The sequence below is a fragment of the Prosopis cineraria genome, unplaced genomic scaffold, assembly GCF_029017545.1.
Source record: "Prosopis cineraria cultivar Desert tree isolate PC_DT_omini unplaced genomic scaffold, ASM2901754v1 PC13, whole genome shotgun sequence".
NCBI classification, from domain to species: Eukaryota; Viridiplantae; Streptophyta; class Magnoliopsida; order Fabales; family Fabaceae; genus Prosopis; species Prosopis cineraria.
Window position 1 is genome coordinate 25,749,723 of NW_026555344.1, and position 56,535 is coordinate 25,806,257.

Below are 56,535 nucleotides of genomic sequence, written 5' to 3' on the forward strand. Positions count from 1 at the left end.
TTTGAAACATATACTCGATCCCTTGGATTTACAGGTAAAATATCAGATTCTTCTATGTCTGTTTACTACCATAGTAATGAAATGGCTGCAATAATTTTATACTTTGATGATACTTGTAACTATACATATAGTTTATTTATTAATGAAAATCATCCTTCTCATAAATTTTATTATTTTATAAAAAAAAATGGGGAATCAACTGAAATCTAATGATATTTCTGAAAGTCCATTGTTAATCACTTGTTTAAGTTAAATCCAACAAGTCAAAGTGCACTAAACAGATATTTTGAAACACAAGATGAGTTCCCACATAAAATGTGACAAGAAAAAGTTCAGCATTGCCATGAAAAAAGATTCGCAGCTAGAAGTCGAATACCTCATTAGAGCAGAAGCAGCGAAAGACATCACCAGACTGCAAAAGTTTATCAGCATAATGTTGGTACAAAGAATTCCTCTCAGACTGCCTATATGGTCCATAATCTCCACCAACACCAGGACCTGAAAGGTTCACATCCTAGAATTATGAATAAATGTCCACTAAGAGAGCTTTGAGAGGGGGGAGTTCTACTAAGAGAGATACCAAACATGGTACGAACTCAAGTAGATCCAGGAACTGGTACATTCCAAATTAAGAGTGAACTATGTATTGCAGCATATACCTTCATCCCAATCAAGACCAAGCCAAGAAAGATCTTTCAACATGGCTTCCTCAGACTCCTTTGTAGACCTCTCCAAGTCAGTATCTTCAATTCTCAAAACAAACTTCCCGCCTTTGGACCTGAAAACACATCAGAACAATGCGGGGAAAGGAAAAAGAGGAAAAAGAAGGGGGGGGGAAAAACCGACACTAAATCCAACCTAGCAAACAAGTAATTAAACAAGGCTGTTCGCGCCCCACCAACATGAAGGTTCCCAGTAGGTGAAGGTGCAAATCGAACGCGAACTGCTCCTTCGGCTCTCTGCTCAGGAACAGAAAAGGCAGAGACTGAAAAGCTCCTTCGGAAGTGGATGACTCTTCGCCTGTAAAAGAGATTAGACTGATGTAGAATCGGAGGCGCAATCTCAAAGGGAAAAGCCCTTATCTTTGTCCATGGTGATCCTCCCAAGATCGCCATGCGCATGCTCCGCTGATGTGCAGAAACAGGACCAAATCAAACATTGATGATAGCCATGAGAGAAAGAACGAGATTCAAAAGAACATAATCAGAATTCATGTAATGGCAAAAGACCAACCAACCTGCTAGACAACGGCGTTCTATACCGCGAGAAGGGGCGCGGGATGTTGAAGCTTGCACTATCTGAACAGACCGAGGGCTAAAACGATAAGAGGAAAATGGAAATCGGTGGAATCACCCGGGGAAGAATGCAACTATAGCTTGCCAGACAAATATTATTATTAATATTATTGCCATTGCTGCTTAATACTCAATTCGCTTAAAAATTTTTATTTTTAATGATATTTTTGCAGATTAGAAATATATAAATGCTAAAATATACTAAATTCTTAGGACAATTGTATATAGAGTCAAAAAATAAAAATAGAGCCCAATAAAATGCCCATTTAAACCTGTTTTTTAAAGGTTTGAATTAAAAAAGTAATTTTTTTTAAAAAAATTGAGCTTTAAAATCTGATCCTAATAAACTATAAAAAAAAGGCTCAAGCAATTTTTTAAACTCGTTTTACTTTTAATCCTAAAAAATAAAATATTTTTTAAATTTTTTAAATAGAATTTAAATTTTAGAATATAAGTTTAAACTTTAATATAAAAATTTATATTATTTATTTTTAATTTTTGAATATTATAACTTATATTTAAAAAATTATAAATTATTATAATTGAAAATTATAATTTTTAAAAATTTAAAAAACAAACAAACTTATAAGTCTAGCCTTGACCCCTGTTAAAATAGTTGGGTTCAGAAAATGATAATTTTTCTTAAGCTATTAAAAGCTAAGTCCATAAAAATTAGGATCACTCGTTTCTCATTTCATTACATATGACCTCATTTTTTTAAAGTCCACAATTAACTTTGATAACATTTTATTTAAAGATTCTACCGAACAAGATTAATTGCAGGCTTTAACAATAAGAGAAAAATGGAGTGCGACGTGAAGAATGCAACCTAAAAAGGATTAAAGATTTAAAATTTACTCCTTTTTTTTTGGAATGAAAAGCTGCAATGTTCTCCTTAAATATATTTTTTTAAAGAGCAATATTTTTCCTATATTAATTGTCCATTAATTTGACTGTTAAATAATCTAAAAAATTATAAAAAATAACGCAAAAAATTATAGAAAAATGATCCAAAAGATTAGATAAAAGGACCTTAATAAAAAAAATTAATATTAATTAAGTCTCTTAAATTACGAATAAATTATAATGGATTGATATTATTTCTTACCCATATAAAAAAAAACAAAATATCATTTCAATCAATCATTTTGACTGGCTACTAAGGTATTGTTTGGGAGGTTTTTGGGATAGAATGAAATAGAGTAAAATGGTTAAAAATTTTATATCATTATCTGAAATAATGTTTTAAAAAATGAGTGGAATGGCTTGGAATGACTTTTCAAGTCATCTTTAGCCATCCTAAATCCAATTTTTCCTACCCTAATTTGGGGGTTGAGAATATAATGGTTTTATATAAATAACATTTTTACATAATTATTCCCATCTTTCTCATCTCTCCTCACTCTTTCACTCCATTTCATCTTAAAATTGAAAAACATAATTATAGCTAACTCAAACATATTATTCCCTCTATTTAAAAATATAAAATATTTTTTGAGGAGTTGGATATTTAAAAATGCAAGGCTTTTTTAGTTTTTCAAGATGTAATTATTGCCTTTTTTTTAAAATGCTCCTATTGATAATAACTTTATATTTATTTTAGAGTGTTTAATAAGAATAAATATAAAAGAGATGGTTAGTTAAAAAGTAGGTAACTACTTTAATAAAAAATGAGTTTCAGTTAGAAATGCCTTATATTTTTGAACGAAGAAAGTAATTTTATAATAATTCTTAAACAATGATTAAATAAATAATTCATTCCTCTAATATAACTCTCAAATAATGAAATATTCCATTCCACTCCCCTATGTTCCAGTAATACTTTAATATTTGAGAATTTAGATATTATTATTATTTAAAAATCTTCGCACATAATTTACAAGTTAATTTTTCAGATATACAAATTTATGAAGAAGAACTTATTAATTTTAGAAAAAGACTTATAATTTATTACACCATTTTAATTTACAAATTATGTATAAATTTCAAAAAAAAAACTTGTTGCATTGTTAATATTTAAAAAATTATGTATAAATTTTGGATGAATAATTATAAATAATAATATTTAAATTATTAAATATTAAATTGTTTAAATATTTTTACAGGATTTTATGAAAATAAATAATATTTTTTTTAATTAATTAGTGACAGTGTTGGTGATTTGGCACCCGGTAGTTAATCAAAGTGTTGGTTAAAATGATATTTTCATATTTTATATGGGTATAAAATAACATTAATATATTGAAATTTATTTATAATTTAAAGGACTTACTTGGCATTAATTTTCTTATAAGATTTTTTTATATAATTTTTGGGTCCTTTTCTATAAATTTCTAAGTCCTTCTCTATAATTTCTTAGATCAACTAAAAATCAAATCAACAAATATTTACATAGGGACAATATTGCTTCTTAAAAAAATATATTTAGGAGAGATATTATCCCACGCTTCACTATATGATATCCCCTGCTTTTAAAAAAAAGTTTTGGTATAAATTAGGACTTCAACCAAAAAAAATGTCACTTTACTTGCTTAAAAAATTTAATTATCTTTATTAATTAATATGATATAAATATTAGTATGAAAAATATAACTAATGGAAATATGAGATGGATACTTTGTTATTTATATAAGGCTATCGTGCTCCTTCAAGATTCAAGAATAGGGTTAAATGTTGGATCATATGTTTTGATGATTACAAAACTAAAAAAAGAGGTATTTATTATGTGTGCAGATATAAATAATTATAGATGAAAACAAAATTTCAAGAGCATAAAGAATCAAGAGAAGATGAAGATGTTTATAATAAGTTATTTAAATTCTCTTAGATTCAATGTGAAAACTTTGAGAGCTTAATCATTTTTTATAATCATTAAAATGAATGCATCTATGTCTCATTTATAAGCATTAAGACTCATCTAAGTGTATTAAAGCTTACAAACAATGTCTTTTTTGTTTGTTAAAATTCATAATGGCTAATTGCAGTATGGTACAGAATCATGCGTGATTCTGCAAGTCACTTATGAGAATCTATAGGTTAGGCACACTGACTAAAGAATCACATCAGAGTCAAGAAGTAATTCACATGTAATTTGTCACTTGTGTTATGTGATGCCTTAAGTATTGCTTCTATATGTAAAATCATGGTTGAGAGCCATTGTTGTCTACACAAGTTTTAGCAACTATGTTTCATTACTTTGTATCAAAATGCAGTTTCATGTGTGAGTCTGATTGTAGCCACGCGTGATTTGTCACCCATTGCACAATCATATTTTGCCTTATTAAGTCTTAAGACATCTCAAGACAAGTTCAATTTGTTCACTTGTATGATCATTGATTCACAAATCCATATTTCTTGGTCATGCAAAATCTCGCTTGAGTTATATGCAGTTTCACACGTGAGAATAAACCCAGACTAGCTTGTGCATTATTACCTGCAATTTCAGGCATGAATGAATATGTGATCCACGCGTGATTTGTCATCCCGTATAGAGTAAGTCTGAATTTGGTTATTTCATGTGTGATAACCTTTTGATTCTACACAAGTTTTGTTCACAAGAATTGGCTTTAGCATTCTTTCAACCATTTCACACATGAGATGAAAGAGGTTTCAATATAATTTATCATACATAATTGATGTTGGCTTCTTATGTGCAAAACCACAGGTGAAAACTAAAGGTTTGCTCACAAGTTTTAGCACACAGAAATGAATGCATATTCAAAGATGTAAAACAATGCGTGAGAGCAAAGAGGTTCCACATGAGTTTTAGCACACAAAACTGAATGCTTATTCATAAGTGCAAAACCACGCGTAAGTGTTTATAGAGTTCACACGTGATTGATCACATATACATATCTAGAACAAGCCAAGTGCAATTTCACGAGTGATTCTGCTTGTCACTCACAAGAAATTGCACCAATGGATAGAATCATTGTTTTAGCGGTTTATCAAATACCAAAACCATATATATGATTCATTTTGAGCCAAAACTTAAAAAAAAAAGATCCTTAAGCAAACTAATATTTATTTGAGCATTTGAAAAGCTTTCAAATTATGCTTTTACATCTTGCATTCATTCATTATTTTTTAAAAGAATTGTGAAAAGTTCTCACAAGTTTATAAGTTTTCAATTGTAATTCCATCTACTCTTTAAGAGAGTTTTCTGCAAAAACTTATTTTAATCTTCAGAAATCTTGAAAAGGTATTTTTTCAAGTATTTGTAATAACTTGCTAGATTGTAGCAAAGTTTGTTGAGTTATTCAAGATAAGTTAAGTCTTGAGAGTTGTACTGTGGTGGCAAGCACCCATTAAAGCTTGTGAACTTAGTTGAAAATCTCAAGTGTGATCTTAAGGACTAAATATAGGCCAAGTTTGAGGTTGAACTAATATAAATTTTGAGTGTCTCATCTTCTTCCTTCACACTAAAATTCTTCACTCTTTTAAGTTTTCAAAAGTTTTTAAGTGTCACCCAATTCACCCCCTCTTAGGTGCTGGCCTATCATAACATTAAAGACCATTTTCCCCACTAACCCTTTTTATGAGGAACATTAGACACCCTGTATTGAGAAGTGGAATAATATCCCCCTAAGTAATTTTTTTAAGAGCAAAATTATTCTTCTATCAGAGACCTATCATCTTCTCCATTATATGTTAATATAAAATAGTTGTGAAACTCACATACAGTGTTATCAAGGTATTTTGACTCATTTTGATCATCTGACGAGGGCCAAAAGGGTTGGAAGTGCAGTGGCTAGAACCAGGCTTGATTTTAGAGGTGAAACAGTAGTAAAATGGATCAAAATGCCTTGTCACTATAAGAGCCCTATGATTATTTTATATTAGCAGATAATAGAGAATATGATAAGTCTTTGACGGAAGGGCGATTTTGTTTATTAAAAATTATTTAAGGAGGACATTGATTTACCCTTCAATATAGGGTGCCCAGTGCTCCGCTTATGAAAAAATGATCTTTAACCCTTTAAGAATATCATTTAAACTATATAAAAATGAAATATTGTTTTAGCTTGGCTGGGTTTAAAATACCTTGACATATAAAAAAGCAGATATAACTAAGTCTAACTCTAATGCCTTGGGCTTTATAGCTTATTTAGACTGACCCTAATTATTAAATATTATTTTATGTTTTCTCTTTTTTAGCTAATTTCAAATTTTAGCTTAAAAAATTAAGATTTTTCTAGAAAAATAATATCACAATGTACTTTTTTCTACCCTTATTAATGTGAGGACAAGCCTTGAAAGAGTAAAAATGAAAGTATATAAAGTAGTCATTTGTGTTTATTTTTTCTTTAATGTTTTCAAAAACAAATATCCAAAACAAACTATCATTAGAACATTGAAACTTCATTTAGGAGTGTAAAATGTAAATAATGGTCTAACATAGGTAGGTTTGGACTAATTTGGAGGGGTGATGATAATACTCCCAAATTTTCCAAAATATCAAGCAATGAAATAAAAATAAAAGGGGTGAGAATGAGAGTATGTAAGATAGCTTTTTAGTGCTAAGTGAAGGTTAGGGTGAAGATTAATTTTATTTTATTAATAATAAAAAATTTGGATATCTGAACTAAGCTTATTTAGGATTAGGTTTAGCTCGAATTCTTCAAGTAACCAATATTTGCCTAAAATGCAAAAAATGCTAAACTCTCAACTTGGCCCAAACTTTTTCTTTTTGTTGGAGAACTTCAATTGATGACCATATTAGCTTCTTATTTTTCAATAAAGCCCAATACATTTTGAAAATCCAATGTAGGACTTTGACACTAAAATGAAATTTTTTTCTATATTAGGATAAAGTTATAAACATAATGTATAGAAAAATGTCTCTAGGCTAAACTATTACAAAACAATCAAGGAGAAAAACTTAATATAGAATAAAATAAATCCTCCTAGACTACTTGGAATTGATGATGTTGAAATTAATGAAGCAAATGATCAATGTCTAAGATGATAGTGCTAGAACCACATCTTGAGAATGCTACAAGTGGAAAATATTGCTTATTAACGCTATTAATTTGAACAACAATATTAAGGAGAGCATGTTGAGTGCAGATGGAGTTAATCCACCAAAGAGCTACCCTTAGACAAATGAAAATAAACTGAGATGCATCTTGAGACTATTTCTTCACCAACTTACTGTTAATGAGTTGAGAGTTGAAGTAGATTCCAATAAAGTAGAAAGACTTTCCATGCATTTTGAGTTTCATGAGCCAAATTGTCCATTGCTTAAAAGTAGGTACAATAATCAAATGAGATCAGACCATATGAGAATTTAATGAAGAAAATAATCATGATATTAGGGGAGAAGGCCAACAAAAATATGATAAAAAAAGTATCATTGACTCTTGAAATCTCTTGGCAAAAGATCAAGTTAGGAACTAAACCTTGATTGGTGATAGAGTTCCTCAACAACTATAGCTGATTGATTAAAATGATGAAATGATGGATCAAATCAAAATGTGAGCCCTTGTAAAGTTCCTTGAAAGTAGATACTAACTAAGAGATCAAACTGACATCTTAGAAATTTGATGTTTGAATATTCAAAGGGAATAGGCTGGTGCACAATCAGCAAAAACATGATCAATAGACTCCTCACATTGACAACCAAAAGGACACAAATTGGTATTAACAAGATGATGCTCTCTAAAAATATCACTAGTTGGGAGAGCTCTATTAAGTAACTTCCATTTTTAAAGTCAAGTGTAGTTGCTAAAATGATTTCCAATAAGGAAAATTCATCAATGGATTAGAATTTCTTTGTTGAAAAGCAATTCGAAACCCTTTTTTAACAATATACTCACTTGAACTTAATTCAATAAAACATTGCCGATCTACTTGTTAAGTAAAAGAAAGAGGAGTATTGAGGATCAAATCTAAAAACCTAGGGTCATAAAGAAAGTGAATAAGTTGAATTCCATTCTTTACCAGACTACCCATCAAAATGATGTAGAATGAGCTCTTGAACAAGAGGTGAAGAAGCTTAGAAGAAGAGGTGGAAGAGGGCAGAAAAGTAGAGGAAAAAGTTGGTTGAAACCATAAGGGGTCCCATAAAGAGATATTTGTGCCAGAGCCTACTCTCCATTATAAGTTAGATATTATCAAGTCAGCAAAAGAATAGATTCCTTTCCACAACCAAGAATATTATAGGGTTTTTTCGATGATGGAAGATGAATTGAGATTAATATATTTGACCTTCAGAGTAGTAGACATCAAGGAGTTGCCATCAACATTTATAATTCTCAAAATTTTCTTAGCTAACAAAGATTTGTTTACCAAAGATGTTTATTAAAGCCCCATGCCACCTTGATTGATTGACAAAAAATGAATATTCTTGTTTTTTAAATGCAAATACTGAGAATTTTCACTACCCCTCAAAAGAAATCAACACAACATCAATAGCCTTACAAATGGATTTAGGGAGCTTGACATAGGACACGTGATAGATATTAAAAGTTGAGAGAATTAATTTAAGTAAAGTCAACCTTGAAGCTTGTGGGAGCATTTTGACCCACCAAGAATTTTTTTTGCTTTTAACTGAGTTGAGAACTTAGGAGTATATAGTTGACTTATTTCTCCCAACATCAATCTATGTACCAAGGTACTTCCCTAATTCTTTCGATAGACTAACTCTTGAAGAGGCAACCATCTCAGACTTGAACTTAGATGGGATATTCGAGCTTCAAATGAGAGAAGATTTGCTATGGTTGATAACCTAACTCAAATATCTACAATTAGTGTCTAAGATATCTACCCCCTAAAAAGGTGTTGACCTTAAAAAAGAATATAGAATCATCAGCATATAACAAGTGAGAGATAGGGGGAAGCTTCATTACAAATCTAGATGCCCTTCATCATTTCAAAGGCCTCAACTTAAGCAATAAGAAAGGATGTGACATTAGAATCTAAAATATTTTAATAAGGTGAAAGGGGATCACCTTATCTAAGTCCCCTACAAGAAAAGATAGAAGAAGAGAGATTTCCATTAAACCACAACTGATATTTTTACTATTGAAAGACATTGCATGATGAGATTGATCCATTTTCTAGGAAACCGCATTTTAATCATGATAGCTTTAATGAAATTCCAAGACAATTGATCAAATGCTTTTGAAAAATCAATTTTCAAAACTATTAATTTTTCCTTTTTAGAGTTGAATGATTGAATTTCATGCAAAAGATCAATAGCAAGAAGAACATTGTCAAAATGAGCTAATTTGGGAGAAAAGTACTTTGATAAGGAGATATCATATTTTAAAGGACCTCTTTGAATCTATTATAAAGGATCTCAAAAAAAATTTTATAAGAGACATTACAAAGACTTATAGGTCTTAAGTCTTTGATCATTTGCACATTAAGATCCTCTAGAATGAAGCACTAAGTCATAAGTATCCTTACCCACAAGTGACCATAATTTTTTTAAAACATGAGTTTAAAAAACTTCCAGACCTAAGGCACTATCCTTTGGCAAGCTAAAAACTAACTTATTTGATTTCATCAAAAGAGGAGACTACTATAAGTTGAGCAGCCTAAGCTTAAGAAATCATAAGTAATTGCAACATGTTCATTTCAACTAAAATTTCACTGATATTATGATGGTTAGGATCACAATAAAGACTAGAATAATGTGACCAAATTAATTATTGCAACTTTTGTTGATTATCAGTCTAGTTGTCATCATCTTTCTTTAGACATCAAACAAAATTTCTGACAAATTGCTTAGACACAATATGAAAATATTTAGTATTTCTTTCTCCCTCAACCTTCCATTTGAGTTTAGCCTTTTGTTTCCAAAAACTGTTTTGACAATCATTAAAAAAAATTCAAGTTGATGTTTACAAGAGAAAAATGAGTTGTTAGAAATGAAACCATCAGAGTTAAGACAACGAGATTGTAAGGAACCAAGTTGCTTTTCCAAATCACCGACACGAGCCTATAGATTTCCAATTGAAGATTTGTTCTAAGAGTCTAAGGCTGATAAAATTTGTAAGTAGGAGAGCTAGAAGTAGAAGAAGACCAACAAGAGTGTATGATGTTATTTCACTCTTCAAACTAAAACCAAAAATTTTCAAATCGTTTTAATCTTTTCTTGAACATTGGAGGAGATTGAGTAAAGAGGACAATTGAACTATGGTTTGAGGTAGCAATCCCATAAGTTAAAAGGAATAAAGGGGGACAATATAGAGCCACTCAGAATTGCAGTAACCTTTATCCAATTTTTCCAATACCAACCCATTGCCAATCTTGTTATTTGACCATGTGAAGTTTGGACCATGTTGTATCAATTCAATGAGGTTGGCATGTTTAATATAGTTTAAGAAGTCAGCACAACCAATGGAACCTTGTTTACAACTATATTTATCTTTTGGAGGACCAATTTTTGATTGAAATCTCCCAAAAGAACCTAGGGACTCAGAATATAATCAGAGTGTCTTTAATCCAAGACCATAGAACATGACTATCAAACATTTTGAGAGGCCCATAGATAAAGAGACAAAATAAAAATAGTTAATTGCATTATTCCACATCTTTAGGCAAATCACATGAGCATTACATTCAAATATTTTCACCTCCCAAAAAGGCTTCCAAGCAACTACAGTGCCACCAACTTTTCTAATAGCATTAACACCAATAAAAGAGTCATAACCAAATGAAACAAGAGGCTTACAGGAAGCAAATACATGAAGTTTAGTTTCAGATAGAGATAAAAAGTTAGGGTCATTAGATTGTATTAGTTGTTTAAGTCTTTGAACTGTCATTGCCTTCCTAAAACCATGACAGTTCCAACCTATAGCTCTCATGGTGAAAGGGGAAGTTTTCTTAGTACAGCTTCGTGAGCCTACTTGACAAAATATGAGATTGCTTTAATTTTTTATCACACGATCAAAAGCACAAGGTAGTTTAATATGTCTTTTCTTACCCATAAAAAGAGTAGGATAACTTTGAGTAGAAGAATCAAATGAGAAAAAAGTGGAATTCAGCAATAGAAGCCCCTCAGCCACAAGAAAGCTTAGGCTTTTTCCTTGGAAGACCTATCATGAAAGTTTGATTTTTATGAGTCAATTCAACCCTTTGTCTTTTTAAGTGCAGATAATGCCTTTCCTTTTCTTGAGTTGTCAAGTTTTTATAAATGCATTGAAATCTCTTATGTTCTTTCATCTAACCCCAAGAATAGAACTAAAGGTTTGAAGATTAGAGTACTCAACTTCTTTAGAGTGTTTGCCTTGTAGATTCTCAGAGTCATCCTTTTCATGAGTACATTCCTCTTTCACTTTTCTGACCCAAATAATTTTTGAATGACATATTGAAGTTAGATATTTAACATGTAAAATTATAGCCTTACCAAGCATCTTAAGGAAATTTATTAAAAGTTTTACAAGTTTTACATGTGCAATACATAACATGTGTAAATTTAAATATGGCTTGTTAAATTACTAATTTTACAAGTAAAATATCTAATATGACTTGTAAATTTCTTTATGTTTCTTTTTAAGTACATAATCTTAACTTGTGTAGTATGTAACCCATGTAATCCAAATACGGCATGTTAAATTAATAACTTTATAAGTAAAATGTCTAATATAACTTTTAAATTTCCTTACGTTACTTGTTGAGACCGGTATGTTGCTTATACAATATCCATTATGTATAATTTCATCCATGACTTGTTAAATTATAAACATCACTTGTAAAATGTCTAATATCATGGTTGTTAACTCGCCTAAACTTGTCAAATAAACATTTTAAGCATAGAAAAATAGTTAAATTAGTTATAAACTCGACACTAACACTAACTTGGTTAAACTTTTTCTTTACTCATAAAAAAGGATCAACTTGGTGAGTTAAAATCGAGCCAGGAGAGTTAAAGTTTGCATTAAAATCAAGCCTAAAAAAATAGCCCACAACCTAAATAGTAAATAAAGAGAGAAATACAAAAAATAACTTGACCTAAAAAGGTCACTGGTGTCCTTTATTGTGTGCCTTCTTGATTCATCTTCCACCATTTAAGTCTTTCAAGAATCTATTCTTCTAGTTTGACTTGCTTGAAGGAAGAAATACCAGAAGAGAGAGAGAGAGAGAGCACAAGTGAAAGAAATAAGAGGGGGTGGGAGAAAGAAGGAAAAACTTTTTTTTTATTGAAGAGTACATTGATGCTTTAGTGTGAAGAGCATGGTAATTCTTTTCTTGTTGGTAACTTTTCTCTTTCTTCGAGACTTCAACTTTTTGGACATTGAATTTTTATTAATTTTTTAATCATTACAAAAAGGACAAAAATTATTGTTTTTGGTCAAGAACTCAAGGTCACAGCCTCATGGGTATTGTTGATATTTTTTTTGTGAACAACCTTTTAGATCAACTACTGAACACTTTACTTTTTTTTAGAGTTCTACTTTGGCATCTTTACAAAAATGGTACATAAATTTTCACCTTGAAATTGGCATGAATATGAATAAAAAAACCCTAAGAATGAGATGCTTGTTAGTATAAAATTTACGTACGTGATATGTTAATATATTTACATAAAATAATATCTTTATCCATTTGATTTTGTTTAACATGTTCCTTTTTTATTTTAGAATCTTGTTAAGTGCCATCAATGTAATAAATTGAATATGTCATCAAGTGAAGTTGCTGGAAAAAAGTTGTTATTGGAAGAAAACATTATCTTAAAAATAGATTTGATATAGAATGGAAACATGAATTAAATATTGATAGGAATGGTAAAAGAGTAAAGTGTACTATTGTGGCAAAATTGTTAGTAGAGGCATTTACAGATTAAAATACCACTTAGCTGATACTAAGATAGATGCTAAAACTAGTGTCAGTGTTTTTAATGATGTTCGAAAAATGATTTTAACACACATATATAAAGCCAAATGTGTAGCATCTAAAAGCAAAAAAAAAATGTGTTGATGTTGATGAAGAAGATCAACATACACAAGCACAAGTTGAGTTTAGAGAAAAAGAAAAAAGGATCATCAATTTCTTGAAAAGTTCAAAAAATAATAGTAAGAATATGAACAACACTAATCAACCATTAATCAAATGTTCAAGAAAAACTTGGGGGATGAAACTTGTCAACAAATAGCTAGATTTTTTTTTTCCATAAATGCCATTCCTTTTAATTATGTGAAAATTTAGAGTTTATAAAGATGTGTAAGATTATAGGAAAATATGGCATCGGGTTTAAAACCCCTTCTTATCATGAGATAGAGAGAAGTACTTAAATTTAAAAGTAAAAAAACATCAATGCTATGTTGGCCAATTTAGGAGTGAATGGACAAGAATAGGTTGTTGCATCATGTATGACATGTAGACTAATAAAAAAAAGGTATGCAATTTGTAATTTCCTGGTGAACACTAAAAGGACTGTATTTTTATATTTATTAGAAACTTCTTGTATTTCTAAGACAGTTGCTAGAGTTTTTTATATGTTTGATGAAGTTATAGAAAAAGTAGTGCAAATAATAATAGATAATATTGTAAACTACAAAGCAGCTAGACAAAAATTGATGGAGAAGAGAAAACATATGTATTGGACACCATGCGCAGCTTATTGTATCAACTTGATGTTGGAGGACTTTGACCAAAAAAAAACTTATATTACATCAAGAAACCATAAGTAAGAGGAGAAGAATTATGACATATATTTACAATAGAACAATGCTTATTAGTCTTTTAAGAAAATTTACAAATGATTGAGGCTTAATTAGACCAGCTACAACTTGATTTGCTACTACATATTTGACAATATCATGTTAACTAGTCACATATTTTACATATTAAAATGATTCGTTTTGGCATCAAATTATGCATATTAGGGTTTCATTCTTGGTTTTGAGTTGTCTTTTCTATATTGATCATATGGACTCTAATGTTGCTAATTTGTGTTGATTTGTCACTTTCAAACCCTAAATTGATATCTTGGGCATTAATTCTCTTCTCTTCTTTTTTAATTCTCTTTTTAGAATTTATTTAGTCATTGTATTTTTATTTTCAAATTTTGTGAGGGCAATTTTGGAATTAAGGATCAATGTCAATTCACTTAGAAGAATTAAAGAAGATAATAAATAAATAGAAGATAAAGAAAGGAAGCAAATGGCGTCAATTTCAAAAATTATTTGAGGCTGATGTAGCACCATTTTAGATTTAATTAGGGGAAGAAATAAATAAATAAATAAATAATCAAAGGAGCATGGGAAGCATTGAGGGACACATCATCAAGTGAATAAGAGGCATGGGAGGTGTGACATGATCAGATGTAATGGGAGGACATGTCGCAGTTATTGGGAGCCTAAGAGAGTTACATTTTCTACACCTTGGTCACATGTTCAATATCTATTGTCCAGCTCACCTTTCGGCTCTTTAAGCGCCATTTACACATCATTTTTCCAACCAAATTATGCTTATTTTCCAACTCATTTCTAGCCAAATAATATCTAGATTTTGCCTTGTTATTATCACCATTCACATTTTCCACACATACTTAAGCCTTTTATTTTCATTTTGGCTCATAATTCACTTCACTTTCAGCACATTCCTCTAGATTTTCTCTCTTCTTCAACCCTTCATATTCACGTCTAGATTAGCTTTATTTTCCATATTCACTTCTTCTTCATCTCATCATCATTTTTGTAACACTTTCCCCGAGTGTTATCCAAAAATCACACAATTCAAATAAACTAAGTGTGGTTAAGGAATTAATCCTAAAATCAACTTAGGAAACAAACCATTTAAATCACTAAGCAAATACACAATTGCAAAGTAAATATTTAAAACCTTTAAAAAAAATTTATAGGTTCTACCTATAGCACGCGGAAGCAAGCTAGACGAAAATGAAATAAAAAGATGCTGTCATGACAGCCCTCCTGGGCCAACTTCTAGAAAGCACTATTTCGTCATTCGACCTCTGATCGAAGTAATTTTAAAACTCACACATCACATTCAAAGGGTACTATAAGTATACCAAATTTCAAAAAGATCCAACGGTCGGATTTAAAATTAGACATGTTAAAAATTTGATTATTTTTTCTGTCATGACAGCACTTCCAGACCAACTTCCGGAGTGCACCATTTCATCATCTGACCTTCGATCGGAGTGATTCCAAAGCCCACATGTCACTTTTAAAGAATACTATTAGCATACTAAATTTTGAAAAGATCCAATGGACGGATTAAATTTTGTGCAGGTTACAAAATCAACACTGTAGCTATCATGACAGCAATTTAATGCTGTCATGACAGCACCTCCAGACCAAATTCCAGAGTGTGTGTTTCTCCGTCCGATATTCGATCGACATGATTCCAAAGCCCACACGAAGCTTATAAAAGGTTTTACTTGTGACCCAAATTTTAGAGAAATCCAACGGTCGGATTAAGATTTGGACACCCGGATGCAAAAGTACAGCTTTTTGGTAAAAACCATTTTCAAAATTGTCCAAATCTCATCCTAATGGTTACAAACCTGTGGGAACACTTTGGACACGTCAAATAAGACTAAAAACACCTGATAGAACATTCAAATGATGGAAAAACCTCATATATCAAAATTTGACCACCCGGGTGCCATTTCCCAAAATGGACCCTAAACTCCCAAAATGCACAAATCATACAAGAGTGGTCACAAATCAATCCAAATACCATATTTATATAAATACATATGCTAAACATTTTCACTTGGCTCAAAGCTCCTTATGGGGCCCACGCACCCATTCTTTCTATCCAAGGTGTATGTTTGCCCATAACATATCATTTGCAATGCAACCACTTTGCATTTGCTTATAAAATCACATATATATCAAAATAAATATCTGCTTATAATAGAAACTTTGGTCTACTAAGTAAATCCATCAAAACCACACACCATAACCAAGTTTCCTAGCCACAAGTCTGCAAACAGACAAAAATTCATACACAAGCACATAATCCACACATATTCACACACACCACACATAATCATATCCTACTGGCACCCTAATCTTAAATACATTACAATATATTTGCTCAAAAGAAAGGGGTTGCAGTTCTTTACAAATCACAAGAAAACCCCTAGCTTTGCTCTTTTCCCCGTCCACCACTGGATCCTTCACCTGGACCTAGAAATATTGAAAAGAAAGGGGTGAGACAACCACAGTCTCAGTAACAGAAAAAATCTACATTGATTATTACAAAGTAAGCCATAATCAAATAAATGAATAATAAATTTAACATAGTATATAATTTAGCCATTTAAAATGTATGAATGCATGACCTAGGCCGGTATGGCCTTTTATGACCAACAAAATGCCCCCGGCACTCTTTAACTCACAGGTAAACCTTATACCTACTTGTACCTCCACAGGCACAAAACATAGTCTAAGGCATGATCTAATCCACCGAACCGCCTATGCCCCTTCGACGTGAATCCTGAGCAGTCAAAGCTAACTCCCTCCTAGAGTCAACCCGACTTACTCTCCATGTGAGGGCTACCTTGGCCTAAGCATTAAACCTCTCACTTCATATGTCGGATTCCCTCCCCCACTGAGAGGTGTCGAACACTAAATACACTAACTACTTTAGTGCACTGAGCCCACAATACGTAAGACAACACTGAGTACTGACAGTGTGCCATAAAATATCAAAAATCCACACCTTCTCATTGGTGAACTCCCACCAAGATCATGCCTTTTACTCTTGTCTATCTTTCCTGAGTATTTACCATTTAACACTCTAAAGTAGTATAACATTTATAAATCTCGTTTCCATAAAAACATTGTTATTAAACAATTAAAAAAAACATATTTGCACTATAATCAAAGTAGTACCCCATAACCCCTTATAAAGCACATTTAATCTTTTAAAACATATAATGCATGATAGCTAGTAATATTTATTCAAAAATAGCTAAAACAGAGTAATAGAAATATAAATTTCCCCTGTTACCTTAACCCTTTGGTACCAAAAGGGTTCCTTTTGTACAAAATAGCACTTGGCTTATCCTTAACTTCCGAACAAATTCCACCAACAATCCCTACAACATATAAGTGATCCACATCACCTATCATGTCAAATAGCAATAATGAAGACTATAACTCATACCACACAACTTGGGTCTATGAGCCATAATCCATCCCAATAGTCCATATATTAAACCAACCATTCACATAATATCACTTAACCACCAAAACCATTTATTAGCCATCATTAGGCTAATTTCCAATTTATATAATTTTTTATCAATTAAAAACCTTCACTTAGTGTCACCAACTTTCACCATTAGCCCTTATAATGAAAACCAAACCTTAATTTAAATCTTATTGGGCTTAAATAGAAAAATTATAACTAAATCAATAAGCTTAAACCATTGAAGAGCAAAAACCCAATTTCTCAGGGTTTAATTTGTGCCTAAAAACACCTCTTTTCATCTAATTATCCACTCAAAACATTAGATCACTATATAGAAACTCAAAACATACTCCCTAAGATCCAAAGAAACAAAAGCTTACAAGAATAAAGCCTTTGGAATCAAAATCTAAAAATCTCCTCTTCCAAAAATTGAAGAAAATCAAGAGAAAGAGAAGAGGATTGAAGTAGGGAGTTTACCTATCGTGTAGCTGAGCTCACAACGGTTGCAAAGACTCCTAGATCCGAGCCTAACTCCCTCTCTTTCTCCTTTCTTCTTCCTCTCTCTCTCTCTCTCTGTGTGTGTTTTGTTCTTTCTTTTTTTTCTGTGTTTTCTGCATTTCTTTTCCCTTATAAAAGCTGATCCAAAAGTTTGGGGAAAATTACAAAAAATGACCCAACATTTTTTATTATTGCACAAAAGCCCGAGTCAACTTTGGTAATTTTTTTCATAGTTAAAAAATCAAATAAAACTAAACTTTTGCTTAGAAAAATTCAAACTCTGGACCTCTATCAAATTATTCTAAATTTTAATTTAATTATAGATATTTTATTTTATTTTTATTTTTATAAATCCGAGTCTTAAAATTTCGGGATGTTACAATTTTCATCCAGCCACATCCTTCTTCATCCAGTTCAGAATTGCATCTAGCTTTGCTTTTTCTTCTAGCTCCATTTTCGTCCAACTCAAGTTAATTTCTAGGTCTGTTCTTTATCCTCATTCAATATCCATGAAAGCCTCTTAAGCTCAAGAACTCAACCATGTGATGGAAAGGAGTATGAGTGGTCGATTTTTCATTGAGCTCTAAGGAAAATGAATTTGTGATTTGAGATTTTCATATTTATTTTCCTCACTTGTATTTTCAATTCTATAATTTCTTCTTCTTTTCTTTTGGAATTCAAAATTTGTAATCTGGCTGGTTGTGAGATTTGATTCCATTTTCATGTTAAGTTGATGTTATATATGTTGAATTAAGATTTAATGTTGTGTTTCAATTCCAGAATTTATGAATGCATTTGAATGTTCTTGAATGTGTTAATATGTTCTTGGTGTTCTTGTTCAAGATTTTCACTATGTCTCATGCTAGGTCAACATAGGATATGTGAATTTGATTTGAGAGGTTTTTCCACTACTTTCTTTGGTTTGAATTATGTGGCTATGAACAAGGCTGAACATAATATTAATCTTGATTCACTTAGCTTAAATTTTTTAGTAATCATTGAGTTTAATGATTCACAATACTTTGAAGGTTTTAGAGTGTTTTACATTAAGCTAATTGTAATTACTTGTGTAATTTTAAACCTAAAATTCAAGGATTATCACAAGGGATTCTAACTTGAGCTCATCATCTCACTCATTCATCTCATCACATTAAAATTAGAAATTACAAACATCTAATTTTTGCATTTTTAGACCTTGCTGAACCTTTAATCACTCTCATTCTTTTAACTTGTTGGCATTTAGTTTGAAAATTTGTATGCATTTGCTCTTTTAGGAGATGACCTAGATTGCTTCCTACAACATTCTAGTTTTTATTGATGGCCTAAAGTGATTTAGAGCTTCATCATATATCTTAGTGAAAATAAAGCAGTATTGATAAGTTTGTTTAGTTTAAAGGAATGGAATGATAGAAAATTTTCGTCCATTAAAAAAAAGGAAAAGAAGTAGCTAGAAGTGCTTTGAATAAGAGTTTCTGGAAGAAGGCTACTACTCCTCTTGTTAAAGTTCTTTGCTTGGTAGCTATAGGATTCATATATGAAACAATGGAAAGTGCATGATAAAAGATTAAAGAGAATTTTAACAATGTCAAAGAGAGGTAAATAGTAAATATAATTCTTGTTCTTAAATTTATAAATGCAAATTTATATCATAACTTTTTTTATGATTTTTTTTTGTAACTATGAGCAAATTTTAAATATAATTGATGAGAGATGGGAAACTCAGTTGTGTTGGCATTTAAATGTAGCCGCGTACTATCTTAATCCTCATTTTCACTAGAACTATGATTTCAAAGCTGATTATTGTGTTAAAGAAGGGTTGCATAGTTGCTTCTCAAGAATGGTTGAAGATCCAAAAAAGAGAAATAATATTGAGTATCAATTAAATGACTTCTACTATGTGAGAGGCATGTTTGGACATGGTAGTGCACAAGCTATAAGAACAAAAATGCCTCTAACAGAATGGTGGAATTCTTATGGGGATGGTTGATCTGAACTTAAAAAAAAAATTACATTATTATATTATGTTGTAGCTCTTCGGGACATGAACATAATTAGGATGCTTTTGAGATGGTAGGTTATAAATTTTAAAATGTCATTTACATTATTATATTAAATATTAGAATATTGATGAAGTTGTTTTGTTTTAGATTCATAACAAAAAAAAATCGGTTGCATCGAAAAAGATGAATGACTTAGCGTTTGTAATATGCAATTTGAAATAAAAAAGCAAGGAGAATAGAAGATCTTATGCCTATAACTTTGATGATATTCATTCAGATGATGAATGGATAATATAAGGGAGGATAATGAAGATATTTGCAACATGGAGGAGGGTGGGGTTTTGCAATCCATAAGAAGTCATGAGAATATTAATAATTCTACTCATGAGCCGATGATAGAGCGTGGTGATCATTTTGGAGTTGATTTTAATATTATTGGTGGTGATATAGATGGAGATGATGATGTTGATGAAGAATTTGAAGATGACCAAGATGATAACCATAGAAGGTTTGAAGATCTTTGTTTAATATAGATTAACATGCTTTATAATTGTTTAGGTTGAATGACTTTGTTAGAAACTTTATTGCTAATTTTATTTCGAGAATTATGAATTATGTTGTGCGTGTGTGGTGTGTATTATTCTTAAATATTATACTTTGGATTACATTTAGGTAAAATTGATTATTAAAATATTATGTTTGAATATGTTATTATTCATTTTAATAATATTTATTATTAGAGGTAAATTCTTACAAGTTTATAATACGAGTTTATATTACAGATTCATATTGTTATTATAAGTTTACTTAAACTCATGAGTTTGACAACTTTGTCTGATATTACTTGTTAATTTTCTTATATATCTGAAACAAAGCCAACCACTTTCTACTTTTGTAAAATCACACATCCAAACAAATCATATATTTTGAGAGTGTACCATCCTGTAAAATGTTAAATCCAAACCCTTTAAAATTTGATCAAAACTTTTGAGAGGAATGGGAAAAAAAGCTTCAAGGTTTTAATTGGAAGTGTAGCACCATGGCATTTACAGGTGCAATGCAAACTCATTTTGCAATGTGACACCGATTATCCTCCCCATTGGATATTGCCATTTTGGGGTTCCATTTAATGATGGAAATTGGTCTCCAATTGTCCAAAGAAGCTTTGCAAACTGAGTTACTTCTCCTGTGCTTTCACATTGGAGGTTTGGAACCATTTCATCTTTTCAATCTCGCTTTTCATTATACTCTTTCAATCTTATTTATAAGTCATTTTTATTAGCCTCATTAACGCCAATATAACAAAAGTATAAGGAATACAAGTGAGTGAAATTCCAAACATAACCCTCAAGTGAAAAGAAAAAAAAAAGCCGTGTAATATTATTTTGTCTTTCTCTATCTCTTTTACTTTTCAAGGGTAATTTAAAAATTTTACTAAAAAAAACAATCCTATCAATTAATAACTTATAAAATAGACTAGATTTTGCTTTTAGAAGGTGTTTAATAAAGGGAGTATATTCACGAGAATTGGGAGCTATTTAAAATTAGGAAAATAGTATCCAAGGACCATTGTACAATATTTAGATCTCATAAGGATTAAATGATTTGATAATAGCATTACAGCCATCTGGTCCTTCTAACATATTAATTCCATAGGCGAAAAGATTGAAATGTCCGTCATAGTTAAAAAACAAAAAAAAACCCCCACCGTTGCCATCATCGTCGCCGGCACTAGCCGTTGGACCACCGTTGGTGACAAGGCTGCCCGAGCCCTTACTACTGGAGGGTCACCGACGGCCAATCGCTAGAGCTCCAATACTGGTGATATTTTATTTAAGAATTGAGGTTTTTAGGTAGCCAAGGGTGGGTTTGATCTCATGACCCTTGGCTACCTAAAAAGCTTAGTGGCCACTTTCATATAATAACCTAATGTGTGTTGTTAATTTTTGAATGGAACTTGTTATTTTACGAATATTACTTGTTAATCTAACATGGACAATTACAAATTGGGGGCTTTAAAACTTCACTCATTTTACTTATTAAACATCCCAATGTACTATTATTAAAATTAAACAGATACTTGTTAGTGAATAACTAACACGTACAATTAAGCCCTTCCTATCATTTTTTCTAATTTGTTAAAACTATAAAAGATTCTTATTAATTTTAAATGAATTATTGTTATTTTATAAATGTCACTTGTTAATTTGACATAAAAAATTACAAATTGAGAATTTTAAAACTTCACTTATTTTATTTGTTAAACATCATGGAATCAAACTCATCCTTGGCCACCTAAAAATCTCAGTTCTCAAATAAAATGTCATCGGTGCCGGAGCTTTGGTGATTCCTTGGCAGTAAGGGCTTCGACGACCTTGCCTGATTGGCAAATAAGAAGCTAACATGGTCCTTAATTGAAATTCTCTCCCATTTTAAAGGTTTTTTTTTTTGTCAACAAGGTCAAATTACAGATTAAAGCCTTATCGTTTTTTGGTGCTCTTTGAATGCAGAAAGATTAAGGTATGCTTGGATGAGACTCTAATTGAGGTTTGGATAATTCAAACGTTAGTTTGAGTCTAAAAAACTCATTATGTTTTGTTTGGTTTAAAAAAAAAATGTAAAAAGAGCTTTTATCCTATAAGTTTGATTAGATAAGAAGCTATTGAGTTTGGCTTCTAGTGTTGCCTCAATCACAACTTTGACAGCATTTAATGATAGAGAGGTCCCAAAAAAATTAATTAATTCAAGTTAGGTCTCAAGTGTCAAACTTCACTAATTTGCAAGTTCGTCTTTCAATTTTGCAATATCATTGTAATAAATTTGCAATTTATTTTCTAAATTTTAACATGGTTGAAGAATAAAAAAATGTATTTTTCTTATTAAAATTTAAAACACAAGTTACAAATTTATCACAATTAAATTGTAAAATTGAGAGCTGAATTTACAAATTTTTAGACTTTGACACTTGAGATTTAACTTGAATTAATTGATCATTTTGGTTCCTCTTTGTCATTCTCCTTTTTTTTTCCCTTAACCATGCATTGATCATATTCCTTGTCCAATCTAGGTATTTTGGGATTATTATTTTGGAGAACTAATATTTTATAAAACACGTTCTGAAAACAAAAAACATAAAAGTAGATATTTTTGCATTCTTTCTTATTTTTCAGAATAATAATTTCAAAAAACCTAAAAGATATTTTGATTTTCTATTCTCTAAAATAATATTTAATTTTTTTATTTTTTAAAATACTTTTTAAAAATACGTTACTAAATAGATTTTTTTTATTTTTTAATTCTAAAGAATAGAAAAATATTCTAAAAATATATTGCTAAAGAGGTCTTATATTTCTGAATTTAAACTCTCTCTCTCTCTGTTTTTTTTTTTTGGTTTGGACAAAGAACTTAAATTCTTTGCCTGATTTGCATTTCAATTTTTTCTAATAACTTTTTTATTTATTTTTGGTACTTCTAGACTTTCCATTGGATCTAGAATGACTTCTTTAAAATTTTGTAATTTACAAAAAATAAATTATGTATGAAATCCTTATTTAAAATTTTAATATTTTTCATTTAAAAAATCAAATTAATCATAAAAAATATATAAAAAGAATTCAAATTTATTTTTGTTATTATAAATCTCAAGCTTTTAAATCAAATCATTTAAACAATTTTTTTTGGGTATCGAATTGGGAACCTCTAAATTAAATCCTCAAGGATTTACTATGAAAATTAAATTTGTTGGTAAATTATTTAAATAAATTTTAATTTGTGTAATTTGACTTATAAAAAAAATTCAAATATAGATTACGTTATATTATACTTTTCTTCTAATATTATTTTCCTAACATTAGTAAACTCATTTGTGAATTTTTAATCCAAACACATGGTTCTTCATATATAAGATATTGGGATTTTTACACAAATAACTCATCTAATAGAATCAAATAAAGATAATAGCCTAACATTTTAATATTTTGCAATGTGACTAGATTAATATTTAAGTTAAATTAAAATAATAAAATAACCCCTTCTCCTCAAATTTGAAATCTTAGTTTTATTTTCAAATTTGAAATATACTATATCCAATAAGTTGACAATGAAGTATTCAAATATTGAAGCAATATGTGATTGTAAATATGCCATGATTATAGTCATTTAGTTATGGGAATTTTGCTATCATGTTACATGATTTTTTTTTATTTGTTTTAAGGATAAAAAGAAAAAATCACACACCAACAGATTGAAAATAGACCACATTCCAAAATTTTGAGAAACTTTTTTCGTGATTTGTGATTAATAAATTTTTCACGAGCATTGGACTAATTTATTCTAACATATATTTTTAATTGAATCATGTAAATCAATAAAAATTTATTATTTACTTAAAAACATATTAATATTTTAATTTTACCTTTAATTATTATAAATAAAAAATAATTTTTTAATGTAAATTTTGGAGTACTTATCTTTTTTTTAATATAATAAAGATATAATGATTTATTTATTAAAAAATATGTTGGTAATTTCTTTTATTTGTCAATTGTTAATTGTCCTGGTGGCAATGTTATTTCCCTCTCTTGAAAGAGGTCCTGATTCGATGTCAATATTAATGTGCTTGTGGGCTGGTGTGTCTTCCTTTTTTTTATGGGAAAGAGTTGGGTTAGGGGCAATTTTTTTTTTTAAAACCTCTAATTTTTTTTACCAAAGAAAAAGCCTCTAATATTTAAAAACCAAAGAAAAAATAAATAAATAAATTAGAAAACCCTTGTATACATTTTAAGGGAATCTGGACTCAACCTCATTCTTGTTCGAAGCTTGGCTCTAGCCGTTGCTCCGAGGCTGAACCCAGTCTTGCTATTGAGTCGCCGTTCGCGTTGCTTGACGCTTGAGTCGCTGAATTCGCGTTCGCCCATCGTTCTCTCAGTCGCTGAACTCAGACGCTCACCTCTCTGCACATCGCCTCTGCTTCGTGTGCTTCTCGCCGTCTGTCACGTTGCTTCAGCTCCAGGTTCGTTGCCTTCCCTCTTCTGGTTGACTTTGCTGAATGAATAAATAATTTTTCCACAGTCTGAGCTCTGAGTACGAGTCGATATGGATTAAGTGATTGAATCCCCACACCCCACATCGTTGAAGGTCTTCTGCTTAACTGAGATCCATGCTTAATTAAATGCCAAACTCTTCCCATTTTTTCGAATTTTTTAAGTTGTTGGTCAATCATTCGGATTCGGACCTCCTTGGTTGTTTTGTTTGGATCACCTTCATCTTCGAACATATTTACCATGATATGCGTCGCTGTCAATTATTTTGTAATACCAGCGCCTTTTAATCTTCCCCAGTATTTTTATTTGTTTGGTTAGTTTCTAACCTTATTTTATTTATTCTCTTTCTCGTTAATCAGTTGCGCTTGGTTGAGGGTCAAATTTGCTCCTAAGATGGTTGAGGTTCTCTTTGATGACATATTTAGGGTGGATCAATTGAATCCCCCAGAGGGCAAAAAAGCATTTGATAAAGGTATGTCTTTTATGGGTTTCCATTATTTTTCTGCATAAGTTTATTTACTTTTCTACGTAATATTTATTTTTCTCTGTTTTTTGCACGATGGTCAAGTGCTTGTGACAGTTTGTGGTCATCCCTCTTCTATTCGTACTTGCTATCTGTTTCTTTAGACATAGGCAGAAAAATATGATAGCCTCACGCCTTGAAACCCTATCATTCCTCTCAAGGAAAAAGAGCTTATGGATAGTAAAACTTGATTTCTAGTAACAATAAACACCTCTTCCTGTGCACTCACAAAGCTTGCACGGCATCTAAGTTCACTTCTTAATGTCCTTCCTAATACATTTCTTGGTGTGGAAGTAGATTTTGATATTTTAATTGCAATTCTGCAATCATGAAGAGTAATAAGCAAGGAAGTATGATTGACTTTGATATACTCATTACACATTGCAATGATCCTTTAGTAATGGTGGAATATTGATTAATATTAATAGAAATAGCGTGACTTTAAGTGCATTATCAAATATGATGGGTGCACTTTCTTCTGATTTCAGGTGTGCACACCTTCAGTTTTATTGTCTTCACCTAAACCTGATGAGCCAAATTTTGGGGTTACGCTTATTCCCCTCAAGTATGCCACATATGCTATCTAGGCCTTTTTCCTTAAAGCTAGAAACTACTTCGGTTAGAATACCAATCTCATGTAACAAATAACGATTAACTACTCATCAATCTAATATTACCAGGCCTCTAGATGAAAGCAGTCGCCATTTGTCAAATGGAGTATTACCTACTTTAAATACTCATCATTCTTAACAAGTTACTTGTTTAACCTCTTGGGTAAGATTAGCAGCATCACTGGCTTCCATTTGATCAATTGAATCAAACATGGTAACATTACTTTCAGCTGGTGTAAGCTTGACCGCGGCAATAAATTATGTGACCAACTTTAACTACAGCGTCTTACTGACCAAGTAAAGGTTATCATCTCAAGTTGACCTAGATTTTGGTTTTAGAAATTTGGAATTGTGGGTTTCAAGGTGCTTCATTGTTGTCTCACTTTGTCATGTTCTTGTCCAATATTAAGCTATTTCTGTAAGATTAGAATGGAAAAGATCATGTCGGCCAAATAGGTGCCATGTCAACTCCATTGTTCAGGGCTATTAGCTTGATTGACAGGATTGATGATTTAGGTTAGATGTGACACAATTTAAGAAATGGGGGACAAATTAGGAGGAAAATGATCAAAGAAATGAACTCATCGCTGAAAGATACTTATGGAACCAAAATAAAAATAGATATTATACCAAGCACTGATAACATTTCTAAAAGAGCTTGTCTAAATAATTTGACCAATCTAAGATTCTGTTGATGCACTTTCTGATGCTCATCTTACTTGAAACACAAATTAGTACTTTACATATTATTCTTATACTTCTGTGTATTTTACCTTTGGCAGTGACACGTGTTGAAGCAAAAAGTGAAAGGTTTGACATGTTTATGCATCTAGACATCAATTCCGAAATATATCCTTTACAAGTTGGTCAAAAATTTGCGCTCTTACTAGTCCCAACACTTAACCCAGATGGAACACCAGACACTGGCTACTATGTGCAGGTATTTCATCTCATATTTTACAGTCACTAATTTCATTTTACCATTGAAAACTAATTTACACATAATTATTGGTATTTTGTGCACACTTTAATAGAAGGTTCTTGTCTTTGTTGGTGTTGGTTATTTTGTATTTTTCTTATTTTCTTTATTCCTATTTATAAAAATAAAGGAGATATTCAGAATTGTACTAACTATGGAGGGATTAAACTCATGAGCCACACAATGAAATTGTGGGAGAAAGTAATTGAGCATAGGTTGAGATTGGAGACAAGCATTTCTGAGAATCAGTTTGGTTTTATGCCAGATAGATCAACTATAGAGGCGATTTATCTACTGAGGGATTAATGAAAAAGTATTGTTGTAAAGATAAAGATCTACACATGGTTTTTATTAATTTGGAAAAAGCTTATGACCGTATACCAAGAGAAGTGCTTTGGAAAGCGTTGGAAAAAAAGAGAGTACGGATTGCTTATATTAAAGCCATACAAGATATGTATGAGGGGGTAAAAACTAGTATAAGAACGCCTAGTGGTCAAACAAAGGATTTTCCTATAAAGATTGGACTACATCAGGGATCATCTCTGAGTCCTTATTTGTTCAACTTAATCTTAAATGTTTTGATGAAACATATTCAAGGGGAAATTCTGAAATGTATGCTCTTCGCGGATGATATAGTTCTTATAGCAGAGACAAGAGAAGATGTTAATTGCAAACTTGAGTTATGGAGGAGGACATTGGAGTCAAAAGGTTTTCGTCTGAGTAGGAGTAAGACGGAATATTTATATTGTAAATTTGGTAAGAAATTATTCGACAATAATTTGGAAGTAAAATTGGGAGATCAAATTATACCTCAAGTGGAAAAGTTTAGATATTTGGGAGCCATTATTCAAAATGATGGCAAAATCAGTGGAGATATTTCACATAGAATTCAAGCTGGGTGGTTTAATTGGAAAAAAGCTAAAGGAATTATTTGCGACCGTAAGGTGCCTAATAAACTTAAAAGATGAGAATGTTATGATGGATGTGCGGACATGCACGTAAAGAGAAAATTCGAAATGAGCACGTACGCGATAAAGTGAGGGTGGCACCTATTGAGGAAAAAATGGTAAAAAATCGGTTGAGATGGTTTGGGCATGTACAAAGAAGACCAAGGGAGGCACCAGTGAGAAGAATGAAACATATAACTTTGAGTCCGATTAAGAGAGGTAGAGGAAGGCCTAAGAGAACACTTTTGGAAGTTGTTGAACACGATCTCTTAATTAATAATATTCCTAAAAGCTTGATAAATGATAGAACACAATGGCGTCTTGCAATCCATGTAGCCGACCCCACCTAGTGGGATAAAGGCTTGTTGTTGTTGTTGTTGTTGTTAATTATATGGCAAGAGCTTGGTTTCTGCATGGTCATATGAGTAGATTCTGTGTGTGTGTGTGTATTGCTGACATGACTACCCCCAAAAAAACTGTTTTTTTTCCAGCAAACATTCGTAATGCTTTGCTGGATAAACATCATAAGATTGATATATTGACCAAAAGCTAATAACAAAGTTTGTGTTAGGGCTATGATGTATTACATGCATTGATCTTGATGAGCACCAATCAATGGTTCTATTTCTTAATTTTACTTTACTCAAAGCTTGAGGGGAGTAAGAATTTCAGGCTTTTTAAGACTGTTTAAAAGTTATAACATTTGTGGCTTCCTCTCTTGAGTTGAATATGCTGATTTTTGTTATACAGGACCACTTGTAAATGAAATTCCCTCAAATATTAAGTAGCTTGAAGTCAGTTTTATTATACTCTTGTTTTATACTCAGGTTTACATTGACTTTAGCTGATGTTTAAAAGAAAAATGCAATGGGAGTGCTTTTGAAAATTAACATCTAATATCCTTTAAGATGACCTGTGATCTGTATCATTAAGGAAGTTCAGATCTTTTCAAGAGTTGGTCAATGTTCATCAAACCATGGTTCGAACTTACAAGGCTGTTGCTAAACTGATGACATCAGATTTGAGAGGATTAAAATTATATTGCTTATACAATACATTTCTCATGGAACCAAGAGATACTTTCATACTATATTGAATGATTAGAGTGATAGATGATGCCATTTTACCTGTGTCTAGTATCTTTTCTTTATTTTTCTCTCATTTTGTAAGTTGTAGATATTTTTCTGTTTCCTGGCAAATCTCTAATGCCGAATCTTCCTTACAAAGTTTTCTACCACTTTTCAGGGCAAAGGACAATCACTGGCTGACAATTTTGAATATGTTATGTATGGCAAGCTTTATAGAATTTCAGAAGAATCAGGACAGGAAAAAGCGTATGTACTTAGTTTCTGAACATCAACTTATTGCCAGTTCTGAGTGCCAGGTTTTGAAAAATGGAATTGCTGTGAGGCCTGTTTTGCTGGTTTAGCAATTTAGAGGCTTGATGCTACTATGCTAGGCATCTCTTAGCCCCTTCAATCTAACTGGAGATATGATATCTATATCCATAGCCATATATTTATGAGTTATGAATTGATACGTGGGAATATGAGAGTTAGCAATAAAAAGGGATAATTAGGGAAATTAGGGATAAAAGGGTAATTTGGGTATTTGGGTATATTCTATATAAATAGAGTATCTAGGGTACAGTGGGGGGGTGTGAATGAAATCAGCCTCTCTTTTCGTATATATTTCTCTTCTTCCTCTATCAAGGTATCAAAGCCATCTCTCCGGCCATGTCTCTGCCGGAGACGCGGTCCTCGACTGAACGCGTTGTCGACTTGGAACACCGCTTGGAAATGCAATCCTCATTACTTCAAAGTACTCAACAGGTTCTAGACCAGCACACTAACGATATATCTGAGATTAAAGCTACCTTATCTTAGTTTATGAAGGAGATTTCTGATAAGCTTACTATGCTAGCCAATCAACCATTGCGTTCCCCTCCACTTCAAGTCGGTGAACCCTCCTAGCCACCTTCCCTAGCACCCTCTGTCGCTCTCCCTCGACCTACAACCTCTGTCCCTTCGCCCCTAATAACAATCCCACCACTACCCCCTTTCTCTCGACCAGCGACCCCTTCCGCCTCAGCACCCACTCCCCCCATTTTCACACTACCACCTCAGTTCGGGTCCTTCCAAGTTCTCCTTCCCACACCACCCAACTCATACTCTGTTCTTACCAAGAGTAGCAGAGTTGCATTCCTCAAATTTGATGGCACTGATTTTTGAGGATGGGCTTACCGCTGTCGCCTATTTTTTGACGTGGATGGAATGCCCATTGACCAGCGTATTCGTCTTCTTAGCATCCACTTGGAGAAACGTGCCTTGCATTGGCACTTAGCCTTCACTAAACAGAGGCATTTGGACGAGATATCTTGGGAAGAATACTTCTGCAAAATGGAAACCAAATTTAGGGATATAAAAGATGAAAACCCCATGATTGCGATAAAGAAACTGCAGATGCAAGACTCTGTCGAAGAATATGAGGAGAAATTCGATGAGTTGCTTACTGAAGTTGACTTATCAGAGGCAGCAGCCATGAATTGCTTCATCGGAGGCTTGCGCAACGACGTGCAACAGGGCGTCCTTAGTCTCCAACCAACAACACTGGCCGGTGCAATGAAGATGGCCAGATGACAACTTGCTGCCGTTAAAGCGATTCATGACCATGCTCTGTCTTCTACGCCGCTGATTCACAAGCCTTCCTCTGCGTTCTCTTCATTCTACTCATCTGGGTCTTCTCGTTTTCCTTCTCCATTATTATCAGGTTCCAGGCCTGACCCGGTTACTAAACCCATATCCACTAATGACCTAGTTACTAAGCCGATATCCACCACGAGCCCATTAGCTGATAAGTTCAAACAGACCCAATCCTTCAGCACCTCTAGTTCGGCATCCTCTAGGCCCTTAAAACAACTTTCAAAGAGTGACATGGACGATCGAAGGCGTAAGGGCTTGTGTTATTGGTGTGACGACAAATACAACAGTGCACACCGTTGCCAAGATTCACTGGTCTTTTCCTTAATTGTTGAAGATAGAGTAGAGATATTTGCAGACACTCAAGAGGAGATGGCTCCAGAATAAGTCGTATATTAGACATAGGTTTTAACTTTTCATCTTTGCACTGATCCTTGAGGACAAGGATCTTTTTTTAGAGGGGAGTATATTGATACGTGAGAATATGAGAGTTAGCAATAAAAAGGGATAATTAGGGAAATTAGGGATAAAAGGGTAATCTGGGTATTTGGGTATATTCTATATAAATAGAGTATCTAGGGTATAGTGGGGGGGTGTGAATGAAATCAGCCTCTTTTTTTGTCTATATTTCTCTTCTTCCTCTATCATGAATGGTGCCAATTCGGCCTCCTTCAGACTCAGTGCACTTGTCCTTTCGTATTTAACCTTTTTTTTTTTTTAACAACTAGAAAGTCGCTTTGTATTCCTTTTGCCTGTATTTGGCTTTTCTTGCTTGAATAGAAGTTCAGTGCTGATTCCCAAAAAAAAAAAAAAAAAAGAAAAAGAGAAAGAAAAAACAACTATAAAGTGTCCTGCATTGTTATGAGATTTTAAAATTATATATGTAGCCTAAGATTTTAAAAGTAGTGAGAGCCAGTGCTGTTCTTATCTATGGTGCTGCCGTACTGGCTCCCACAAGACTATATATATAAATATATGGATGCATATTCTTTTTCTTACTTCTCATGCAAGTCATTAGTTGCACCTTATCTTAATCATGTTTTTGTTTCCAAAGTTTTCAGTTTTAAATTTTTTCCCCTTTTAAGTATTGTCACAGTTTATTGTCTATGCATGGGAAAAAAATCTAGTTTCTTGTTTTATTGTGCAACGTCATGCATTAGGATTGGTTCATTTTCATATGGCATACTCCCTCCAATCCAAAGTGTAAGCATTTTTCTCTAGCTAATCTTGGTATAAAATATAAATAACCTAATACATGTAAAATTTTTTTTCCATTTTACTGCTTGTATTTATTAACCTAGATTTTTGTGTAAATTTGTTTTCCACTTATCATGAAGTGCATTGGTAATTTGGACTGAGGGTTAAAGGGAAAAAACAATATATTTATGAGAATAAAGACTTTATTGGTTCAGATTTTTCCTAAAAAGTACTTGTATTTTGGACCTGAGAGAGTATGTTGTATGAGCGGTCGCACGTTTAATGATGGAATTGGAAGTGGAGTGGTCGTATGTTTAATGATGAATATGATCATTTAATTAACTTGGGTTTTCTAATTGGGTTGCAGGGAGATATACATATCTTTTGGTGGGCTTCTAATGATGCTGGTGGGTGACCCTTCTCATTGCAACAAGTTTGAGCTTGACCAGAGACTGTATCTTCTAATTAGGAAAGTGTGAAAATGTTATGATGTCCAGAGAGGAGGGCTTGAAGCTCTCATTACAGCAATTTGGTAGGTTGACTTCTTAACTTGAAGAAACTTGTGGACATTGTAATCTTGATGGATTTGAATTATCTATTGTCATTGAATAAAGTGGGACCCAAATTCTGGAATCTTGGGATTGGGAATATGTGCTTGTAAATGATCCAAACTAATTATTTGGCTGGAAACTTATTTTGTGGAAAGGTCCCATTTGACTGACTGGATAGATTTTGAAGGCAATAATAGATATGATGATTGATTTGAGGGGGGAAAATGGAATTTTATAGTTCAAAACTATATCTGCTATGATATGGGTAGAGCTCGGAAACGGGGTGCCCCGTTCTTATAGTCTCAGGCCAGTAAATCTAGTTTTCACAAAATTGACAATTAAAAAAGTTCAACATTATGCTAACATGTTGAGGATACATGACTAAAACCTGGGATTTTGCGCGGGTATAAAGAATATTATTAATGGTGGTTAGTAATGTAAGCTCCATCACTGAATTGCTTACAGTCCAGAGCAGAGAAAAGGTTGAATTCTAAAAAGGAGGAACCAAATCTGGAAAAAGGATGACTCACCTCAATAAATCAGGATGACATTAGCCTGTAAATCATGACCAAGAAACAGAAAACAACCACAACAAAAAGGAATCGTTGCTGTAGTACTAATTTCCACACAATTATCGGAGCCATCATTCTCCATATTTACAGTTTCATATAGTTCATTAAAAGGGTGTTCATTTTAACGAAAAAAATTAATGCATACTTGGCAGTCAAGCTAGAAATATGGGTCAATTTGTGGTGGGTTGGCATGGCCTGTGTTTTTTGCAGGTTGAATTTTGCCAACCTGTCCAATCCGCAGTGGGTTGGTAGGTTAGTGAGCCAACTCACAAGTAAAAAGGCATTTTTTTAATAATTTTTTAAAATTTTAAAAATTATAAATTTATTTCTTTTTATAATTTTTGTCACGGTAAAAAAAAATCATAAATTTTTCCTAAAAATTAATTATTCAAATAACAATAAAAGTCCTTCTAATTAAGACATGCTAATATCACCACTTAAATATCAACTAATTTAATTTTGTGAGCCTTTTATTCTTTAATTATTTACATGATTGATCAGTATTATACATATATGAATTAATAGAAATGCTTTATCTATCTTCTTTTCTAGTCATTTTGTTTTGGCATTTTTGTTACAAAATTAATGCCCCAATTTAAAATATTAATTCTTTTTTTAAAGAAAATAATGATAATTTAAACTCTGACTATTAGATCACAACTCATGATACATTTAGTTCATACCACATAAACATTCTAATATCTCTGTATCCATTTTTTTTAATATTCAAATTAAGATGATAATATAATATATGGTTAGCACTTCATAAATATGTTTAATTTTATAAATAAAAAGAGCAACTAAATTTTTTTTTATTTGCTAACTTGGGTATCACTATTTTGAAAACTAGATAATATAAATGAGCTATTATATGAATGATGTAGAGTATAATAAAATATTCTATTTAATCTTTTCTTGGTCACATTTAAATTATATCATATCATTATTTAAATATATGAGCAGTGTGTTTTTAATGTTTTCTACCATAATTTAAAATTGAATTGAATAACTGTAAGAGTATCAAGTACTTAGATCACAATTTCAGGCACGCTTACTTCAAATGCTTTATTTTAAACTCAATATCATTTATTTATTTTTTATTTATTTTTTTTAAAATATAAGCAGACTAACCTGACAACTTGTGAGTTAGCCCGCTATGGATTCAAATTATGTGAGGCAGGCTAAAACCGCCTTGCATATAATTGAATCCATTTTGCTTAATTTAACCTACAACTTTTTTACGGGTTGGTAGGTTAAGCCCGCAGACTCAACCCATATTACCGGTTCTACTTGGTAGATGTCAAAGCCCATTTTTATTGCACTTAAAATAGTTAGATTTATAAGTTTGATTATATCAAAATTTTTTAATTTTTCAAGCTTAAACCATTTAAAAAAAACTTTAAATTGGTGGCCCGTTAAACCCATCTCGTATTCTTGGCCCTATATTTGGAACAATAATCTTTTTATTTGTATGTTTGATAGAGTAAAAATAATAAAAGAATGAGAAGGAAAGTTTGGTAAATATTGAAAATTCTTTCATTATAAGGAGAATTACAATAAAGGACCATGAATGTGACATATCTCCAAATCACACTTAATAGATTTTGAAATTTCACTATGAGACCAATGGATTAAATGAAAATTATGTTTTTGATAGCGAATTACCAAAATACCATTTATTTGTTTTTAAAAATAATTTAGACACCATTGCTCCAAGGCCAAGGCCCACCGCCAGCGTTGAGGCTCTGGTCATTAGACTTCTGCCGAATTGCATTAATTTTTAATTGTGCAACTTATTATTTATTTTCCCAACAAGACTTATTAATTACTTAGTTTATTTGTTAAATTTGTGACTTCCTCAATTACATTGTATTACTTATCAATCACCTAACTTGTTAATTCATCAACAAAATTTATTAATTACTTAAATTTATTTGTTAAACTCATAACTCCCTCAACCAAATTGCATTATTTTTTAATCACATAATTTTAGTTATTAATTTTTTAATAAAATTTGTTAATTACTTAACTTTATGTGTTCACTTTGGCTTTTGTTTGAAAACTTGGTTTATTTTAAAATAACAAGTTGAGATAGTGTTTTAAAATGTGAGGTTAAGATTTTAACAAGTTATATTCATATTATAAGAAGGGAGTGTTTATATATATATATATATATATATTTTGCATTACATTATTAAGAAGTTGGGGTGGCTTGGTGGTCAATCATTTTTGCCAAGCTAAGGGATTATGGGATCAAAATCCCCTGGCCAACTTGAGAGAATTAATGAATTAATTCTCCGGTGGTTGATCGTCAGAGTTTTGGCAACTGTGGCAAAGTTTTGTGACCATTGCCTTAATGACAGTGGTTCAGCCTTTGGTGGTGGTGACTAAATTATTTTCAAAAATAAATAAAGGATATTTTAATAATTTTCTATTAAAACATAAATTTTACATAGTCTCTTGATCCCATAGTAAAATTTCATAATCTATTTGGAGTGATTTGAATATGTCATATTCATGGTCATTTATTGAAATTCTCCCTCTTTAATATCCCTTTTATTTCCTTATATATGGTGTTTTAAACATTTAAAACAAAAAGCTGTTAATTGCTTTATTTACTCAAAAATATTTTAATATTAAAATTATACAGATAAAAATGGAAATTATTTGATAATAAAATTATGAATTATTTTTATCATTGAATTTTTTATGTAAAGTTTATAGGTATCCTAAACTCAATTTTAATTTTTTTTTTTAATCTTTAAACATTTAAAATCTCTCGGCATTAATGCACTTTTCAACATGGTTAATGGGTCCCACACTTTCCTGATGGGGCATGGGGTGAGAGAGATGCTCATTGCTGAACCTCATCTAACGACCATGTGTTGACACATCACATTGTGCTTTGCCTCACTCCCTGGATTTGGTTTCGGTGGCACTAGGGCTGTGCATAAGTCTCGTGGTCTCGTTCGGTCCGGTCTGACCTATGAAAATCCGGTCCTGTTCAGTCCTGTAAAATGTTGGTCCTATAGGACCAAAAAGACCAAAAAGACAGGACTGATTTTTCGGATAAGACTAGACTAGAGACCAAGCATCTGGACTAAGTGGTCCGGTTTGGTCCTATATAATTATTTTAATATAATTAAAATTAATTTATAAATTATTAATTAATAAGCTTTAGAAAAAAAAAGTCTTAATCTTGCCTTACACTTTGCACTCTGATTGAAAAAAAAACCTCAATACTGTTGCTCAACACCACTGAGCGTCTCAGCTACTCACTCAACTTTGCTCTCATTCTCAATTTTTTTAGTGCGCCAAAGCCCTAGCCCCTGCCTTGTACTTTGCACTCTGATCTTGATCTGTTCAAACTTTGAAGGAACATGTCTGTGGGTTGATTTTTATTACTTCTGGTCTTGCTAATTTTTTTCCTTTGGTCTATTTTCGGTCTTTCCTTTGATTTTTTATTGAAGTTATGTATTTAAATCATTTGAAGTTTGGACTATAACTAAAATATTATTTTCTTGGTGTTAGAAATTATTATGGATTTATTATAATAAGTATTTTTATTATTTTAATTGAATTTGTTAAGTTGAAATAGATTATTGGTCATCATAGAAAAAAAAAGAAAAAAAAGGCCAAGTGAATATTGGATTAATATGACCAGTCTTCCAGTCCTATGGACCAAGTCCAGTCTTGTTAATCTCCGGGTTTTCATAGGACCAGACCGGACTACGGGTTACCTAACCTAGTCCTTTTCATGAAAAGGACCAGACTCCGGGTTAGGCTAAAGTCCAGTCCTGTCCAGTTCTTTGTGCAGCCCTAGGTGGCACTATGCTCATCACCTTAAGCTGTGTCGTTTAATAGCAAACTTTTTCTTTTTACTTTCCTTTTTTATAACCACAAGTTATTATTATAATAATAAATAATAAATAATAAATAAATATTTTAAAATTATTTTTACAATATTAAATAAATAAATTTAAACAATTAAAATTTGATTTGACTAATTCAGATATAAATTTTAACATACAAGGTTCAAAAGTATGTTGAAAAATTTAGAATAGTAATTTTCTTTAATTTTCTTTATTTTGGTGCATAGGTGACCATTTATTAGAGATAATATTATTTGTGGCAATGTTAGATATTAAATATTGATACATCTTTTAATAAATATTCAAATTCAAATATTAATTTGTTTCATTATGAGAAACTAGTCCAACTGACCCATTTTACTATACCCAAAACCTTTATTTTAAACTATGTGTCATTTTTTCCTAATTTTTTTTATAATAGTTATGAATTGTGTAGGTCAAATTTTAATAATTTAAATTTATTTACTTAATATTATAATAATAATTTTATAATATTTATTTATTATTATTATTATTATAATAACTTCTTGTTAAAATAAAAAAAAAATTTGCTGTGAAATGAAGGGGAGTGAGTTTCTCTCCTTTATGTTTTTTTTTCCTACTGTCTCTCCACTACAAATCTGAATAATTTAAATTAAATCTGTATTTTAAAAAAATATTAAATTTAATTTAACATCTGTACTTATTTTTCCTTTTTTAAAAATACAGCTTACACGGTGATGAGCATTGAATTTTCTTCCCTTGAAGGGAGAAAATTCAAGTCCAAAACAGACACAGCTTACATGGTGACGAGCATTGAAATCTTCGCCGTCTCCATGTCAGTCTTCAGCACCAATGCCCACTCAATAGTTCTCTACGCTGTCGTCCTTATGTCTCTCATGAAACTCCGGGAACAAAAACGTACAAATAACATACGGGCACAAAGTATATATGTATTTATGGCCTAGAGAGCAAAACAAACCCAGACAAGATAAAAATGATAAACAATATCCAAAGATATTATTATAAGCATTAATTGGTACTTTCTACAATCCTCTCAAGTTAGAACCAAAAATATTTATGGTTCCTAACTTAACATTCTCTCATGAATATATTTACCTAGCTTGTTGATCTGAAGAAGATACATGCTGGAATTTAATTAAACCTTCTTGAAGCTTTTCGCAAATAAAATGGCTGTCAATTTTAATATGCTTTGTTTGTTCATGAAATACTGAATTTGAAGCAATTTGAATTGCTTCTTTACCATCACATTTAACTAGGACAAAGGGAAGATTTTCAACCTTTAGTTCTTTCAACAAACCAACTAGCCTTGTAATTTCTGACATAGTACTCCCAAAAGTCTTGTACTCGGCTTTTGCTAAAGAGTGGGACACTGTTGTTTGTTTCTTTGACTTTCACACAATAGCTGCTCCCCCCATCTCAATAACATACCTTATCACTGGTCTTCAAGTGTCTATACATGCTCTCTAATCAGAATCACAATACCCTTCAAGCACTGTCCCTCTACTAGAAGGAAAGAAGATCCCTCTTCTAGGATCTTTCTTCAAATATTTAATCGAGTTTGTTGTTGTATTGATGCTTGTTTAAGCCCAACCTTTTTCTCTCCATTTTTAGCAAACCCTTGAGGGATTTTCATAAAAACTTCTTCATTTGAGTGCCCTTGCAAAAATGCATTATCAACATTCATTTGACACATGCTCCATTTATTTTTAACATCTAAAGACAAAATAGTCCTAACAGTGGTCATTTTCACTACAGAAGAAAAGGTGTCAAAATAATCGACTCCTACTTGACTATGTCTTTTTGCAACTAACCTAGCCTTTAATTTATTTAAAGTTTTATTAGCATTTCTTGTTAAAAATCCATTTAAACCTTATGGCTTTCTTATCAACGGGAAGGTTAACTATCTCCTAGGTTTTGTTTCTTTCAAAGGCATCTATCTCATTTTTCATTGCTTCTATCCACCTATTGTCCTTCTTCAAAGGTATTTGGCTTTATGATCTCATTAGTGCATGTAAGAAATTCTTTATAAGATGATGATATATTAGTGTAAAAAACACTATGCTAAATAGGGTACAATATTTTCTTTTCTTTTTTTTTTTCAGATTGAACGCTATTCAAATGTGCTAATTCAGTGCAGTCATAATCTCTAAGCTGCTTGGGGGGCTTCCTATGTCTAGTAGACTTGGTGTAGGAGTGTAAATGATCATCAATATTTGTCATTGAATCATTACAAGTGTAAGTATTTGAATGAGAATTATGTGAGATAGAATCAAAACGGTTTTGCACATTATGATTAGGAATAGAATTAGAAGGAGAATGATGTGAGACAGCATCATAATGATTCTGCTCATTATGAATAGAAATAGGATCATCAATTTGATAATTATCAAATGACGTCTCAAATATAAAGGGATTATGAGACTGAACTAGAGAATCTCCCCTGCGTTTGAATTCACTAAGGCCTCATTTTTGTAAGGGAACTTATTTTCAAGAAAAATGACTTCTCTACTAATTAATAGCCTATCTTCCTCAATATTATAGAGGAGGTACCCCTTTTGATTATTAGGATATCTTACAAAGATACAAGGTTTAGATCTAGGCTGAAATTTATCTACCCCACTTAATGTTTTGGCATAAGCTAAGCGCACAAAAGTTTTCAAATGACTTAAATCAGGTTGTTTTTGATAGATAATCTTATATGGGGTTTTGTAATCGATGACCTTAAAAGGTGTCCTGTTAATTAGGTAAGTGGCAACTCTAATGCTTTCTCCTTAGAATTTAATTGGAAGATTGGCTTGAAATATAAGACTCCTAGCAAGTTCTAGAATATGCTTGAGGTATATAAGGACAAGAAGTCTCATGAATCACTCCATTGTTTAAAAAATAAGTAGATACATCATCATTAACAAATTTAGTTCCATTATCTTTTTTGAACCTTTTAATATGAGCAGACAATTGGTTCTATACATAAGCAAATAAAACCTTAATATGATAAAATTCTTTAGACTTATTTGTTAACAAGTACAACCTAGTAGCATGTGACATATAATCAATTATAGTTAAAAAATATCGGTAGCCTTGGTGAGTAGATTCCTTGTATTGACCCCTCACATCCATATGAAGAAGATCAAAAAATTGAGCAGTATTATTATTACTATTAGGAAAAGGCAACTATGGCTATTTTCTTGTAAGCAAACATCACATTTATCATTGTCAATATAAGACAATTCATTTTTCAGAGTACTAAGATGTCAAAGAACATGAAATGATGCATGGCCTAACCTAAGGTGCCAAATTTCATTATTAGAAATAGAGTGACTACAAATGGGAACATCATTATCTTCAACAATGTAAACTCTAGAATCTATTTTACCAATCATCCTCATGTTTCCACTATAGAGATCTTGTCAATCATAGACTTTAGGAAAGAAAGCAACAACACAATTTTGTTCTAGGTGAGACGAGAGATGGAAACTAAATCAAAATAGATGCCAGGTGCAGATAGCAAATTTTCTAGGACTATATTGTCAAACAATGTGATGTATCCTCTGTATGTGATAGGTAGCTTATCCCCATTTGGGATCCATATTTTTATAAAAAGGTCCATTATACTTAGTGTATATATATAGATAATCTAATAAACTTATAACATGTACAGTAGCTATTGAATCCAACAACTAGTGAGCTTTGTGTGAGTTTGTGATAAGTGAAATCTTGCTTATGATAGATAAGATAGAATGAATCAAACCTAATGACTCTTTCGAGTCATTTACAGTCACAGCACCTGTAGGGATAGATTTGGTTTCCTTATAGAGCATCTTAAGAATATTTTTGTAATCTTGTTGAGAAAGGAGTTGACGTTTTAAGACTTATTAGAAGTAGAGTTGTTAGAAGGGTATTTGCCTGATTGATTTGTTAGCCCTTGTTTCCTCTTCCTCTTGCAAAGCTTGGTAGGAACCCTACCAATTGATTGTAGTTGTCTCTTTGATGGCCTCGACGATGACAATGTGTTCATTCTTCATATTAATAATTTCCTTGTCCATGACCTCTTGTAAATTTGCCACAACCTTTAGTACCATGGTAGAGCTTTCATTATCTAGGCCATATGGAGGAAGAATCAAGTTATGCTGCATTTCCTCTTGACAAACCATTGAATAGGCCTGATTGACCTTCAAGAGAGGTTCATCAACAACATCTGGCTGTGAATATGTTGATATAATGAATAAAGGCCTATAAGAAATTGGAAGATCCTTTATTGTTGGATAGTCTTTGCATACTTAAGAGAGGAGTTGCACTTACAATTAGGCAAAGATAAAACTATAGAATACTCCTCTAAACTTATAGCGGATGGAGATTTTGGGGTCAACTTAGGTCGCTTATTAAGAATGTTGGTGTCCTTGATGCCTGAGGGCCATCCATGATGTGCTGGTGATTCCATCCTTCTGGGTGGTGGCAGTTGGTGGCTTTGTCCAAGTTTTCCACTTATGTTGAGATAAACAAGGCAAGTCCTAAAAGTTGTTTGGAATGCCATTTTGTAGCCATAGTAGCTTTTTAGATATGCTATGTTATTCATATTATAGCTAATGCATCCAACTATGTGACCTTTTTTGTAGTATAGTGTTCAATGAAAGAACTAGTGGCTAGTTAAGATGATGACATGGTCAAAATTTTTGATGTGAGTATCTAAGTTCCACATTAGATACTCTTTATCAGGTCTCTCAGACTTAATGTAGTTTTGCTGATTTATTATTGGGGAAATTGACCATGTTATAGAAAAAAAATTATTTCCTAAAATCCTACACTTTCAAAAGTATTTACCAAAATACCATACACTAAAATTTGGTTTGACAGATACCAAGTTTTCTTTTTTTTTTCTTTTGTATCAACGATGAATAGAACTCAGCCTCTATGACATCAAGTTCCATATGATAAAATGAAACATGCTAGAGAGTCATCTTGCCACACACACTCTCTCCACTCACAATAGTAATCCTTTTTTTTTTCCGAGATAACATAACTTTTTTCCCCACTCTGTGTACAAAAGTTACTGAAAATTCTCCCTTCCCTCATAAGTAATAAGTACTAGTATAATGTAGATGTAATATAGTATTATTTAGATAAAAAGTTATATATGTTTTTATAATATAAATTTTAAATAAATACTGCCTAAATAATTATAATATTTTGATAAAAATATAAAATGTCTTAAAAAAGGAATGTAACTTGTAAGATTTCTTTCCCTTATATTCATAATTGTTAAGAATTAGGTTCTATATGTTTAATTATCATTAGGCTTGGTTTGGATGGAGGAAAAACTAAAAAGAAAATAAGAAAGAGAAAAAACTATTTGAAGAAAATTCTAAAAATAGTAATTTTTGTAATATTTTTAGAAGTTTTCCTTCATCCCAATTTTAATGAAAGGCTCATTTCTCTAACCTCATATAATTATTGAAAAAATTATTCAAGAAAATATTATATAAATTTAAAAAATAACAAAATATGTAGCCACATTTATCTATAGATGTTTGGACTAAAAATGGCATAATGGGCCTAAGGACATAATCAACCAAAGCCCAATCGAATCTAAAGTGTGGTTCAACCCAACAACAAAGTAGCCTTATAAACATAAGTGGAACGCTATGTTTAAGGAGTCAATGATGTAGCGTCGCCTACTATGCCCACTCTCGAGTTTCTCAGTGCACTTACTCCTTCCATTTTGCACGTCGAGGCACACTCTTGGTGACTTGATTGCGCACATAGCTATCCACTCCTTGTGCCAAGACTCAAATTCAAAGGAGCATGCCATTACCATTTTTTTATAAATAGGTGATAAGCACATGGCAGAAAGACTCTTGATACTATGCCACACCTACATTGACTTGCCTATCACAAAACACTAACTCTGACCTTGCGTCAATCAACTTTGCTTAGTGTGAATTACTTCATTTATGCAAGCTCAGCTTCCTATGCCAGTTTGTATTTTTCTTCTCATCTTCATCACCATAGAGCACCCATTGTATTAATACATTAATAATACAATCAAGTCCTATGCATTACTTGGCACACCCTTCTAGCATTCACTTGACTCTCAAAGAAAATTGTGGTAACGGACCTTACAAACTCACTCTATTGTTTGAGCTAACTCACACTTTTAAGGACATGCTCATTTAGCATGCTTGGCACACCTTTAAGGTGGGTGGCACTTTGACCCATTCCTTAAAAATTGAGCCAACAATATCTTATCAATGGTAATTTTAAATTTAAAAAATATGTGTATTTATCAAAATATTTATAATTATTTAGGAAGCATTTCTTTAAATTTATATTATAAAAATATACAATTTTTTTATCTAAATAATAATCCTTTCATCCTAAATTATAAGACAACTTTTGAGGAATTTTGTTATCCTATAATATAAGATAATTTAAGAAAATTTTATTAATGATACTTTTTCAATATTATTCTCAAGTGGAGAGAGATTTGAAATAATGTTCTAGAATAATAATTAAGTGTATATGGATATTTTTGAAAGTTATATTTTTTTTTGAAAAAAGTAAGTTTATAGAGTGTTATTATTATGTTTTATTGGTATGCATCTCAAATTGTTTTATAATTTAAAATGGAAAGAGTATTGTATTACATTTATGTTATGCTAGCTAGCACTTATAACTTACAAGGGAAGGGAGAATTTCCCATAACTTTTGTGCATAGGGTTGGGGAAGTCATTGTATTAATCCAAAAAAAAAAAAATAGAGAGGGATTGGTGGTGTGAGTGGGGTAGGAGAGTGTGGGGCAGGCTCCTTGACATGTTTTTTTTTTTTCAATTACATGAAACTTGGTGTGATAGAAGCCAAGTTCTATTCACAAAAACAAAAAATTAAAACTCTGTATGTGTCAAACCAAATTTTAGTTTATAATATTTTAGTAAATACTTTTAAAAGTGAAGTATCTTGAGAAATAATGTTTTATCCATAGAATGATTGTCAATTTGCATCTATTATTGAATGGCAGCTTCAATCATCATAACAAGGCCCTCTTGGATTCAAAATCCATTTCCTAGAAAACATTTCACATCACTTCATCATCATAGAAGAAGAAGAAGAAGAAGAGTAAGAAGATGATGATGATTGGTTATTATGTGAGGTTTTGAAGAAAGGAAGAGGGATTAGAATAAAAAAATAAAAATAGTGGAATCAGAAGAACTCTCTTGACAGTGGTTCTTGATGATGTGAGTTGAACATAATGAACTACTTCGTTTTCACAAAGGTCAAAGGGGAAGTTTCATGGCTAAAATTGATGTGAAACAAAGAGAGAAAGTGGGAAAGGGAGAGACGAAAGAGGGAGACAAAGGACAGTGTGATGTCTCAGCATAGGCTGTTGAATGAGGTTTAAGCATTGACTAGCACTCTCTCAATCTATGCCACCTTAGCAAAGCTTGGGATCCACTAACAGTATTAGAAGGTGCGTTAATATCAAAATAAGGATGTTTCTTGTTTTAAACATTTTAGGACAAAAATACTTAAAATTGAGTTCACGACATCGACAGACCCTACATGAATAGTTTGAGAAAAAATAAATGACTTGGTATTTTATAATATGGACTAACTTTTATTTTTAAAAGGCAAAGTATGAAATTGTATGTAGTGTTGGAAAAGTTAATGTGTACCAAACATTGTATTTTTCTCACTTTCTACATCTTCCTTCTAGAAGCTATGCACACATTTAAGTGTATGCGTGCCTAATTTTTAAGGGTTTGTGTCAACAATTAAATGAGAAGTATTTCTCTAGTTCTTTAGTGTAAGATGAAATTAACAAACTTCATATTTATTAAGAAATGTTGGCCATAATCTTGAAATTGTAAAAAAGTTGTAACTTTTAATTTTACCTTTCTTTATAATTAATGACCATTATAAATTATTGTTTAGGAATTCAAATGACAATAAATAAATGAGGGGTAAAGTTGGGAAAACTTTAATTACACTAACTTCATCTTCTATTTAGGATCAAAAAAATTTTAAATTTTGTCTTATATTAAGGATTGGAGAGAACATTTAATGACATCTAATATGAGTATGCAATAGTTTGCAATAGGTTGTATGAAAATGTTATATATAACTTTCTAGTCTCTAAGTAAGATACTCTTCTAATCCCCTTTATAAATCATTTCTACTAACATTACCAATACCAATGCCAAAAAAAAAGTAAAAGGAATAAAAGTGTGTAAAATTTCTAATATAAAATATCTAAAAGTGATATCATAGTACTTTTTCTTTCTCATGAAGGGTAATTTTGGAAATATATTTTAAATATTATCTAAAAAGTCGCACCATAACTTATGAATAGTACCAAATAGACCTATAAACATTTAATAGCACTATGACTTATAAATAAGTATTTTTTTCCTTAAACGTTTAAAAATTCTTATAAATAGGATCAAATAGAAGAAAAGTTCTAATCACACAAAATGCACATGTTTAGCCATAAATTTCATACAATACCAATAAAAATGCAGTACCAAAAAGTATAGTAACATAAAGAGAAATGCAAATGATTACCTAAAGAAAGAGAATAATAGAAAGAGAATTCTAGTCAATTCTCCCACATTTCTCTCAACTCATGAGCATCTTCATATATCCATGTCCTCTTCTAAGGTCCTCAGTTTCTACATAAGCCGAAGCATGCCTTTTCCTCTACATAAGCCTATTAGGTTCCAACCCATTTCTTGCTTCTCACTCATGTTAGTCTTTCCTTTTTAGGTCTTGTATCAATATTGATGGTGTTTAGCTCCCGACATTATCCTTCCCCATAAGCTTGACCATGTCCTCAAGGTCAAAAGATGGGTATAAAGACATCATTTCATTATAAGCTTCCTGAGTGGGGACATTGTTGTGATCCAACAAAATGAGAACCTGAAATATAGAGTGATCTCCCTGTTGTACCCAGCAGCAAGTCACTAAAATAGTCAAAGTGATTTCCCTGGAGCTTTATTGCATATATAGTAAATTATCCACCTCAAAGTGAACTTCAATATGCTTACGATCTGAAAACATTTTCATGTGTGCTTGGGATCGTGCAAGGTGCAGCTTGAGTGTTGCAAATAACTCATATCGATAGCATAATTATTTGTAAAGGTCTAGAGGCATATCCTCTATTGATGTATGGCATAACGGGAGTGGCGGATCTCTATAGTAAACGGCCTTGAATGAGGTCATTCTAATAGATGAATAAAAATCCATTTTGATCATGCATGTGCGCAAATCTCTTTAAAATTAAAAAAAACTTGTGTCCCTTCTTTATAACACTTGTTTAAACTTTAAATTATATGTAAATAACTCTTTAAACTCTTAACATGTTTGGATTGAATGCTTCCAAAATATTTGTTCCATAAGTTATGTGTGTGTGTGTGTGTGTGTGTGTGTGTGTGTGTGTGTATGTGTATGTTTTCATTGAAGAACAACACATATATGAAGCACTCAAAAGAGGTTTATTTAATGCCAATTCATAAAAAAAAAATCAACTAGCTAGTAACAAACAATATTTATTTTCCAACATTAATTAGGACTACAATAAAGTTCAAATTCAGTCGTCAATAATATCTTCTACATGCATAATCTTCTCATCTAACATTAAAAGTCTACTTTTACACATTTTTAAAATAGATCATAGCAATACTATATCACTCGTGAGCAACAACCAACTCACGTTTTCCAGCATTGTGACCACCGTAAAGGCCAGCCATAGCTAAAGGGCCATTCTCAAGGCCTTCAAAATTTTTTTCAACATACACTATCTTCCCATCTTTCATATGAAGGTAGAATAAACTCTAAGTAATTGGGATAGAGATGAAAGTGATCCTCTACATAAATCATAGGAGAGAAAGAGAAAAGGAAGGAAAGGGAATTTGGGCTTTGTTAAGGTATGCCTTTCCATATATTTAGATTCATTTTTTAGGCTCCTAACTCTCAAGTAAGTGAAATCAGTCATCGATCTCATATCTACTCATCTTTTTTAGATTTTTGTTGAGTGGGATTTGGCTTTTTTTGGTGTCCGTACTTGGGATTGATTTTTCCAAACAAAATAGGTTTAAAAGAGTTTAGGAGCCATACTGAGTATTAGATTGGCTTAGATTTGTTGGATTTTTTTGATTATGAAGTGATTAAGGTTAGGGCTTATGATATGTATATATTTGAAGTGGTTAATGACAATTGAATGGTGTAAACTTGAAGTTTGATGACTTGGTTATGATTATATAAATTGGAATTGGAATTTAATTGGTTTATAATCAATGGGAAAGAATTCAATATGATTTTAGGTAGTTTAGAGGTAGTTGACTAGTAATAAATAGGGAAATTTTGTGTAATCAATATTGAAGATTGTTAATTGGAGTACGTGATTGAGGTAAATACATTTGAAAAAGAGGTAACCTTGGAATATTTTTTTCAAATGCTGATATACTTGTTTAATTTTCTATTATTGTGCACGCACGCACATACACAATTGTATGAAAATGCTGTTGTGCTTGTTGAGGGCTTGTGATTTCTGATTAAAACTTCTATTAAAACTTTCTAGCATGCTTGATGTGTAAAATCTCTATTTTTACTCCTTAAATTTAAATAAAAAATTTATAATCCTATTTCTTCTTTTGGATGTACTTTTTGTTATTTAATAACTCTAATAAGTGAAATGAGATTATTGAATTATAGGAATATAATTGAGATGGTAAAATTTATTTTTGGTAGTGAATTGGAAATTTTTAAGAAAATAAATTTAGAGAACATTGGGATTTCTTTGCATTATTTAGGAGTATATTTAGGTTTAAAAAATTTATAAGGCATTGGAATGATGATTCTAGGCTAGAGACCAAATTTGAGATTTTTGGGTAATTATGATGAAAATTTACAGAATAGAAAAGAGAAAAGTTATGGTATTAGAAATGGTTTGGATGATTGATTATGCCTTGTTAGGGTGTGATTATGTTAGCAGGGGAGTTAGATGTAACATTCCAAAAATTTTCCTATGATTTATTAATCTAATGAAGGGTAATTATGCAAATTTAAGTATAATTGGTTTGAAAATAGTTAGAGATGACTATTGGGTTTGGCTTTAGCCTTTGAATTGGGTTGGGAAGTAAATTGGTTCACTCAGGCTTAAATTATAGAAAAAAATTAGATTTTTAACCTACTGTGCATTATGTTATAGCATAAAAATTGACACTACAGCATAATTTCTTGAGCTAGCTTTTTAAAAAATGCGAAAACAGTCAAAACTAGTGGTATAGACCAAAAAACAAAGAGGGTGCAACCAAGAGAGTATTTTCTGCTAGGGCATCAACTTTTGAGCATTTTAGAGTTGTTTAGAGTTTGATTTTATCTATGTATGCCTTCTTTATCTCTTCTTCTTCTTCTTCTTCTTCTATCTACATGTTTTGGAAGTAAGATTTAAAGATAGGAGATGATGACTTTTGGATTTATGGTTATAAATCTGAATTTATTAGTCTAAATGAGACTTTCTTAAGTATTCTACACTTAGTTTAAAAGTTTTTACTACATTATAAGCTTGGGTCATTCATTTGGACGAACCTTAGACCTCCAAAGTGTGATTTTGATTATTGGGTGTTATATTAGTGATTATTTAAGTTAATGGAAGTTAAATAGAGTTAATAAACCTAATGGTTATGTTTAAATGCATGAGATTAAAATTTTGAGCAATTAAAGTATTGATTAATTGAAGTTGGAAGAGTGTTTATGCTGATTTTAATTATAATTGGTATGATTAGTTGTAGATCAATCATCTTATGCATCATTCAAGCTTAGGTATAGCTTGTAAAGAACCTTATTGTGAGGTAAACATTTGACTCTCAAAGGTTTGAGGTAACCGAGGGAAAATCTAATTTGTATAGTTGTTTGTTAATTAGTTGTTGAACTAAATTGTTTAGAACTTGTTCGGTGATTGAAGACCCATTGATGAAAATTTTGGCAATGTGATGGATTATGTGTGTGAAATTGTGTTGGATTGTTGAGAATAATATGCATATTTATACATATGTGATTAATGAGGATAATTGAAAGCATGTCATTATGAAAATGATAAATATGTGATATCTAGCATATGGAGTATAATGGAGAAAGAAAATTGTGTGAATATAATGTGATGTGATTAATGTCGTTGAATGGTATGTAAATTGTCAATTGTGCATGGCATGATCATTTAGGCAGGCGTTTGCCTATAGGAAGAGTAGTTGTATTAAGCCTATGTGGTAGTGGTGGCTTGCCATTAGAATCAAAGGCTTCCTTTAGCATCAATTGTTAGAATAAGGAGGTAGTCATTATCCCATAGTTGATTAGGGACTATATCACTAGTTCTTTGAGAAACTCGAATCTAACTAGTTTTCACCAATTCATGAGGAGGCTATATTAGAGGTACGACCACCCTATAGTTGTTAGGATTAGGAAAACTATGGATCACAAGCAAGTGAGTTCACTCTGGCCCAATAGCTCCTCACAAGTGAAAGGCTGAGTTAATATGAGTTGAGGAGGTAGCCATTGAATATTCACTGGTTTCATGTCGAAGGTATCAGGAAGGTATAGGTTGACATTGATGATGTATTCTATTTTTGGTCACATGGTTGTTATTATTGTGGTCCGGCATGTTTTCTATTAGGGGTGTATGGTTGTTATTATTGCAACCCTATAATGTGCATTTTTTAAATTATGTGATGATATATGCTTATGCTAGGTTATATGGTTGTTAGTTTTGTGGCCAAAGCTATATTCAAAATATATGCATAAATGTTTATGAAGATATTAATTTCCATTTATATTTATAATTAATTGATATGCAATTATATAGGTCAGATTAACCTTGGTTGCTCAGTGATTGTACTTACCCCTCTTTTCAATATTATAGGAACTAGCTTATCAGAACAATACTGAAGGAAACATTTAGAGGCTTAGGATTTTTGTTCTAAATTTAAAGGCCTCGTTTATTTAAGAGTTTATATGTATAATTTATCTTGATAATGTCAATTAAGAGATTGCATATTTTTGCTTACTTGTACTATTTGACTCTTGATCTAAGTTGTATATTTTGGGCCCTAGGTTGTATGTGAATTAATGTGAAATGTAAATAGGGCTAAAATGCTTGTGCGAGTAAGAAGTGAGTATATTTGTGAATGATGGTGATTTAAAGGTGGGATTACATGATTGAGACTCCCTCTATCATTTTTGATATTAAGGAGTTGAGCATAGAAAATGTGTTGTACATGTTATTGGAGTGTTGTAATATATTGCATAGGTCTTGTTAAGTCTATTAAGTGTGGTTTAGGGGTGGTTGTGAGCTTGTGACACTTAGTTATGATTTTAGATACCCTAGTTATATTTTAAAAGCATAATGGGTAAGTTTGCATTTTGTTGTCTAACTTTTGATTGAGAAATGATTTAAATGTGAAACCAATTCCATTAGCTAGATCTCAGAGAAAGCTTTCTATATACACCTAAATCGCCTCGATCGAATATCAGACGAAGAAATGGGGTGCGTCAGAAATTCAGTTAGAAAATCTGCCATGACAGCATTTCACTGTCATGGGTTTTTGCATTTTATGCCATAACATAAAACAGCATATTATGCTAGAATCACTATTTTTGCTCTTTTGACTGTAATTTAATATTATCTTACCTTGTATAATGTCTTTGTATACATATTTTCCTCTTATTTTTGTTTATGAAATGGTTTTTAGCATGTTAAGTTTTTAAAACTTGAGATCCCATTTATGTAAATTTTACATACTTGATAATTTACTTGACTTAGTCTTGTAATTACCTGAATTATGGAGTTAATTGTGGATTAGTAAAGGAGGCCTTACATTAGAAATTTTGTTAGTTACACTAGCTTTAGAAGTAGCATAAATAATAAAATTAGAAGTGTAAGTTATATTCTCTAACTCTATGATTAAAGCTATTTTATTGATTTCAATGATTGAAATTAATATATTATATACAGTACTATGTCGTGTAGATTGTGGATGATGGAAAAAAATTATAAAGGGTAAATTATTGATAAATCCATAGGGTATCCATGCTTTAATTTGTAATTAGTGTTGCTTAACATTATTTGTGTGATTATTTAAAAAGTATGTTGAGATGTTTGATGAGAAATTATGTGGATATGTTTATTGAGAAATTGTAGAATTGTAAATATGTATTTTGAAATTTTTTTGTTTAGTGAGATGCTATATTATAATATTGTTAGAAATGAGAAAATTACGAAGGTTGTGACATTGTACAGTTGTGCATTGTTGATATTTAAATTGCTTGAATTTTATTGGAAGTACTGACAGATTTGTTGTTGTTGTTGATGTATTTTTGTGCCACAAGATATGCCCCTATTGGAGGCTCAATATGTGGCTTGTAAGGGCTTGGGCTAGTCTATCTTTGACTGGGTAATCTAGCACCGAGTAAGGGCTATGGCTCAAGGCTATTGGAGGGAGATAAAGATGGTTGTTTATCATGCAATATAATATTTCTTGCATTTGTTTAAAATGTATTACTTTTGGTTACTTAGCAAGCTCACATATAACTGTTTGTAGACATCATTATAAATTGTCATTGGTTATTGGGACATTTTAGTCTCACCTTATGGTGGTTAACATTTTCAGGAGGAGCCAGATGTGGCAGTTGAGGAAGCCCTTAAGGTTCAATAGTATGGAACCATTTCCTCCTTTTGGGTTTGAATTTATTATATTTAATAATGCATTATTGATAATGTTCAAGGTTTTTTGTTATTTATTGAGCATATAGGCTCATGTTTGTGATCATGCCTCTTTGAATAGTTTATACATGTCATATATTTTGGGATGACCATAAACCTTGAATTATTGAGATACATTTTTGTACTTATTAGGGGCATTGATAAGATTTGATCATGTCGGCTAGTTTAGAATAGCATGATGGCTAGGTCGTGTATTTTGGCTTGCTGTTGAATTTGGTCAATTGATCTATTTATGGATATTGGCTTTGGTTTGCATATGTAGGGAGCATAAGGATGGAAAAATGATATTTTAGCCTAAGCGGCATGTGGGAGGATAATTTTATAAAAAATTATGTTGTGTAGACCAAAGCTAAATGGTAGATGATATTGTATTAAGGTCCCTTTATATAAATTGTGTTGGGTGACTATAATTTAACTATGATTTCTTTGGTATTTAAATAGCAGAAGAAATGATTATATGTTGTTTGGAATGTTTGTGAAATAGTAAAAAGTCTTTGAAACACATAACGGCTTCTAAATTTCTATGTTATTTTTTTTGTTATAGTTTTTAACTTATGTAGTATTGAATGGGCCTTTCACACTTTCTTTTGATTATAAATAGTTGGGATCCTAAATTTTTGAAATGACTATTGAATAATTTAAATTGTTTTTTCTTAACCATGATAGTTTCTACTCATCTAGATTGTTTCATTCTATCATGATAGTTGTTTGAAAGAAAAGTTGTTTCATTTCTTTCTATCATGGCATTCCTTTAAAAGTTGGGTTGTTTTTATAAATTATGTTTTACTCCTTTCTACCATGGTAGTCCCTTTTTTTTTTACCATGGTGATGCTTTCAAGTCAACGAATTGTTTTTATGATGGAATTAATTAACTTTTGTTTACCATAGTAGACTCCTATCTACCATGGTTAAGGTAATTATTTGGGAAAATTTTTGAGTTGTATGAAAGTTGGTTTAAAGCTTTTCAAGCATGCTTGTTGATTCTAAATGATTTGTGAATGTGATTTAAGGAGGTAGTAAGGTGTTGATTGATGTGATTACAATATTGGGGTTGAGATTTGATTATTCTAATTACTAATTGATACACCTCCATTATACACATAGTGGTTGGATTTCCTTATAGTTTCTTATTTACCTGTGTTGGTTTGGGAAGATAGGCAGCTCTTTTTTAAGAAGGAGAGTTTTACTTTGAGGCAATGCACTAGTGCAACTTAATGTAGACTTCAGCCTGGGGTAATAAGGAGCAAGGGAGCCGTAAAGAAGAGGTTGGGTATCTACATTACTTGTTTATCTATTTAATTGAACTATGAAATGTGTTTTTAGTGGAAATTTGTATTCCTTGTTATGTAAAATGGTTTCTAAAAGGATTTGTGAAGGTTGTACTTATTTGCAAACTAGTTTTAAATATCATATTGGCATAGGTTAGAATATCTAAATGTTATCGAGACATTAGATCTCATATATTGCTTCTTATCATTTTTCAGGTGAGTTGTTCGACAAGTTACAGGGAAGGCATCATAATAGTGAGCTTAGGCTCTTGATCCCATATGGTTTAGCACAAGTTATAATTGTTTTATTATTTTGTTTCCATGATTAGGAACAATTCATAACTATTTTATTTAGGATAAATGTGGGATTTGATTTGAATTGTTGAAAACTATTTAAAATGGGGGGTTTGATGTTGGGTTATAAATAGTTTGAGAATGAACTACAAAACTGGAGATTTTAGGCTGAGCCTATGTTATTTAAATGGTTATATTAAGTCTAGAATATGATTTGTTTAAGACACTATAGTGTTAATTTCTAGGCTTGTCTTGGACTGTTGGTTGGGTTTCAACTACTTAAGCCTATTGGTGATCATTATTGGGATTCCTGTTGTATTGTTTGACAAGTTTTTGGAAATATTGATAAAAATATGTTGCTTTATTTGAAATTATTGTGAAACATGTGGTTAAAATTTGGGTTGTTACACAACATAAAATTATGCCATATCTCACATGAATATTAATAGTAGACTCTTTTGTGTTAATGTTAGGTCATTGCCCACAAGCAACATACTAGTACTATATGGCTTAAGTATAGTGACAAGTGAGCAAGAGCCTTTACATTGGCACCTAAGTATAATATTAAATGAGCAAGGGTTCCCACATTATTTTGGATGGATCATTTAGAGTGTTTTAGAGCTTGCAATCACTTGGTTAAGCTTCTTATCTTCCTTCTCTCCCTCTAATGCATTTTTGAGCTTGTTCTTGAGTTCTTTGAGGCTGCGTTTGGTTTGAAGGGAAGGGAGGGGAAGGGAGGGGAGGGATGGATCCTCCCAATTTAGGGGGGAAGTTTTTGGAGGGGAGGGGAGGCGAAATTTTAAAATTTTAAAAATTTCGCCTCCCCTCCCCTCCCTTCCCCCTAACCAAACAGGCCTTAAGTGGAGTCCAAAAATGATTTGGGATTTTCACTCAAGATTTTGATTCATAGGTGTAGTTGGGTGTTTATTTGTGTGGCTAACTATTGGTTTAGGCCATAAATGGTGATTTAGGATCTTAAAGTGGGTTTTTAAGTAGACCTTAAATATAAATGACTAAGTTAATGTCAATTAGAGAGCTTAATGGTTTTGTTCAGACTAATGAGAATGTCTAATTAAATTATAGAAAGTTTAAATGAGGCTTGTTGTGGTTGAAAACCATAATGGGATGTTAGGTTAAGAATTAGGTTAGACTTTAATTAGAAGTAATTAGTGATGATTAGTTATTAATTTAATTAGTGATAATTAGTCATTAATGATGATTAATGTATTTGAATGTAGATTAGGACTACATTGGTGTACTTGAGCTTGTTGGAGGCTTATTTGGATCAATACGAGCACTCTTAGTTTGGTAAAACCAAGGGTTGAAATAAATGAAAACTTAAATTCTTGTATATGATTATTGTCTGTGATTATGAGTATTGTAAAATGTTTAAAATGTATTTTACTATGAAATTTACATGTCTATGTTTTAGAAAATCTTGTCAAGTAGGTGGTATGCGATATTATGCTATTGAAGTTGTTCAATGCAATTTAATATGAAATTCAAGCATGTTGTTGTTGATTGTTAAAGTTGAGCCTGAGTTATGATAGTGTGCATAATGAATATGAATTTACACCTTAGCATGATCATGATTGAGTGGGAGTTTGCTCTAAGGAAAATAGTGATTACAAATCTACATGGTAGGCCTCCATTAAGAGTGGTGCTTGGTGGTTGGCATCTTTATATTTCAAATGCTTAGTTGTCGTTATCCTTCAAGAAGTGGCATAGGTTGGGCATTTCTTAATATCACTAGTTTCTTATGGGAGATGATATGGGTTGGGCATTATGACATCCCTAGGATTCAAGAAAGGTACAATCCATGGTCTAAGTCCTTTGTTTTTTTTTTTTTGGTTTAAGAAAGTTTCAGTGCAATGTAATAGGATGCAATGTAATCTTAATAACATTTTAGAATGGAGAGATGGTAATGGAGTGTAATGAAGATTTATAGGAGGGGAGATATGAATGAATATTACCATCATTTAGGTAATGATGTGTAATAGTAATTACCATGAGTCTACCTAAAAAGCTAACCACTCTCCTAATATTGATGCAATATCTAGTACCATTGCACATGTGAAACAACATTGAACCAAATGGGACGTAAGTATGGAAGCCTTTAGCTAGGTAATCCCTTATAATTGGAGAGCTTAAGCTACTCTAGTCACATGGGCTATTCCTATTCATATTAGTAGCCCATGGATTCAATCAAAACAAATAGGGAGAGTAATAAGTTTGGTGTATTGATCATGTGTATCATACATTATTAATTAGCATGCTTAAGTACTTGAATGATCGTAATTTGAAATGTGCCCACTTTGCATGCTCATGATTGCCACACTTGTATGTGCTTAGGTTTTTTTTTGGTTATGGGATTATTATCTCACTCCTATAGTTTAATGTTTTATAGGCGAGAATTCGATTAAGGGAAAAGGGGAGGCCTTGGAGGCTAGAGATAGTTCATCATATTTTGATGTCTACATTTAATGTGTATATGAATCCATATTTTCCAATTGGGGGTCAAGTTGTGCTTATATTTGTATTTAGCCTTAAACTTTGAATTAAGCATTTTTTGACTGTCTTGGCCATGGTAGGGTTTAAGTCTTTATTTTGACTTTTATGGATGCCAAAGCAGTTATGCAGGTGTATTTAAACATCTTATACTTGCTTAAAATGCTTGGTTTTGCTATTAGCATGAATTGAGATTTTTCACATGTTTTCATCCTTGATTATGGCTGTGGGGTGGTCAAATATTGAATTATGAGTTGTATGATGCATGTGAATGTTTGAACAAGTGTACTAGGACCCATTAAGTGTGGTTTAAGCCTGTGTGTGGGCTAATGGCTTGTGGTATGAGTTTTAGACACTTGGTTGATTGTTTAAGTTTGAAGTTGAGTAACTGTGCTTGGGTTTCCAATTTCTTTGTATGATATTAGGTTGATGTGAAATAAAAGCCATTGGGTATATTATGAAATTGTCAACATGTGACCACTTGAAGAACCTCAATTGAAGATTTGAGTAAAAAGTTGTGTGTGCTAGAAGTTGAAATTCAATAATTGTCATGATTGTTGTTGTAATACTTGCCCCAAGTGTTATCTAAAAATCACACAAATTAAATAAACTAAGTGTGGTTAAGGAGTTAATCCTAAAACCAACTTAGGAAACAAATCATTTAAATCAATAACAATTTACATAATAGAAAAATACAAGTATAAAACCTCTTAGAAAAGTATAAAGGATTAATATGTAGTGCACGGAAGCAATTAAGGCAAACAAGGGCAGTTAATTGATGTCATGACAG

General features: G+C 31.6%; 2 protein-coding genes across 2 annotated transcripts in view; one reads left to right on the forward strand and one right to left on the reverse strand.

Moving 5' to 3' along the window:
- LOC129290990 (glutamate--tRNA ligase, chloroplastic/mitochondrial-like) overlaps positions 1 to 1,378 on the reverse strand; it is a 14,527-nt gene extending 13,149 nt beyond the window's left edge. The window contains 4 exon segments of the mRNA XM_054928061.1: positions 377 to 498; positions 660 to 778; positions 859 to 1,127; positions 1,238 to 1,378. Of these exon segments, the coding sequence (XP_054784036.1) occupies positions 377 to 498; positions 660 to 778; positions 859 to 1,121 (504 nt within the window). The 5' untranslated portion in view covers positions 1,122 to 1,127; positions 1,238 to 1,378.
- Positions 1,379 to 24,707: 23,329 nt separating this feature from the next.
- LOC129290661 (DNA-directed RNA polymerases II and V subunit 8A-like) lies at positions 24,708 to 32,615 on the forward strand. The gene is made up of 5 exons (XM_054927513.1): positions 24,708 to 24,923; positions 25,314 to 25,426; positions 26,871 to 27,028; positions 29,260 to 29,348; positions 32,278 to 32,615. The coding sequence occupies exons 2-5, from the start codon at positions 25,348 to 25,350 to the stop codon at positions 32,387 to 32,389; spliced, it is 438 nt and encodes a 145-aa protein (XP_054783488.1). The 5' UTR covers positions 24,708 to 24,923; positions 25,314 to 25,347; the 3' UTR covers positions 32,390 to 32,615.
- Positions 32,616 to 56,535: the final 23,920 nt, after the last annotated feature.

Excerpts from the sequence above, each read along its gene's own strand:
- LOC129290661 (XM_054927513.1), top strand. The coding sequence starts at position 25,348 with ATGGTTGAGGTTCTCTTTGATGACATATTTAGGGTGGATCAATTGAAT. Across the intron at positions 27,029-29,259 it reads ACACTGGCTACTATGTGCAG|GGCAAAGGACAATCACTGGC; the intron begins GTATTTCATCTC and ends ACCACTTTTCAG. Across the intron at positions 29,349-32,277 it reads GAATCAGGACAGGAAAAAGC|GGAGATATACATATCTTTTG; the intron begins GTATGTACTTAG and ends ATTGGGTTGCAG.